The sequence below is a fragment of the Mauremys reevesii genome, linkage group 19 (genome assembly GCF_016161935.1).
Source record: "Mauremys reevesii isolate NIE-2019 linkage group 19, ASM1616193v1, whole genome shotgun sequence".
In the NCBI taxonomy this organism is placed as follows: domain Eukaryota; kingdom Metazoa; phylum Chordata; order Testudines; family Geoemydidae; genus Mauremys; species Mauremys reevesii.
In genome coordinates, this window is record NC_052641.1 from 5,610,753 (window position 1) to 5,676,660 (window position 65,908).

General features: G+C 53.4%; 1 protein-coding gene across 2 annotated transcripts; it reads left to right on the forward strand.

Annotated features, from left to right (window-relative positions):
• The first annotated feature begins 30,920 nt into the window (after window positions 1–30,920).
• Window positions 30,921–37,933, forward strand: RNF208 (ring finger protein 208). Of its 2 annotated transcripts, XM_039506014.1 has the most exons (3): window positions 30,921–31,619; window positions 32,226–32,350; window positions 35,454–37,933. In XM_039506014.1, exon 3 carries the CDS (start codon window positions 36,250–36,252, stop codon window positions 37,069–37,071), a length of 822 nt encoding a protein of 273 aa, XP_039361948.1. In that variant the 5' UTR covers window positions 30,921–31,619; window positions 32,226–32,350; window positions 35,454–36,249; the 3' UTR covers window positions 37,072–37,933. The 2 variants fall into 2 exon arrangements, with proteins under 2 accessions (XP_039361948.1, XP_039361947.1); XM_039506013.1 differs by lacking the exon at window positions 30,921–31,619 and having other exon boundaries at window positions 31,631–32,350.
• The last annotated feature ends 27,975 nt before the right edge of the window (window positions 37,934–65,908 follow it).

Below are 65,908 nucleotides of genomic sequence, written 5' to 3' on the forward strand. Positions count from 1 at the left end.
CTCCGCTCGGAAGATCTATGTTCTTTCTTGCTTTTGTCATGGGCCCGAGTGGCACAATGGAGTTAGATTACAGCTCAGGATCTATTTTATTTACCCATTGAAAAAAGACTGTGAGGGCAAATAAAAGGTTTATCAAGGAGTCAATAAAACCTCAGGACAGTCAGAAGCAAGCACTTCCCAAAGTAGCCAGCCAGGATTATAACTGGAATGCAGGGTATAGGTTACCAGGTATTTGTTGTTACCAGGTATTTCATGTGTTTAGGAAATGCTGAATAGTTATTCTGACTTTTTTCTGTTTTCTAGTTTAATAAATTGAAACTGGCCTGGTTAGATTGCATTATTTTGACAAATAAAATAAGCAGAATTTTTGAATTTTTGGCATGGAATTTTTATTTTTTTTGGCGCAGAATTCCCCCAGGAGTAAAACATGAGCTGATCATGTGAGTTCAAGTGACACCTCCCCTGGGCCAGGCTACAGCTCTTCCCTCCAGGGAGGCAGGGAAGCCCCAGTCCCAGTGCAGGGGTAGAGCTGCTGTGAGCATGGCAGCTGAGGAAGCCACCAATCCTCAGTTCCAGGCTAGCCTCACAGCCACTCTTCCCCTCTCGGCACGGCAGCCCCAGGCATCTGGAATTTGCAGACAAACCACTCAGTTGGCTTGTCAGTTTTCAATGGCATCCTTCGATCTGGAGGGACGGTGACTGCAGAGGAGCTGCAGTGGCCAGCACCAGTGCCCCCATGACCCTGCAGGGCCAGCTTGCACCCAGCTACATGGGCTATCTGTGTGACAGGTGGCCAGGTCCTGCAGGCCTGCTTTTGCGGCTGGTCCCTCATCACTGATTCTGGGATAGGCCTGGGGATGGTGGTGAATAATTGAGTGAACATGAGCTCCCAGTGCAAAACTGGGCAAAAGGGCGAATACTTGGATGCATAAACAGGGGAATCCCGAGAGGTTATTTTACCTTTGCATTTGGCACTGGGGCGACACTGCTGGAATCCTGTGTCCAGTTCTGGTGTCCCCAGTTCAGGAGGAATGTTGATAAATTGAAGAGGGATCAGGGAAGAGCCATGAGAACAATCACAGGATTAGAAAACCTGCCTTATGTTGAGAGACTCAAGGAGCTCAATCTATTTCGCTTACAAAGAGAAGGCCAAGGGGTTAGTTATCACAGTCTGTAAGTACCCACAAGGGAAACAAGTATTTAATTTGGGGCTCTTCGGTCTCGTAGAGAAAGGTCACTCCGCCTCAGGAGCTCCCGCCTGTGGAGTCGCACAAGGCTCAATCCAGTCTATTCAAACCTCAGCTGTCAGGCCCCTAAGGGAGATGATGAGCTGCTGTGGGCTCAGTGCTGGCCTGATGCCAATGGCACACAGGGCTACATCTTGCTGGCAGCAAACACGACGGGGCCATCACTCCAGGTGCCGTAAGGAGCTGAATCTGCACGTGCACAGCAGGAATGGCCGCTGGCTTGTGGCTAGGGTGGCTAAGGAAGGGTGCCAGGCATGTGTGTGTGCAGCTATTTCCTGGCAGCACTGCCCGACCTTACTGTACATGGCATCCCGATGTCTACGGGGCTCTGCTACATCACCACCATTCGGCTGGGGTCAGAGTCCAGTAACCATGACAACTGGATGGGACTAGGTCACCAGGGCCAACGGCACTAACTGTTTCCCAGACTGTTGTGTCCATGGTCGCTGGGCCGGGGCGGGGGGACGACGACGACACACACTGCGACTGCTCAATCAGGGCAAACTGCAAAGAATGGGGCAGACTAGACCCCAAACTGGTGGTGGTTCTAATATTAGAGGCATCAAGCCAGCAACAAAACAGCCCCCGCAATATGTTACTGGTTATCCAGAAACCACAAACACAGTTCCCTTAAAGCAACCCAGCCCTGGGCTCCCACCCAGACAGCCCCGTCAAATCGAGACAGCTGGTCACCCTACTTTAAAGGTAGAATTTAGGTCATTTAGCCTGCAAGTCCCGTAACCCTATCTGGCTCAGTGTCACAGCTGTGTTCCCCAGTCCCCGGCTAAGGAAGGAGGGGGATACGGGACTGGGCCTTCAAGATCAGGTGTCCAAATGCTCGACATCCACAATCAGTTCCCACTGTGCTGAGCTGTAATGAAAATCCTGCCTGCTCTGAGCCCACGTCCCCACTGCTGGCACCGCCTTTCCCAGTGGAGATGCAGCCTTGGTGTGTGCAGTGGGATGGGAAGCACATGTGTTGTGCGCCGTCTCTGTCGTCACAAGAATGGCCATGTTGGGTCTGGCCAATGGTCCATCTAGCCTAGTATCCTGTCTCTGACCATGGCCAGTGCCAGGTGCCCCAGAGGGAAAGACGAGCGCAGGGCAATCCTGTATTGTTTGCTCTGTTATGATTTCTGAGCTGCCCCCCCCTGCGAGGCTAGCATGGCCCGGCCATGCCCTCTCTGCACGGACGGGGTTTTCAACGGGAAGTTAACATGCCCCCATCACAGACACTGACTGTGCTCCCAAGGGTGCCCTGGGATGACCCTCCTGAACATCTGATGAGGGCGTCCTAGTGCGTAAAAAGAGCCAATGGAACATTTATATCTCTGGGGAGACCCTTCCTCTGTGAAGCTGCGAGCTGTCCGTGGGCAGAGGTAATTGGCTGCTATTAGCCAAATTGTGCCCGGGGGGGGCCTGCCGCATGGCAGCTGCCTGTTGTGAGCGAGGATCAGGTTACGAGGACAGCTGTGCGGCAACCAGCAGGAACACCTGGACCTGACAGACAGACAGATGCTTCCCTGCCGGAGACAGTCTTGCTGTCCCCCTGACCGGGCCCGCGCTGAAATCAATGGCTTCGGGCTCACTGGTCCCAAGGAAGGGCCACCATTTGAGTATCTTATCTATGGTCATGGGCCCCGTGCCATTGTCCAGAAGTGGGTGGGTTACTGCAAATATATCAGCTCTGGGGAGAACAGACTGACAGTAACGGGAATCCGTTCATGTGCATGAAACAAAGGCGTCCGCAGCGTTAGGTAATAACCAGGAAGTCATGGCTATGACCAATCATTCCCTGACCCCACACATTCACAGGGTCCTTGGCCGCCGCCTGCTCGGGACACGCAGGCGTCTCCCCCTCGTGAGTCACTTATCAGCTCTCCAAATGACTCGAGATCATCGGATTTTCCCTGGGAAAAGTGGACTCGTTAATTATTGGAACAGCGTTCAGCGTCGCCCCCACGGAGGGGAGCCTGGCCTGGCCCGGCGGGAAGCATGAGCCGCTGCTCTCAGTGCACACACCCTGCTCACATGCCGCATGCAGCCACGGCAGCAGATGCTTCAACGTTACAGGATGTTTCATTCCATTTTCCCGCTCTCCTCCTCGGGCTCTGGCCTCTCTCAACACAGCCGCTGGCAGGGAGCTGTTATTCCGTGTAACAAGGAAGACTCAAGCTTTCCTTTGAGAAGGGGGTTCCCTCCAATCCTTCAGCAGCCTGCCCATTGCACTGGCCCACCGGGCCCAGGGGCTGGGAGCAAAGGTGCTGACTTTTACTTTTTCCTGGGGGTGCTCCACCCCAGCTCTGCCCTTAGGCTCTGCCCCCTCTCCACTGCTCCCCCCAAGGCCCTGTCTTTGCTCTGCCTCTTCCTGCCCCATTCCTGCCCCACTCCACCCCCTCCCCAAGGCTCCCACCCACCCACCACTTGCCACTCTCCGCCCTCCCCCAAGCCCCTGCCCAAGCCGCCAAACTGCTGTTTGGTGGCATCCCCATCAGCTGATCAGAGGTGCCCCGGAGCACCCACGGAGTCGGTACCTACGGTTGGGAGAGCTAATGGCTCGGAGGTTCTGAGCAGGACTGGCCGGTCCCTAGCCATTCATTTCGCAAAGAGTCAGAGAAATGAGAAGGGAATGAAAAGAGAAGGAGCTGTGGGACCAGCTGGCCCGGGGGTCAGGCATGTGCTCAGGCCAGCCTGGGGATCAAGCAGGTGCTTGGGCCAGCCAGTGGGTCAGGGCAGTTCGGACAGGGCTCCTCCAGCCGCATTCAGGGAGGGGGGCTTGGGGCTCCGGGAGGCAACGGGGGGTGCAAGGGGCAGGGCCAAGGGGCTAGCCTCCTTGAAGGGGGGTTTCACCCACCACCCCTGCTCACCAGCCCATATCCCAGCTGCTCCCTAGCCACCTCCCCACTGTCACAGGAGTTCTGTGTAAAGGATGTGGCTGGAGACACCTGTGCATAGGGATGCAGTCGATATGAAGAGCGCCATCCGCTGGTGCACAGGAAAATGTAACCTCGTTCATAAGGGCTTGTCTAGACATAAACCGCTACAGCTGCACCACTGCAGCGCTTCAGTGAAGACACTACATACGCTGATGGGAGAACCTTGCGTATCAGTGTAGGTAATCCACCCTCCGTCTCCCTCGCGCTGTCTACACAGCGGTTAGACAGGTTTAACTGCATCGCTCGGGAAGGTGGAGTTTTCACACCCCTGAGCGGCACAGTTCTACCCACCTAATTGCCGACTGTAGACGTGGTCCAAGGTTGTAGGACCAATGAAGTTGCTGTTGTTCGCTGCAAATGGCTACACAGCCCCTAACAGTGCCCTGGGAATTAGCCAGTCCCTGAGATTCGTGACACCCCTTTGTTTCCTCTCCCATCTCTGTGCGTTTTCCACATGCTCCGCCTCACTCGGTGGAATGACCTCTCTCTAATCCAGTTTGCCGAGTCCCCAGTCTTTCCTGTCAGATCCTTCCTAGAAACCCACCTCTCCCATGGTGCCACAAGACATGAGCTTGCAATGATGAAGCCAGACAAACACCTTCGCTTGCTGGCAGTTCAGATTTCTCACTTGTACCAAAGCCCTAAAAATAAGGGAACAGCCAGCTAAGATGCATTTGCCCCCTTGTCCATTTCATGCCTCCATCCACTTGCAACAGAGATAAGCAAATAATTGATTGGTCAGTTTATTGGCTGAACTGAAAAATCCGGGGGGGAAATAGTTTTGTTTTGAGCAAAATGTTTAGGGTCAAACAAAATGGTTTGTTCAACCCAAATAAAATGGTTTCTTTCTTTTTTGTTTGTTTTGCTTTTTTTAGTTTTCGGGTGTTTTTTTAGATAAATCACGTTACATTTCAAAATTCCATGTGGTTTCAAAATTAAAGGTCAAAACATTCCATTTAGAAAACGAAACCTTCCAACATTTTGGTATTGCTGCCTCTTTTGACCAGAGTGGTTAGTCAAAGTTTGGGTGTTCTAGTGTGGAGCAGAAATTGGTGGTTGGCCGGTATTTCTCTGCTGCAATTGTGTTTATTTACAATGTACAAAGTCCAGTGTCTCCGAACACAGAAGAAATCAAACTGCAAGAAACAGCCTCTTTTGCCCTCAGCACCCCGAGCCCTCTCTTCCGCAGCACCCCAACCCAAAATCTTCTCCCCAAGTTTTTTCCAGGGTCAGCCACTTGCTTTGCGATGCTCCTGAGAATGTCTCCTTCTTTCTTGCCTGATCTCATTTTCTTTGTGTTCTGCCTCCCCAGCCCCATGCCTCCCACCCAAAGCAACACTCAGGCAAAGCTTCTGGGTGGATTCACACGTCCTTTTGTCTTAGGTGGGGACTTACAAGTTCTGCTAACTGAAGGGTGACGTCACCCCCACCCATCTCAATTTCACAGCAAGGGGTCACCCAGCTAACAACAATATTTTTTCCAGCCAAAACTATTTGACAAATTCGACCCAAATTTGCAAATAGGTCTAGTCAGCCTGAAACTGCATTTTTGGTGAATAAATTATGAATCAAAAAATGTAGCCCAGCTCTCACTTACATCCAAAAGCAGGAGCTCACCAGAAAGAGCCACTCGCTGCAGGCTCCAACCCCTTGGGGGACAATGCCCAAATAACACTGACCCTAAGGAAAGATTATTCACCAACAAGTGCCAGGGAATCCAGGCAGAAATGGAGCTGAAGGGGTGGCAGTGGAACAAGCCAAAAGCCTACTCTAGTGCAGTCCCCTGTGTGGACGCTCTTAATTTGGTTTAAAACGAAAGTGCCATATGGGGTTTGGCACCAGTTTAACTAAATCAGTGTATGTGCACAACTGTAGCTAAACCAGTGCAACTTTCTCTTGTAGACCTGGCTCTGCGAATGCAACTGACCCACACCAGGCCTCCTCATTCCTCTTGAACCTGACACTAATAGCCACAAGTCCAAGTTCTCAGCCCGCCATGCCCCAGTGCACTGAGCTGACTCAGCCCTTAACCTCAAGGTCACAAGCAAGGTATTAGTCACTTGTCCCTGTCTGCTGCTCACTGTTTGCTGTTCATTCATTATTTCCTTATTTAGACCTTTCAGTCATCCAAGCAGAAGCAGAAACCGTGTGATTCAGCTGATCAATCCCAACCCACAAATTGTCGTCAGTGGAACTGAACAGTCTGCAAACAGCAGGGATTGAAAATCCTTCCTCCAAACTCCTCAATGAATCCTTTTAAATAACCAAGCTATACCCAGGCAGCGGACGAATCACAAACCCGCACTGGTGACTGGGCTCAGAACGAATTCTTCGACAGTTCTCCAATTACAAATCACAGCAGGGCTGGCTCAGGCACTGATCGGCCAGGGGATGGGGATCTGTGGGGTTCCAGGCAGCTCCTGAGTGGAGCTTCCAGAGCAGAGCTTAGCAGCTGAGTCTCTGGGTGGATGGTTGAGATACTACAAACATTAATCCCTGTTCCCAGGTGTCTCTGTTGATAAGAGGCCCATGTACCGAGCTGCTCAGAGTCCAGCCCTGTCTAGCATCTCTCCCAGCCAGTCTCCCAAGGCATTCACGGACCAGGCAGAGGAGTGGCAGGAACTTGGGCAGATCATGAACAACTCCCCAAAGCAGGGAGACTCAGTTGTCTTGTCGTGTTGAGCAGTGCTCTCAGGTTACAAATATGATCAGCATTAGCCTCTTTGAAGGAGTCTCCATAGCTGTCATTATGATGCCCTCTGCAATCCACCAACACCGTGTCTCCCTCCAGCCCTCCATGCCTACATCTCTAGTACTCCTCCGGCACCAGAGACAATGCCAAAAGCCATTTGCAGCCATCTGTACCTGCCAAAAGAGCTCTAGAAGGTCAAACAGCTGCTTTCTTCATCAAGTTTACCTGCCAGAAACCATCTCTGGCCTTAGGATGCTCCGGGATCAATTTCAGTACCTTGGTAATGCCCGGATTTGGTGGAGGGTGGAGATTCTGTCTGGCTGCCCTGCAAAAGGCCTGAATCTTGACATGACTTTAAACACAGACAGTCTGTTCTCACTTAACTGCCAGGGCACAATTTAAAATAAACTGGCTACTTGAAAAGGCAATTCCTTTGTCTCTGGCCCATGGGTGCTCGGCTGCCATTTTGGAAGGGCAACGGAGGGGTGGAGGAGGGCAAAAGGGAGAGAGGCCCATGAAGAGAGTAAAAAGAAAATGGAAGCAGAGCCGTAACTAGGGATTTTTGCGCCCGAGGCAAGGGACAGGGGCGGCACGTTCGGCTCTTCAGCGGCGGGTTCATCTCGGAGGGAAGGACCTGCCGCTGAATTGCTGCCATTCTTCAGCGGCAATTCGGCAGCAGGTCTGTCCCTCTGAGAGGGACTGGGGGACCCGCCGCCGAATTTCTGCTGAAGAGCCAGACGTGCCACCCCTCTCCCTTGCCGATGACCAGTGGCAATTTGGAGGTGGGTCCCTCAGTCCCTTTCAGAGGGAAGGACTTGCCGCCGAATTGCCGCCAAAGGAGAGAATTTCTGCGCCCCTCACCTTCCGTGCCTGAGGCAAGTGCCTCACTCGCCTTGCCCTCGTTACAGCGCTGCGCTCCATGCCCTCTGCAAGGTCTGAATGGCCATCTTTATTCATCAGCTATTCCACCGCTGGGCGTGCACTGCCCATTCTCCCCACAGGCTCACAAGGGCTCGGACGTCTCTGCTGGAACACGCAGCGGCAGGCGGTCTAGCCGTAGCTGTACGTGAAGCCACACCTGAGTGCTTGCCAAGGCGGGTTAGCAGGAAGAGAGACATTTTAAAGGGGGCGGGAGGGCGGGGGGGGGTCACAGTGACACCTGGGCAGCAGAGTTCAGAGCTGGACCCGCAGCTGTCACTCTTGCAGGGCTGGGGGCACGATGGGACTGCTGCTAGCGGTACAGGTAATGCAGCTTGCACATTGGCATTCTCCTGGTGCCAGCGGACGGTGGATGCCTTTCAGGGAGGCTGCATTCAGCCACCAGCAGAAAGTCAGGGGTTTCTGAGCAGGGCCTAACGCTGGTTGAGGACACACACAGAGATGTGTTTAACTGGTAACACTTTCTAGAATAGACCAGGCCTAGCGCTTCTGGGAGTCTGGGCAGCATCTCTTCAAGGGATGGTAAAAGATAATGGGAGCTTCAGAGCGGTGTAAGAGGTTGTTTCCCTCAAACAAGGTTTGGCTTCTGCCCCCGCTTTAGGGCTGCCAGACTATTCTAAGCCTTTTACCCTTTTCTGCCATGAACAGTCTGGGTGTGCACTTGGAGTTCTCACCCAGGTGCACGGAGGCAAGAACCGCCCAGTGGCTTATTTCTCTGCCTCTTTGGACCCTGTGGCCCAAGGCTCCCCCCTGCCTGCGTGCTGTGGCTGCCGCAGCGCCTAGTCGAAATGTCTGAATCCCTTGTCCTTCACTCTCCCCTTCCTCTCATGGTCCCTCACTCGGTGGAAACTCTGCTGTTACAACGCAATACAAGCCACCTCTCCTCCGCTCGCCTTACCAGGTATGAACTTCTACTGCTGTCGGCTTCGTATATCCCCATAAAGCGTTGTTCTCTGTTAAACCCTGCCACGCTCCTTCCCTTGTCTGATGACGGTGATCCCCACGACTCCCTTGCAACTGTCTCTGCTGTCACCGTCCCGCGCTCTGACCTTTCTGATGTCCCTCTCCCTAGCCCTGACCTTGTTTTGTTTACTGATGGTTCCTGTTTTCGAGACAACCAAGGTCGTCTCCTTGCAGGATACGCTGTTGTGTCACTCTCTGAAACCCTAGAAGCTGCGCCTTTACCTTCTGTGACCTCAGCGCAAGTTGCCGAATTAGTCGCCCTCACCCATGCCTGCTTTTTAGCGGAGGGACACCCCGCCACCATTTACACTGACTCCCGCTATGCTTTTGGGGTTGTACATGACTTTGGCACCCTCTGGCAAGCTTGGGGTTTCCTTACCTCCGTCGGTACCCCCATTAAAAACGGCCCCTACATCGCTGCTCTCCTGGATGCAGTGTTACTTCCCTCTGCCCTAGCTCTTGTTAAGGGCCCTGGCCACTCGAGGGCGGATACTGATGTTGCTAAGGGTAACGCATTTGCTGATGCCTCTGCTAAACGTGCTGCTGCCATAGAACCTTCCCCAGATGCGTTTCTAGGTTCCCTTTCTGTTTCTATACCACCGCCATCCCTCACCGACCTTACCCTGCTCCAGGACTCTGCCCCAGAAGCCGAGAGACTCTCTGTTGCCCAGGTGCTCTCTCTTCCCTGATTCCTGGCGTCTCGCTCTACTGGCCTTTGCCCTTTTCCTCTCTTTCACTCTCACTCCTCTCTGCTTACACAGTGTTTGTCGGAATCGGGAAGGAGGGGATGGTCTCTAACGCTGTAAGATGGTGGGGCATTTCAGTGGGCCAGTTTTGCAGCCCGCCCCCCCCACGCCTTCCCCTGCCAAACTACACCAATTGGTAAACCTGTACCTGTAAAGTGGGCTGTAAAAGTGGGCCTGCCTCAAGCCCTGCCCAATGCAATGGCAAATTGTTTTGATGAAATTGTCCCAACGATTCATTTAGTTATTTTATGTTTATTTTTTGGTTATTTTCTGGTTGATATTTTGTCTTGTTGTGAGCTCCTTGTTGTCACAAAATGCTTTCACTGTCTGTGTTGTTATGTTTGTTCATGCCCAAGGAATTCCCTGCCACTCTCCAGTGACCAGGTACACACAATTTTACAAGACAAATTGTTCATATTACATATCGACATGTACCATATCACACATCTGCTGCATGTGCAACACTGTGGGTGAAAGCAAGTGCAGTGTGTGTGGAAAATGTAAGTTGCTAAGATTTGCTAAGATTTGTGACTCCAGCCACAAGCTGGCCTTGGCTAGCAGCACCTAGAGCTAGCCTCATGGATCATCCCACCCATACCATCCACCCCTGGCACTGAGTCCCTTTGAAATTCCTATGACGCCCATTACTCTAGTCCTAGACCCATCCTTGACTCCCAGCGTGCTCTCCTTCAACTCAACTCATAAAATGCAAGCTGTAAGTCAAGTCATTCACAGGACAGCCACCTCCCATTCTGCCACCTCGGACCACCCACTGAACCGACCCACCCGACCTCAACTGCCAGGTGACGGCACCGTCATCGGGTCTACGCCTGGGACCATCATGGAAGGGTCAGGAAGAACCCGGTCCCAGAAGAGTCAGGCCTTACTACCCAACGCAGCGTAAACGCATGTTAAACAGTCTTTGGTACGCTGTTTTGCATACATCAGACACCAAGAACAGCAGACAAAAATCACCATCACAGAATGCAGAGTAGAATTTTGACTCAGAAGAAGACTCCAGAAGAAGAACAGCAACTGCAGCTGCGCAATCTGCTGCCAAGAGCTAAGCGTTGCCAGAAAACGAAAAGCACGAAAAGCAAGGCCCACCAAAATGGATGTAAAACCGTGAGTGAGCCTGCTCAGCACCAGGGTGTCAGTTGCAGTTGAGGCAGTCAGAACCAGAAGGCCCCTGCCACCAGCCCTGCATGCTCCTGGTGGTGTTCGGCCCCTGGCTGGTTCAATGACAATTCTTTCCAGCAGCTGAATCAGCAGCCCACCCTTCAGTGTGGATAGCTCATGCCCCTGTCACACTAAATGCCCAGCTGCACCCACACTACAGCCCCACTCCCCTCACCCGCTGGTGTTCCTGTCCTGGCTATCACTCAATTCCCAGACTGACTGGAACGTGGAAGTCCAAATGACACTTGGGAAGAAAGGAAATAGAAATATCTAAATGGGGTAAAATGGGGGAAAATAAGGGAATATGGGTAAGTGTATGGGTGTGGTGGTGTTTGGTGTGGGGGAATGGGACAAACTGAAAAAAACAAAAATGGTGTATGGGATTATTGAAACAAGACTATGGGGGCAAACAAAAAGAAAACAAGGAGTAAACAGTGTGGGGGAAAATCAATCTAATGTTCTTCATCAAAGTAAAAATAATAAATAAATAATATTAATCTATTTAAATAATACACTTCATCACCTATTATGCCTAACTACGCGTGAGAATGAGAATTACGCTGTTCCTCATCTATGATGACCCTCATTTGCAGACTATTCAACAAATCCCTGTTGCCCTGCCTTCCCATCATTAATTAATGGATTATCAGGGCAAACCATGCACTTAATGCTGTTCCATCCTCATATATCAAACCCGCCTTCTCTCACCCCCCTCAGTGTAGGTCCTTTCCACAAAGAATGCCCATTAATTCAGGCAAAAAAAGAAGGACACCCCATAAGCAATGGTATAATAACATAAGCTGCTAATAGCCATGCAAAAGAGGCTTTTGGCTGGGGCTTTAACTGGGTACACCCTGAAGAAAAAAAAAATGCTCCCGCCATGCAAAAAGGCTCCTGAAATAAAGAAAAAGAAAGCCTAAGAGCCAAAGAAACAGGAGCCAAAGAGAAAGGGGCCATCCCAAGGAAGCCTGCCAACAGTGGCCCAGGCGATACAGCAGGTGGACCCAGTGTTGGGGGACCTGTTTGGGTGTGTTGTGTGAGTTCGCTAGCCACTTAGAACAAATCGCATATCTTCCCCATGAAGAGCCGAGTTCTTTATGGAAGTGGCTAAGTAACCTGTTCAATTTCTCTGGCATAGAAAACTGGTTGTTTCAGGGAGCCCTGACTATCCTGTTTGGAATCCTAGTGATTTTTGTATGTCTTCAGTTAGTCTCCTGTTGTATCCAGAATTGTGAAATATGCCACCCAGGTGACTGCCCCAAAACAGAGTGCGAATATGATGATTTTAAATATCGCTGATGAACAAAGAGATAAAGAACGGTTAATATGTGGAACCCAGTCCAATGTTGGTCATGGCGAAGTGTGACCAAAAGGAGGGATTGTGAAAGTAGAATGAATTATATTGTAAAAACAGAAAGGATTAAAGAAATGCTGTCTGTACCTTTAAGCAAAATTGCTGGAATGCTGCAATCCAGGTGTCAGGAATACAGACATTAACATAGAACAATTGCACCATTTAAGGGCAATTGGTGAAGCATTAGCCTTAGATGGATAAGAGTTAGTAAGGAAGTAGGATATGCTGCTGTGCCCGAGGTGAATTTTACTGTTTTGCTCTCTTTGTCCCTTTGTTTAATTCCCGCTCTTTTATCTGTATAAATAAGACTGTTTGGGTCTTGCATGGCCACTCACATTATCTGTGCTAATAAAACAGAGTGGTCTGACAAATTGTGAGTCCTGATTCTAACTTTGACAAGGTCAATACATGTGCAGAGTGTGCCTGGCTTTTGAATAGCCACCCTACTGCTGAGTCAGTCTATCTCGGGTATGAATTCCTTGGGACGTTCTGGCCACACTTCCTCATGACACATGCCTTCCCCCTGCCAAGCTAAGCCGATTTAAGCCAGGTTTAGACTCACAGGCGAGTGTCCGCACACGCAGTTGCACCGGTTTAACAATACACATCTAGTCAAAGCCGTGCATCTTGGGGGTGTGAAGCAGGCCTGTGCATGTACTGCTGAGTGGAGATTTTAATGCATGACAGCCATGCTCAACACTGGGGCCAAATTCTGCTCCTCTGAGCACAAGTTCACACCTGGAGAAAGGCCACAGGAGTCAATGGATTTAGTGCTGGGGCGTGGCAGTGTGAGGAACTGAGAGTCCATGTATTTGAGAAAGAGCCAGTGACCGTTGCTCTTCCTGCTGATCGCTATTGTCACATGGTTTCCTGGGGCTCTCTCAACTCCCTCTTGTAGCCACCTGTTGTCTCACATCTGATACTTGGATTGTTCGCTCTTTGGAGCAGGGACTGGCTATTGTGTTTATATAGCACCCTGATCCATTACTGGGGCTCCTAAGTGCTGTCAATCACTGTCATTGTCACGGTCTCTGGAGTGGCTCTCAACCGTGAGTGACTATCTCAGGGCAGACTGGCAGAAAACAAGGGCAGACACCCCAAGCTGGTGGTAGGTTCTATAGTTAGATTTCACCAAGCCAGGCTCAAATGGGAACTCCTGGACAGGGGCGGCTCTAGGATTTCCTCCGCCCCAAGCAGGGCGGCGCAGGCAGTCGCCCTGGTGGTCCTGCCACCCACACAAACTGGACTTTTGATAACCGCAGGCACGCCTGCGGATGCTCCACCGGAGCTGCGGGACCATCGGACCCTCCACAGGCATGCCTGCGGGAGGTCCGCCGGAGCCGCCTGCCGCCCTCCCGCTGAGACGCCGCCCCAAGCGCGCGCTTGGCGCGCTGGGGTCTGGAGCCGGCCCTGCTCCTGGATCACTGTACCAGTCTTACCATGGAGTCACAGGCAGTCCCCTTAGACTCCTGCCACCCACACAAACTGAACTTTGTGATAACAGTCACTTAAACCAAAAATCACACCACAGCAGGCTGCTCCCAGTCCCAAGAGACAAGCCACTGACCCCAGATCAACTGGTGCTCCAGATCTCACACCAAGACAATGCTGGCAGCCAGTTCCATAGTAAACTAACTAAAGGTTTGTTAACTAAGAAAAGGAAAGAAGAGTTACTGAGAGGCTAAAGCAGGTAAAATCTAATATCAGGTGAGCCACAGTTTGTAATTCCAAATGGCAGCTGAGATGTTGTAAATCTGCCAGTTTCCCAAAAGTCTCTCAGGGCTATTTAGAATAACTCTGGGGATCTCCATCTTCTTGTTCAGTTAGTCCTCCTGATTAGAGTCCAGGCAGCCCAGAGAGGAAGAATTTTTCTTTGAATCCATTCTTAGATCTTCTTCTGACAGAACACAAGCTGACAGTGTCTCTACCCATATGGGCTTTTCCTTTGATGATGATGAGTGAGGAATGCACTTAGTCTTTTGACCTCCAACCATGATACTTAATGGCAACTTGCTTCGAAATTAGCATTTTCTGTTAAAGTCCTTCATTAGCATGTCACAAGATTTTTGAGGGGTTATTTAGTTACCTGGATATACACAGTGTAAATGTTTGCTATTACATTATAACAGGATCAGATAAGTGAAAACAATGCAAGTAACATCCCGCTAGTTTTCATGAAGTTTAACCATCTGAATACACACTTATACATTACTCACTTTGATCTATACTAACACACAAGCAAATTGGCCTGTGGCCCTGATCTGACCTCGTCTGCCAGTGTCACAATCATCGTTGTTGTCATCACGAATGTATCAACTCTTTGGCTGCTCAGTGGAGTTTGTAATACCATATTCCTAAAAGTACCCACTTCGTGGTCATTATAAAGTCTGCCACCTGCCCGGTGGAGTTTATAATTGTCAGAATTCCAGAAAAAGCAGGTTCCCAACCCTTCTGGATCTGACAGCATCTTTGCAGAAAGTGCCATGAGCCTAGAAACAGCTGTAATAGCTGTAATCCTAGAAGTAACCAGTTCAGAACCATTACACACTTTGTGAGATTGTACTGTAAGCACGTAAGTGGCTGGATCTTGACCACTATAAACGTGTGGGTCTCTATGCTGTTTTATAAGAGCTGCCAGAGCAGAAATAGCTGGCTTGCAACCATACATTCTGCTGGCTTCTTGTCAGACTTTTTAATAGCTTCCAGCCTTGAAATATGTTTACTCCCCTTGCTAGGGATGACTGCATTATGAACTACAGCCAATTTATTCAACTGGGGGTTGGGCAAAACCTCATTGAAGCTGGTGACATGCCAGCTGCCCTTCATTCAGGAGAAATATAAGAAGCAAGTAAACTCCTTTTTGGACTGAGATAGCTGAAGCAATAGGCGCCACTGCCCAGAACACAGGACACATGCAAGGCTGGTCAGAAGCTGAGTGGTTTCTTTGCAGGCTGAATGGAAACACAGGGGCTGGATATTGTTGTCATGGAGGTGAGTCTCTGGGAGCAGAAGTAGACAGCAAGAGCAGCACTGATAACATGGCTCTGAGAGAAAGCCAAGAGAGAGAGCTTTTTTGACCAGCGTGCTGGCTGGAAAGGGGCTTGGAGCTATGAGCAAAGAACCCGCCCCCTGTTGTTTGAGTCCCTGCTGTGTGCAGGGTAACAGCACTTTGTGGACATTTTGGTAAATAAACAGGATTTCATCAAAGAAATTCCTTCGTCTGTCATCAACTTCTAACGGAAACAACCCGCGAGGCCCCAAATATTGGCGAACTGCCCGGGTCAGAAGGGATAACACAATGTACGGCAGCCATTTTTCTCTTTGGGAATCCTTTCCGAACACACTTTGTTCTCGATAAATGTGTTTGTTATTCATAATTGCTTGGCACACACGTTACACAAGCTGAACACAAACTCTGAGTTCTTCAAGAACTTGTTACCGTGGGTATCCACTATTTGTTATTGCCACTATGTGACTGGCCACCTTAGTCACATGGCATTGTTTCTGTTTCCTGACCGAGGACATGTGATTGTCATAGAGTCGGAGGGCATGATCAGCTGGCTGGGCCTTTGATTTCCTCAGGGAGTGGGTGGGAATAGTGTGCAGTTAGGAGCAGCTAGTCTGGAAGGATTAGAGAATTTTAAAGACATTTTCAATCTTTCCCTTGCCTGAGACACCCATGCATGGAGAATCAAGCTCATGTACTATTATATGCTGAGACAGATTTAAAGTTAATTTCTCCCATCACATTCCTAAAATATTCCTGCATGCGGGTCGTGTATTCTGGTCCCAGCTGCAAAGAATGTGGCGAATCTTTCTCTGTCTCATTTAATTGATTCTGTGATGTGGTTCTGGCCAAGAGCTCGCCACAATTCTAGCCACAGACTGGAATCACATGCCCTTGTTCACATTGCGTACCTGTGTTAAGGACTGATCCATGTTGCACTGATGTCAATACAAAGATGCAGACACACAGACTTCAGTGGGAGCTGGATTGGGCCATGTGACAGGATGTACACTGGCCCTTCGAGGCTCCCTGCTGGAGGTCCTGCAATCCTACTACACCCCGCCCCAGGATGGAGCAGCGGAGGTGGGTCCTCCAGACCTACCTAGAAAAGCTGCACAGAAGCAGCCAATCAGAGTGCAGCAGGCTCAGATAAAAGGAGCTGCATGGGCTGAGCAGGACAGTTCCTGGCTGGGGGCAGAGGTGTGAGGTTGGGGGGCTCCACTCTGGCCAGAGGAACTTGACGGGATGATTTGCTGGCCCTGGGAATGAGAGGACCTGAGAACTGTAACCCTGCAGTAAGGGGTGGAAGAAAAGGGGCTACAGTAAGGGGAAAAGGCCCAGGAAATAGCAGCAGTGAACTGGAGGCAGCGCTATGGGGCTGCTGTGTACAGGGTCCCTGGGTTGGAACTGGAGTAGTGGCCCAGTTTTCCACACCAGCCACCGGGGAAGTGGCCTAACCCCCAAGAAGGGGACAAAGCTTGTTGAGCAGCCCGAGGGTTAAAGGCCCAGAGACAGGGCTGAACACCCTGGTGAGGGCCGACAGCATGTTGGACTTCTCGCTACCCGGGAAGGGTTCATCCATTTGACTGTGTGACTCGGCGGAGGGCTGAGCCACTGGAGACTTGCCTAGTGAGGTCGGCAACCTACTGGGGGCATCCTGGAGTGGGATAACGATTGCAGCACTACTCCCAGCCACTAGGAGGCACTCAAGAGGTGAGCGCCCCCCCACAGGCCGAGGGTTCACAGTGCTGGGATGTTGTTCTGTGTCCTTTCCCATATATAATATTTCATTTCTAATAAAAGTAGATTCAGGGTCTCTCCAAAGCTGGTACAGTGGGAGAGACGCCATTGACTTCCATAGGCACTGGACTGGACCCTCCAATTCTCTGCCACCAGTGATGGCCACAAAGCGATTAGTAGCTGTGACACTGGCGTTTGTGCACGACCCTGATCTGTTCCCCTGAGTGGCCTGCAAAGAGACTGGGGAACATTGCAACATGCCTGGTCTGTAAACGCCTTTCCTGGTCATCAGCACACTGTGCAGGGACCCATATAGACAGTGCTAACATGAGCACCTCCAGTAGAGCTCCCAGCCTGCTCCTGCTGCTAGCCGCAGCCACACATGGGCGGCGGGTATCAAAGGCCAGGGGACGCTAAGCCTCCCCTAACCCAGGCCGTGACCCCATCCACACTCTGCCCTGAGGACCCATCTCACTCCCCCTCTTTCCTGAAGCTGGGGGCTCAGCTGCAGCTGGCAGCCTGGAGCTCGGGGCTTGGGCCAGGGGCTGGGATGGCCAGAGGTGGCTCAGGCTGGCTGGCGGCCTGGTGCCTGGGCTGGCTGGCGGCCTGGTGTTCAGGCCAGTGCTCAAACCAGGGCTCTTCCATCCACGAGGGGGTGGAGGGCTCAGAGCTCCGACCACGGGGCGAGGGCAGGCTCGGGCCTCAGGCAGGGGTAGGGCCTCGGGTGGAAGGGACTAGCCTCCTCGAAGTAGAGGGGGGAGTCACCTGCCACCCATGCAGCCACAGCAACCTGCTGTGTCAGAATATCGGTCTGGTCCGCACGCTGACTGGGCAAAGCAAGAAGCCAGGGCTTGTTGTCCACCCACAGGCCGATACACATGCAGTCAGTGTATCTGAAGTGAATGAGCCATGACAACATGTTTCTTCAGCAGCAAGACAAGTGTTAATGGTGCCAGTTACTCCTGAGGAAGCAGTAGCAGGAGAGAGGGGCACTGCAGGGCAGCCCAAGACATGGAGGAGGAGAACAAAGAGGCACTCTGAGCGTGATGATCATCAGCAGGTGCGCCGTGCAGAGAGCCAGCCAGCCACTGTCTTAGTCCCATGGAAAGCACATGCTGCCTTTATTCTGCAGGCTATTACATTTCAGATAGCCCATGCGGGGACCTCAGAGTAGGAGCACAACTGAAGGGATCTAGTCTTGGTATTTGGGAGTCGGCATGAAGCAAGCAGACCGGACAAGAGCCAGCTGCCTTGCATTACCAGGCAACATGGCAGAAGTCCCTCTCCACTGTTGCCAGGCCACTAGATTACAGAGCAGCTGTGTTCAGGTGCATTGTTGTGCACATCTCAGAATCTGTGATAATCGTTCATTGTAAAATAATCTGTAAAATATCTGAATCTTGAGCAGCCAGGCTCAGCTTTCCAGCCAGAATGATTTGAAAGGAGCCTACTGTGGCCTGCGTGAAGTTCAAAGAAGTTTGCCACAAGGATCCACTGACCTCTCTTTTTCCCTCCATGAGGCCTAGTGTGTGCCCCCCCACTGATCCCCCATGCTCCACAGCATGTCAGCTGAGTTCCACAAGTTCCGTTCTCTTCTAGTTCTTATTCCATACCCATCACCATGAATGTGAGAGCCAGATCCTCTTACAGAATAAGGGGAGCCTCTCACTTACTCCCTGGTGACCCAGTTTCCTATCTTTCTGGGAAGAGGTTTTCAAATTTGGGCCAACAAACAATTATCTATTCTTTCAGTTTAGACCCCAAACCTGGGATATGGCGTGTGCAAGCTGCAAGCCATGGGCCTACATCTTTTTTTGCAGTGTATCCAGGCATCACGGGGACTTAGCAATACCGTAAGGGAATCAGCACAACAAAAATCAATTGAAAAATATAATGTTGGGCTCAGTGGTCATCCAGGGGCGAAAACTGGCTCAGAATCTGGTGGAATACTCATAAGGTTCTGTCTGTTGAAGGTGCAAAGGATCGTCCCTGTGTCCTGTGCAAAAGAGGAGATACTTGGTAGCATGCTGGAGTGGCTATGTAGAGGAAGGCAGGTATCTTCATTGTTTGTGGTCTTGCCCCCAGCTGGGATCAGCCCTAGAAGATTATACAAGTGACAGCTAGCTGACAAGTCACCTAGTCAGGTTGTTAATTTAACCCTTGGCTAAATCGCATACCATCCAGGGTAAAGGAAAGTCCAAATGAAAGAAACTCCTTCAACCAACACAGACTTTCACCTCCCTGGGCCACAGCCCTCTCTCTAGGGCCTGTGGGACCGTCTCCTCTCTCTGGATCCAAGAATTCTGGGAATCAAGCAAGAACGTCACTAGGCAAAGGTGAATTTTCTTTATAGGAAACGAGCTGCCAGGTGAGACTATTGCCTATTAGGTTACAGAGCTACATATTATAGCTATGCTATGCAAATCTGAAGAGTTAACAGATTATTTGTGAAATAACTGATAACCAGAACAATGCAAGATTATTACAAGAAATAGACTGGATTTAGGAAAGAGCAGTGGATATTTGCAGGACTAGTGAAAATTTTACTTCCCAAATGAATGTGTTAACCAACAATGAAAACACAGAAATGCATCCAATGATAAAGGCACAAAGACAGAACACCTGGGACAAACAAACAGTAAAGACCAGACCTTTTCACAATAAATGTGGAGGCAACAATCACAACACGACACCAAGAGCTCACCCTCGGGGAAATGGCAAACATTTGTATCCGATGGACAAACCTCTGGGGAGTGTCCAGATTAATATGTACAATGGTGTCGGCTACAACTCCACCTAGACATTCCAAGAGGGGTCCAGCCCAGAGAGATGGAGCTAAAGCAGCCATTTTGTAAGTGCCTCACTCTCAGCCAAAACTGCACAGAAGTGCAAAAGCAGAATAAATTCCTGAAAATGCAGCTAAAGGACAAAGCTCTGATGATGATGATTGATGTTGATGATGATACAGGAATTTAGAGCCGAATTCTCTCCCGGTATAACTATTGATCTCAATGGAGTTATGCCAGCAGAGAAGTTGGCGCGGAGTCCTTTGTCTCTTAATAAATTTACAAAGCAAGGGTTTGAAAAGGATTGGTCTTTAACATTAGAAACATGATTTTCCGACTTGATGCTGGAGTGGAGTGCAAGGAATCACAGCAATCACAGACAGAGAAATCCATGAGCACCAGATCTTAAAATAAAAACTGTTTTGTACGTCTGGCATAAAATGAGCACATGCCTGTACAAGGATAGGTAGCACTCAGGAGAAGTTGAATAGTTGAACGGAAAGCACCAAGTATGCTTGGAGAGCTATCTGCAAATGCAGATGATCAAATGGGTGCACAGTTTGTCCATGGCAAAGGATGCAAATGATACTCTTAAAGAATGCAATGAGGTTTGTTAATGGACTGAAATGCATTAACAATACAATACTTCTGTCACGCTGTCTGGAGTGGTTCACGACCGGGAGCGCCTACTGTGCAGACTGAAAAGCTGGGCAGACACCCCGGAATGGTGATGTGTTCTATAATTAGATTTCACCAACCCAGTAAGAAATGTGAACTCCTGGATCCCTGTAACTGTCTTACCACGGAGTTACAGACAGTCCCCTTGGGCTCTCTGGTCTATCTTGCTACCTGGGCAAGCTGGATTTAGTGCAGTGGTCTCCAACCTTTTTACACACAAGATCACTTTTTTAATTTAAGTGCAACCCAGGATCTACCAGGATTCAAAGAGACATTATTAAGGGCACAAGAGCAAACTATCCCACTGCGTAGGAAAGATAGGAAGTATGGCAAGAGACCACCCTGGCTTAACCAGGAGATCTTCAATGATCTAAAACTCAAAAAGAGTCCTACAAAAAGTGGAAACTCAGTCAAATTACAAAGGATGAATGTAAACAAATAACACAAGTATGTAGGGACAAAATTAGAAAGGCCAAGGCACAAAACAAGATCAAACTAGCTAGAGACATAAAAGGAAACAATAAAACATTCTACAAATACATTAGAAGCAAGAGGAAGACCAAGGACAGAGTAGGCCCGTTACTCAATGAGGGGGGAAAGACAATAACAGAAAATGTGGAAATGGCAGAATGACATCTTTGTTTCGGTTTTCACCACGAGGTTGGTGGTGACTGGACATCTAACATAGTGAATGCCAGTGAAAATGAGGTAGGATCAGAGCCTAAAATAGGGAAAGAACAAGTCAAAAAGTACTTAAATAAGTTAGATGTCTTCAAATCACCAGGGCCTGATGAAATGCATCCTAGAATACTCAAGGAGCTGACTGAGGAGATATCTGAGCCATTAGCAATTATCTTTGAAAAGTCATGGAAGATGGGAGACATTCCAGAAGATTGGAAAAGGCCAAATATTGTGGCCATCTCTAAAAAGGGAAATAAGGACAACCCAGGGAATTACAGACCAGTCAGCTCAACTTCTGTACCCGGAAAGATAATGGAGCAAATAATTAAGCAATCAATTTGCAAACACCTAGAGGATAATGAGGTGATAAGTAACAGTCAGCATGGATTTGTCAAGAACAAATCATGTCAAACCACCCTGACAGCTTTCTTTAACAGGGTAACAAGCCTTGTGGATGGGGGGAAGCAGTAGGTGTGGTATATCTTGACTTTAGTAAAGCTTTTGATACTGTCTTGAATGATCTCATAAACCAACTAGGGAAATACAACATAGATGGAACTACTATAAGGTGGGTGCATGACTGTTTGGAAAATCGTTCCCACAGAGTAGTTATCAGTGGTTCACAGTCATGCTGGAAGGGTATAACAAGTGGGGTCTCGCAGGGATTGGTTCTGGGTCTGGTTCTGTTCAATATCTTCATCAATGATTTAGATAATGGCATAGAGAGTACACTTATAAAGTTTGCGGACTATACCAAGCTGGGAGGAGCTGCAAGTGCTTTGGAGGATAGTATTAAAATTCAAAATCATCTGGACAAACTAGAGAAACGGTCTGAAGTAAATGAAATTCAATAAGGACAAATGCAAAGGACTCCACTTAGGAAGGAACAATCAGTTGCACGCATACAAAATGGGCAATGACTGCCTAGGAAGGAGCACTGCAGAAAGGGATCTGGGGGTCATAGTGGACCACAAGCTAAATATGAGTCAACAATGTAACACTGTTGCAAAAAAAGCAAACATCATTCTGGGATGTATTAGCAGGAGTGTTGTAAGCAGGACATGAGAAGTAATTCTTCTGCTCTACTCCACACTGGTTAGGTCTCAACTGGAGTATTGTGTCCAGTTCCAGGCGCCACATTTCAAGAAAGATGTGGACAAATTGGAGAAAATCCAGAGAAGAGTAACAAAAATGATTAAAGGTCTAGAAAACATGAGCTATGAGGGAAGATAGAAAAAATTGGGTTTGTTTAGTCTGGAGAAGAGAAGCCTGAAAAGGGACATGATAACAGTTTTCAAGCACATAAAAGCTTGTTACAAGGAGGAGAGAGAAAAATTGTTCTTCTTAACCTCTGAGGATAGGTTAAGAAGCAATGGGCTTAAATTGAAGCAAGGGTGGTTTAGGTTGAACATTAGGAAAAACTTCCTGTCAGGGTGGTTAAGCACTGGAATAAATTGTCTAGGGAGGTTGTAGAATCTCCATCATTGGGGATTTTTAAGAGCAGGTTAGAGAAACATCTGTCAGGGATGGTCTAGATAATACTTAGTCCTGCCATGAGTGCAGGGGACTGGACTAGATGACCTCTCAAGGTCCCTTCCAGTCCTATGATTCTATAATCCTACCCCGCCCCTTCCCTGAGGCCCTGCCCCTTCTCTGAAGCCCCACCCCTTCCCCAAAGCCCCACCCCACTCACTCCATTCCTCCCTCTCTCCATTGCTCACTCTCTCCCACCCTCATTCACTTTCACCGGGCTGGGGCTGAGGGCAGGGGGTTGCAGTGAGGGGTGCGGGCTCTGGGAGGGAGTTTGGGCGTAGGAGAGGGCTCTGAGCTGGGGCAGAGTGTTGGGGTGCAGAAAGGGGTACAGGGTGCTGGCTCTGAGAGGGGGATTAGGGCTGGGGTAAGGGCTTGAGGTGCAGGAGGAGGTATGGGGTGCTGGCTCTGGGAGGGGGCTCAGGGCTGGGGATTGGGGTGCAGGCTCCCACGGGGCAGCACTTAGCGTGGGAGGCTCCTGGGCGGCGGCACAGCGGGGCTAAGGCAGGCTCTCTGCTAGCCCCAGCCCCACACTGCTCCCAGAAGGGGCCAACGTGCCCCCGTGGCTCCTGGGGTGGGGCATGTGGCTCCGCACACTGCCCTTCTCTGCAGGCGCCGCCCCCACAGCTCCCGTTCGCCACAGTTCCCCGGCCAATGGGAGCTGCAAGGGCGGTGCTTGCAAGCAGGAACAGCGCGCAGAAGGAGACCCCTGCCCACCCCCGAGGGCATGCTGGCCACTTCTAGGAGGGACCTGTGGCTGGGGCAGGCAGGGAGCCTGCGTTAGCATAGGCCCTGCTGCACCACCAGACTTTTAACAGCAGAGATCGTGATCAACTTGGAGAGTTTCCAGGATCGACCAGTTGATCTCAATCGACCAGTCGGTGACCACTGACTTAGGGATAAATGACCACTCACACCAACAATCACTAAATATTCAGGTTGCTTCCAGTCCCTAGAAGCCAGTCACTTACCCCAGGCCAATTTGTACCTTAGATCTCAGACCGAAGACAATACTGGTAGCCAGTCCTATAGTAAACTAACCAAGGATTTATTAACTAGGAAAAAGAAATGCGAGCTACTTACAGGTTAAAGCAGGCAGCATGTATGCACAAATGAGTTGAGTCTACGGTTCCAAAGGGTGACAGAGATGTAGTAATCTGTCAGCACTGAATGTCTTTTCAGGGCTAACCCAGGTTGACCCTGGGGATCTCTGCTGTTTGTTTCTTAGCTCCAGCCCTTGGAAGAGTCCAAACAACAAAGAGATGAAAAGTCTTCATGTCTGTTCTCTTTATTTCCCACTTCCAGCATTCCAACCGACGGGACAAGGCCTTCTGCGCATACTTCTCCATGAGTTGATCAACAATACGTTTGTCCCACAATGGCCACTCTTGGACAGGTGAGGGGAGCTACTCTTCCTGTCTGAGTTCACAAGTTCAGCGCAGGCATTTTTACCATTATATAAGAAATGTATTTTACCTTGTAGGATGGAATACAGACATTAAAAGCAAGATTCATGTATGCAGCAGCTGACAATCATTTTATTGACTCTAAACACATTCTTACAAGTCTAACACCCACCTCGAACAATATTAACATATAGGTGAGCTGGTCTGGTTTCCAGCTATCAGTCTGTCAGTGCTCAGCTGATGCCTACACACTTAGCAAGCGCTGGCGTCACAATATCATATTGAGATAGTTCCCAATATACAACAAAAATACATACACGATATAAAATCCCATTAGCACCAAAAGATAATGCAAAAGCGGGACTTGTCTGGATGATAAAATTAGATGTTATTGTGTGAATTCAGACACCAGCTGCCTGGATTAACAATATAGGCACCCATGAAACCAAACAAGTGAAAGACTGGTATAGGTTAAAAAAGTTTTGCATCCAGCCATCAAATGAGAGAGCTGCCTCATGAGAACAGTTGAGAAGGTCATGATTAGACTTCAAAAGGCAAGACTATCTTCATTTGTGACAGGTCCAATTCAATGGAGAAAATGGAAAACTCTGGACCTTCAGCTCCCATTATGGTAGATATATGTTTAAGTCATTTCTTTTGGGAATTGCTTCAACACCAATGCACCATATCCCAGATCTTTTATGGATTGGAAGTAGGGCTGTCAAACAATTAAAAAAAATTAATTGCAATTAATCACGATTTAAAAAATTAATTTCACTGTTAAACAATAATAGAATGCCATTTATTTAAATATTTTTGGATGTTTTCTACATTTTCAAATATATTGATTTCAATTATAACACAGAATACGAAGTGTACAGTGCTCACTTTATATTTATTTTTTATTACAAGTATTTGCACTGTAAAAACAAAAGAAATAGTATTTTTCAATTCACCTAATACAAGTACTGTAGTGCAATCTCTTTATCATGAACATTGAACTTACAAATGTAGAATAATGTACAAAAAAACTGCATTCAAAAACAAAACAATGTAAAACTCTGGAGCCTAGAAAGTCCACTCAGTCCTACTTCTTGTTCAGCCAATCACTCAGACAAACAAGTTTGTTTACATTTGCAGGAGAACAGGCATTCTCATGGCACTGTTGTAGCCGGCGTCACAAGATATTTGCGTGCCAGATGCACTAAAGATTCATGTGTCCCTTCATGCTTCAACCACCATTCCAGAGGACATCCATCCATGCTGATAATGGGTTCTGTTCAATAACAATCCAAAGCAGTGCGGACCAACGCATGTTCATTTTCATTATCTGAATCAGATGCCACCAGCAGAAGGCTGATTTTCTTCTTTGGTGGTTCAGGTTCTGTAGTTTCCACATCAGAGTCTTGCGCTTTTAAGACTTCTGAAAGCATGCTCCACACCTCGTCCCTCTCAGATTTTGGAAGGCACTTCAGATTCTTAAACCTTGGGTCAAGTGCTGAAGCTATCTTTAGAAATCTCACATTGGTACCTTCTTTGCATTATGTAAAATCTGCAGTGAAAGTGTTCTTAAAATTAACAACATGTGCTGGGTCATCATCCGAGACTGCTATAACATGAAATATATGGCAGAATGCGGATAAAACAGAGCAGGGGATATACAATTCTCCCCCAAGGAGTTCAGTCACAAATATAATTAAACCATTTTTTTAAAGGGCATCATCAGCATGAAAGCATGTCCTCTGGAACAGTGGCTGAAGCATGAAGGGGCATACAAATGTTTAGTGTATCTGGCACATAAATACCTTGTAATGCCGGCTACAAAACTGCCATGCGAACACCTGTTCTCACTTTCAGGTGACATTGTAAAAACAAGAAACAGAAAGCATTATCTCCTGTAAATGTAAACAAACTTCTTTGTTTTGGGGATTGGCTGAACAAGAAGTAGGACTGAGTGGACTTGTAGGCTCTGAAGTTTTACACTGTTTTGTTTTTGAGTGCAGTTATGTAACAAAAAAACCTACATTTGTAAGTTGCACTTTCACGACAAAGAGATTGCACTACAGTATTTGTATGACGCGAATTGAAAAATACTATTTCTTTTGTTTATCATTTTTACAGTGCAAAATTTGTAATAAAAATATACACTTTGATTTTAATTACAGCACAGAAAACAATATATATGAAAATGTCGAAAACCAGCCAAAATATTTAATAAATTTCAATTGGTAGTCTATTGTTTAACAGTGCAATTAAAACTGCAATTAATCACGATGAGTTTTTTTGAGTTAATCGCATGAGTTAACTGCAATTAAATGACAGCCCTAACTGAAAGTAATAACTGATGATCGGCAGATCTGGGATAAAAATAAGTTAGACTTCAGTGAGAGACCGTATAATGTTCTGTACAGGGCTGCCCAGCGGATTCAGGGGGCCTGGGGCAAAGCAATTTTGGGGGACCCTTCCATAAAAAAATGTTGCAATACTATAGAATACTATATTCTCCCGGGGCCTGGGGCAAATTGCCCCACTTGCCCCCCCAGCTGGGCAGCACTGGTTCTGTAGTTTGCCAAAGGAGAAAACCCGACCTAAATGGAAGAGGAACAAATGCCAGATTGGGCTGAATAAAATTGGTTTTGTACGACATATACTCAGGGCTTGGCTACATGGTGTGGCAATGTGCTTTATGGGGGTGTGATTTCTAAAGTGTACTAATGTGTTGCACAACAGCTTAGTCTGTGTAGACCCTGCTGGTGTGAACTAAAAGTTCCCTAGCATAGTAGTTCTCAACCAGGGATATGCATATCCCTGGGGCTATGCAGAGGTCTTCCAGCAGGTACATCGACAGCTAGAGATTTGCCTAGTTTTACAACAGGTACATAAAAAGCACTAGTCAACTAAAATTTCATACAGACACTGACTTGTTTATACTGCTCTATATACACTGAAGTGTAAGTACAATATTTGTATTCCAATTGATTTATTTAATAATTATATGGTAAAAATGAGAAAGTCAGCAGTTCTTCTGTAACAATGTACTGTGACATATGTGTATTTTTATGTCTGACTTTGTAAGCAAGACGTTTTTAAGTGAGGTGAAACACGGGGGTACACAAGACAAATCACACTCCTGAAAGGGGCACAGTAGTCCGGAAGGGTTGAGAGCCCTGCCTAGCATGCTTTCACATAGTATTGTTTGGGTTTGGTTATGGCTGTTATGTTAGCTTTTATGTTTGGGTGTAGCTATTGGGTGTGAGTATTGCTGTTGGTCGAGGGTGTGACTCTTGGGATCAGGTGTGACTTTGGGGTTAGGATACAGCTCTTGTGTAGCTGTGGGGTTCGGGTGTAGTTGTGGGGATAGGGTTTGGCTATTGAGTTCAGTTGTGGCTGTTGGGTGAGGGTGTAGCTTTTGGGTGTGGTTGCAGCTGTTGAGTTAGGTTTTGAATTTTGGGTTCCATTGTAGCTTTTGGGTCTGGGTGTGACTGTTGGGTATTGGTGTGACCATTTGGTTACCTTTTGGGGTTGTTGGTTTTTTTAATCTGATTTTTTTTTTCTTAAGAAGAAGAAGAAAAAGAAGAAGGGGAATTGCTGGTGTGGTTTGAAACTGAGCCCTGACATGTGACACATGACAGTGCTGTGAGCGTTTGCAACACTGTTCCGTGTGAGATGATTGGGCCCTGGAAACGAAGAGTCATTCCCTGTCAGCTCTCCTAAGCACCACATCCCTTTTACCCTGGCCAGAGCCTGCCAAGGAGGCGAAACAAATTTTTTAAGTGTGTTTTTCTCCGTACCAATAGCGAGTACTGTCTACCCATCTCCAGAGCCCTGTGTATTGAATTAACTGCCCTGGGGCGCTGGGCCCAGCCAGCGCAGAGCCCCCCGCTATGGGACACTGCCCCGGGGCGCTGGGCCCAGCCAGCACAGAGTCCCCCGCTATGGGACACTGCTCCGGGCGGCTGGGCCCAGCCAGCACAGAGCCCCCCGCTATGGGACATTGCCCCGGGGCGCTGGGCCCAGCCAGCACAGAGCCCCCCACTATGGGTCACTGCCCCGGGGCACTGGGCCCAGCCAGCGCAGAGCCCCCCCGCTATGGGTCACTGCCCCGGGGCGCTGGGCCCAGCCAGCGCAGAGCCCCCCCCTATGGGACACTGCCCCGGGGCGCTGGGCCCAGCCAGCGCAGAGCCCCCCCTATGGGACACTGCCCTGGGGCGCTGGGCCCAGCCAGCGCAGAGCCCCCCGCTATGGGACACTGCCCTGGGACGTCTGGGCCGAGCCAGTGCAGAGCCCACCCGCTATGGGACACTGCCCCGGGACGCTGGGCCCAGCCAGTGCAGAGCCCCCCGCTATGGGACACTGCCCCGGGGCGCTGGGCCCAGCCAGCACAGAGCCCCCCGCTATGGGACACTGCCCCCGGACGTCTGGGCCGAGCCAGTGCAGAGCCCCCCCGCTATGGGACACTGCCCCGGGGCGCTGGGCCCAGCCAGTGCAGAGCCCCCCCGCTATGGGACACTGCCCCGGGGCGCTGGGCCCAGCCAGCACAGAGCCCCCGCTATGGGACACTGCCCCGGGGCGCTGGGCCCAGCCAGCGCAGAGCCCCCCGCTATGGGACACTGCCCTGGGGCGCTGGGCCCAGCCAGCGCAGAGCCCCCCGCTATGGGACACTGCCCCAGGGCGCTGGGCCCAGCCAGCACAGAGCCCCCCGCTATGGGACACTGCCCCGGGGCGCTGGGCCCAGCCAGCACAGAGCCCCCCGCTATGGGACACTGCCCCGGGGCGCTGGGCCCAGCCAGCGCAGAGCCCCCCGCTATGGGACACTGCCCCGGGACGCTGGGCCCAGCCAGCGCAGAGCCCCCCGCTATGGGACACTGCCCTGGGGCGCTGGGCCCAGCCAGCACAGAGCCCCCGCTATGGGACACTGCCCCGGGGCGCTGGGCCCAGCCAGTGCAGAGCCCCCCGCTATGGGACACTGCCCCGGGGCGGCTGGGCCCAGCCAGCACAGAGCCCCCCGCTATGGGACACTGCCCCGGGGCAGCTGGGCCCAGCCAGCGCAGAGCCCCCCCGCTATGGGACACTGCCCCAGGGTGCTGGGCCCAGCCAGCGCAGAGCCCCCCCGCTATGGGACACTGCCCCGGGGCGCTGGGCCCAGCCAGCGCAGAGCCCCCCGCTATGGGACACTGCCCCGGGGCGGCTGGGCCCAGCCAGCGCAGAGCCCCCCGCTATGGGACACTGCCCCGGGGCGCTGGGCCCAGCCAGCGCAGAGCCCCCCGCTATGGGACACTGCCCCGGGGCACTGGGCCCAGCCAGCGCAGAGCCCCCCCGCTATGGGACACTGCCCCGGGGTGCTGGGCCCAGCCAGTGCAGAGCCCCCCCGCTATGGGACACTGCCCCGGGGTGCTGGGCCCAGCCAGCGCAGAGCCCCCCGCTATGGGACACTGCCCCGGGGCGCTGGGCCCAGCCAGCGCAGAGCCCCCCGCTATGGGACACTGCCCCGGGGCGCTGGGCCCAGCCAGCGCAGAGCCCCCGCTATGGGACACTACCCCGGGGCGGCTGGGCCCAGCCAGCGCAGAGCCCCCCGCTATGGGACACTGCCCCGGGGCGCTGGGCCCAGCCAGTGCAGAGCCCCCCACTCTGGGACACTGCCCCGGGGCGCTGGGCCCAGCCAGCACAGATCCCCGCTATGGGACACTGCCCGGGCGCTGGGCCCAGCCAGCACAGAGCCCCGCTATGGGACACGGCCCCGGGGCGCTGGGCCCAGCCAGAACAGAGCCCCCGCTATGGGACACTGCCCCGGGGCGGCTGGGCCCAGCCAGCACAGAGCCCCCCGCTATGGGACACTGCCCCGGGGCGCTGGGCCCAGCCAGCACAGAGCCCCCGCTATGGGACACTGCCCCGGGGCGCTGGGCCCACCCAGCGAAGAGCCCCCCCTATGGGTCACTGCCCCGGGGCGCTGGGCCCAGCCAGCACAGAGCCCCCCGCTCTGGGACACTGCCCCGGGGCGCTGGGCCCAGCCAGTGCAGAGCCCCCCCGCTATGGGACACTGCCCCGGGGCGCTGGGCCCAGCCAGCCCAGAGCCCCCCCTATGGGACACTGCCCCGGGGCGCTGGGCCCAGCCAGCACAGAGCCCCCCGCTATGGGCCACTGCCCCCGGGCGCTGGGCCCAGCCAGTGCAGAGCCCCCGCTATGGGCCACTACCCCGGGGCGGCTGGGCCCGGCCAGCGCAGAGCCCCCCGCTATGGGACACTGCCCCGGGGTGCTGGGCCAAGCCAGTGCAGAGCCCCCCACTATGGGACACTGCCCCGGGGCGCTGGGCCCAGCCAGCACAGATCCCCCGCTATGGGACACTGCCCCGGGGCGCTGGGCCCAGCCACCCCCGCGCCCCCCCTATGGGACACTGCCCCGGGGCGCAGGGCCCAGCCAGCACAGCGCCCCCCGCTATGGGACACTGCCCCGGGTCGCTGGGCCCAGCCAGCTCAGAGCCCCCCGCTCTGGGACCCGGCCCCGGGTCGCTGGGCCCAGCCAGCACAGAGCCCCCGCTATGGGACACTGCCCCGGGGCGCTGGGCCCAGCCAGCGTAGAGCCCCTGCTATGGGACAGTGCCCCGGGGCGCTGGGCCCAGCCAGTGCAGAGCCCCCCCCGCTATGGGACACTGCCCCGGGGCGCTGGGCCCAGCCAGCGCAGAGCCCCCCGCTATGGGACACTGCCCCGGGGCGCTGGGCCCAGCCAGCGCAGAGCCCCCTGCTATGGGACACTGCCCCGGGGCGGCTGGAGCCAGCCAGCACAGAGCCCCCCGCTATGGGACACTGCCCCGGGGCGGCTGGGCCCAGCCAGTGCAGAGCTCCCGCTTTCGTGGCAATACTCCTGGCTCTTTACACCAATGCCTGGGTTTGTCCTGTAGTTGCTGAGTCACTGCAGGCCCCTCTAAATTGCTGGGTCCGGGTCCTGCACGTGTGGCTGGCTGGAGGCCCCGCCAGGGGTCAAAGCAGGTCTGCGCTCTCTGAAATGGCCTCTGCTGGCCTCAGCCAGGCAGCATGTGCATTTGCGGGGTGCTCCGAGGCTGACCTTGGGCTGCGAGGGTGGCAGAGATTCATTGCTGCTGCAGCAGCAGCAGGCAGCTCAAATGGCGGAAAAAGTGTGAGGGGGAGGAAGGAAGCCGAGACCACAGTCTGTGCTCCTCACAGCCGAGCGAGCGGGGAGTTACTGCGCGCTGCAGCCGGCCTGCCATGGAGGGGGGAAATCCCCTTCACCCCCTCCCCCAGTGAGCCTAGAGCCGGCTGCTGCACGAGCAGGGGCGCTGAGCTCAATGCTGCTGAGGGAGGGGGAAAGACTCATGAATGACGAGGGGGAGGGAGCCGGCGTTGGGCACTAGGGCTCTGCGGCCCACTGGGCTCCGTGCTGCTGATAGCGAGAAATGTGAGCTGGCTGCATCACTGCAGTACCCACTGCAGACACAGAGAGAGGGGGAGAGAGAGCGGCAAGGAGCCAGCTCCCAGCCCGGAGCATCCCGGGGACAGGCTCCCTCACAGCCAGGAAACAGCTCCCGGGCAGAGCCTTCTCCAGCAGCAGCGACCACCCCCAGCACCGAGCATCCCCAGGGGACAGCAACGGAAAGGACTTGGCAAGGCCCTTGCTTCCAGCCTGCCCTGCACCTGCTGTGCTGCCCAGGATCTTGCCTTTGCAGAGATGATCCCAGGAAAGCTACTAGCAGCGGCTGCCGCCTCTTGTACGGGTCTGCCAGGTCAGTAGCCGGCAGATGCCGTGTGCACCTGCCGTCGCAGACAGTGTTGCATCAGCTTCGTACCTGTAGAAGCAAAATCCCCTCCTGCCCAGCGAGCGGAGGGCGCGTTTGCTGGCTTCCTGGGGAGGAGGCTGGCTGGGAACGAAAACCCTGCGAAGAGGCGTTTGTCCTTCATCACTGCAGCCTGGAAGAGTCGCATCCCTGGGCTCGAAGGTGCAGGCAGGGGCAGTGCCAGGGAACTGGCCTCCTGACGCACATCAGCAGCAGGCCTAGGGGAGCTGGGCTCCCTCCGGAGCCCACTGGCCTGCAGGTACCTCGCAGGGCTGGCCACTGCACAGCATCCGGAACAAGCCCAGCTGGGGGCCAGCCCTTCCTCTCGGAGTGCGGCCTTTGTGTCCTGCCCTTTAGGGGATAATCGCCTCCTTGCTGGGCTGGGGATTGACCAGCGGAAGAGGCTGCATTGAGCAGGTTCTCGCCAGGGAGCTGGAGTGGAAGTGAGGAAGAGCCAGGCTGGATTTGGAGAGGGTGCGGGTACCAGAGAGTCCCCCTAGGGAGCCAGGACTCTGGGCAAGCAGCACTGGAGCCTGCATCTCCTCTGCCTTTCAGATAACCTCCAGTGACTGGGGCCGCCAGTCCGCTGGTCCCTTGCCTGGCACAGGGAGAGGAGCCGGTCCCGCAAGGCAGGAGCCTCCTTAAACAACAGAGCTTTGAAGCCCCCCAGCCCAGCCCAGGTAAGGGTATTTACTGCCTGTCAGCGTGTTCGCCTGTGCATGTGTGTGATGTGTCAGTGTGAGTGCTGTGTAACTGTGCACGGATGTGTGCATGTTGTGTGTCAGTCTGAGTGCTGTGTAACTGTGCGCGGATGTGTGCATGTTGTGTGTCAGTCTGAGTGCTGTGTAACTGTGTGCGGATGTGTGCATGTTGTGTGTCAGTCTGAGTGCTGTGTAACTGTGTGCACGGATATGTGCATGTTGTGTGTCAGTGTGAGTGCTGTGTAACTGTGTGTGCGGATATGTGCATGTGTGTGATGTGTCAGTCTGAGTGCTGTGTAACTGTGTGTGCGGATATGTGCATGTGTGTGATGTGTCAGTGTGAGTGCTCTGTAACTGCGCGGATGTGTGCATGTTGTGTGTCAGTCTGAGTGCTGTGTAACTGTGTGCACGGATATGTGCATGTGTGTGATGTGTCAGTGTGAGTGCTGTGTAACTGTGTGTGCGGATGTGTGCATGTGTGTGATGTGTCAGTCTGAGTGCTGTGTAACTGTGTGTGCGGATGTCTGCATGTTGTGTGTCAGTCTGAGTGCTGTGTAACTGTGCACGGATGTGTGCATGTTGTGTGTCAGTCTGAGTGCTGTGTAACTGTGTGTGCGGATGTGTGCATGTGTGTGATGTGTCAGTGTGAGTGCTGTGTAACTGTGTGTGCGGATGTGTGCATGTTGTGTGTCAGTCTGAGTGCTGAGTAACTGTGTGCACGGATATGTGCATGTGTGTGATGTGTCAGTGTGAGTGCTGTGTAACTGTGTGTGCGGATGTGTGCATGTGTGTGATGTGTCAGTGTGAGTGCTCTGTAACTGTGCGCGGATGTGTGCATGCTGTGTATCAGTGTGAGTGCTGAGTGTGTGCTGCGTGTCATTGCATACAGTGTGATCATTGTGAACACCCTGTGTCTGTGTCAGCATGGAATGTGCTGGGAGTGTGAATGCTGTGTGTTACTTGTGATGTGTCACTGTGTGTGTGGTGTGTGCCTCTTGACCATGGCCTATCAGTGTGTGTGCCAGGTGTGTCACTCCTGTGTTGTGTAGCAGTGTTTGTGCGGTGTGTCACATATGTGTTGAGTAACAGTGTGCTGTGTGTCAGTGTGTGTGCCGAGTGTGTCACAGATATGTTGTGTAGTAGGTTGTGTACTGTGTCAGTGTGTGCCAGGTGTGTCACTCCTGTGTTGTGTAGCAGTGGGAGTGCTGTGTGTCAGTGTGTGTGCCGAGTGTGTCACTGCTGTGTTGTGTAGCTAGGTGTGTGCTGTGTGCCGGGTGTGTCACTCCTGTGTTGTGTGGCAGGGTGTGTGTTGTATGGCGGGTGTGTCACTCCTGTGTTGTGTAGCAGGGTGTGTGCTGTGTGTTAGTGTGTGTGGCGGGTGTGTCACTCCTGTGTTGTGTGGCAGGGGGTGTGCTGTGTGTTAGCATGTGTGGCGGGTGTGTCACTCCTGTGTTGTGTGGCAGGGGGTGTGCTGTGTGTTAGTGTGTGTGGTGGGTGTGTCACTCCTGTGTTGTGTGGCAGGGGGTGTGTTGTGTGGCGGGTGTGTCACTCCTGTGTTGTGTGGCAGGGGGTGTGCTGTGTGTTAGTGTGTGTGGCGGGTGTGTCACTCCTGTGTTGTGTGGCAGGAGGTGTGTTGTGTGGCAGGTGTGTCACTCCTGTGTTGTGTGGCAGGGGGTGTGCTGTGTGTTAGTGTGTGTGGCGGGTGTGTCATTCCTGTGTTGTGTGGCAGGGGGTGTGTTGTGTGGCGGGTGTGTCACTCCTGTGTTGTGTGGCAGGGGGTGTGCTGTGTGTTAGTGTGTGTGGCGGGTGTGTCATTCCTGTGTTGTGTGGCAGGGGGTGTGTTGTGTGGCGGGTGTGTCACTCCTGTGTTGTGTGGCAGGGGGTGTGTTGTATGGTGGGTGTGTCACTCCTGTGTTGTGTGGCACGGTGTGTGTTGTGTAGCAGGGGGTGTGCTGTGTGTTAGTGTGTGTGGCGGGTGTGTCATTCCTGTGTTGTGTGGCAGGGGGTGTGTTGTGTGGCGGGTGTGTCACTCCTGTGTTGTGTGGCAGGGGGTGTGCTGTGTTGTCCCTGTGGCTGGGGAGGTGGAGCGGAGCACACTGCAGCCAGGCACAGCCGGCAGGCTGGTGATGGGGATTTGCTGCCTCCCAAGGCCCTCCTTGCTGGGATGGAGGTCCCAGGCCCAGCTAACTCACCAGCTCTTCCCCCCACTTCCTGCTGAGCCCCACTGCATTAGAACAAGACATTTGGGATGAATGAGAGATTTGGACGGGGTAAAATCCCTCGACCGGTTCCCTCAGCTGGCCCCTTGGGCAGCCCCTTAGCCAGCTGGTCCCCTCTGGGGCTCCCCACAGCCAGACAGCCCTGTCGAACGGTCCTGTGGCCAAGCAGCTCCCTTCAGGTGGTCCCCTGGGTGCATGGCCCCGTGGTCAGTTCTTGCAGAGCTTGGCTGGAGCGTGCTGAGGGCAGGAATTTGCCAGGCCTGCAGTGAAGGAGCCTCCATCGTCCTCTCCAGAGGGGCAGGGCTGTCTCCTTGCCACTAGCAAGGCAATACCTACAGTGACAGTCCCCCCTTCACCCCCAAACACTGGTGCCTTCTCAGCCCCCCTCCCAAGAGGACTGGGTTGGGGGACATAGAGAGAGAGAGAAGCCAGGGCGGAGCAAATGTGTGTGGGGGGAGATAATGTGGGGAGAGTGACCCAATCGATGGGGGCAGGGGGGCTAATGCACAGATCCGGGGGGAGGAGCTCCGAACACCTGAGAAAGGCCCCCTGAGACCTAGGGAGGGGGAGGGAGTACTTATGCATATCTGGGATTTCTAGGGGAGACATCAGAGGAGACAGCCCCTCTCCCCACGCCCAGCCCCAGGTACGGGAGAGCAGAGGCCTGTGGGGAATGCCCGTCGACTCCCATGTCTTGCAGCTGTGCTGGGCCAGCCAGGGCTCTGGGGTGCCCCCCTCGGGTCTGCTCAAGGAGCAGAGAGTCAGGCGCTGGCTCCAGCCACCCAGTGACCCCCACTGAACACTTGCAGATTTCAAATCTCCCTTGAGCCGAGATTTGACTTCCTGTTGCTTTGTGTTTCCAGCCTTTTCCTGCGAGTGGCTGCAGGGGACGCGGCGCTGAGGCTGGGGCAGCGCAGCAGGGCTGATCCGTGGCTACACTCCTGCACCCCCACCAACGGAGACCGGTCCGCTCCCCAGCAGGACGCTTCCTGGCTCTGGGTCTGGTGCCCAGCTGCTACCCTGGGGGAGCTGCAGGCTCCAGGAACCTCAGAGACAAAGTCAGAGCAAAGGAATTCACACACACATTCTTCAGCCCTGCCAGGATCTTACCCAGAAAGAGGAATACAGGCTGGGTGGGGGCAGGGCACCTGTGGGAAGGTGCAGGGAGCCCTCCTCCCAGGCTGCACTGCTGGGAGCTGTCCTGGGATGAACTGGAGCCCTGACTCATCTGTTCCAGGGCCAGGAGAAAGCCTGGCTGTCCCTAAGCCTCTTGCCTGAGTTTGCTGTTTCCAGCTGCTGATGCTCTGGCTTGGAAAGCGACACCACACTGAGAGTGGGAGATCTCTCAGCGACAGGGCTGCCACAGGATTAAGCATCTGAGAAAGGCACTGCGGGGTGGAAGCGCTTTGATCATCAGATTGGAACCAAGGAGCAGAAAGGCTCCGCTCAGCAGGATGCTGCTGTGACTGCAGCCACTTCCTGTGCACGCCTCCATCTGCGGAAGCAGCACCTCCAGGAATGCGGGGGAAGCTAGGGTGACTGGAATCCAGAGGGACCTTGGTTGCCTAGAGCTGCCCCTTTCTCCCAGGATGTGCCCCTGCTCCAGCGGCTTTCTCCAGCCCTATCGCTTCACTGCCCGAACACGATTGAAAGCTCTGCATGCTGCCAGCGTGTTTTAGCCTCATGCAGGCACCCCTTGCAGAACCCAGAGCAGCGGACAGCAATGTGAAAACAATCCTCATGTCGTGTCTCAAAGGGCAACAGGTCATCATCAAAATGGAGGCGATGAAGATCATCCACCCAGAGAAGTTCTCGGAGCTACAGGCCTCCCAGCCACGCTACACCTCAGCGCCCCGCCGGGAGCCCCCTCTCGTGGCCAAGCGCGCCTGGCCATCAGAGTCCGAGATCATTGTCAATCAGGCGTGCGGGGACATCCCTGCCCTGGACGGTAACCCCGGCTCTCTTGGGCTGCCCCGGACTCCGCCCCTGCCGCGGCGAGAGCGACTATACCAAGCGCAGCGCAAGGGCAGCTCAGAGGTCTGTTACCACCGCCAGCCGCCCTCAGACGAGGTGATCGTTAACCAGTACGTACTGCACCCCTCCACGCCGTGCGAGCCCCTCGAGTGCCCCACCTGCGGCCACATGTACAACTTCACCAACAAGCGGCCCCGCATCCTCTCCTGCCTGCACTCGGTGTGCGAGGAGTGCCTGCAGATCCTCTATGAGTCCTGCCCCAAGTACAAGTTCATCTCCTGCCCCACCTGCAAGCGGGAAACCGTGCTCTTCACCGACTACGGGCTGGCCGCGCTGGCGGTGAACACCAGTATCCTGAACAGACTGCCCGCTGAGGCCCTGGCCGCCAACCCCGTGCAGTGGAGCAGCGACGCCGACCGCAGCTGCTACCAAACCTTCCGCCAGTACTGCGGCGCAGCCTGCACCTGCCACATCCGAAATCCACTGTCTTCCTGCACCATCATGTAACCTGTGCACCCCGCCCTGCCTAGCCCCGCGCCGCCTCCCTGCCCCGGGGGCCGGACAGTGTGAGAGACGACCACGCACCAGTCCCAGGGGACGACAGGACCGAGTGAGGGTGGCAAGTCTCAGTAGCTCCCCTGGCGCTGCAGGTGCTAAACACGTCATCCCCTGGCCCAGCTCCCCGCGCCAGCACAGGGCATCCCCACCTCCTCGGCGCTCAAGTTTAGGTGGGGGCAGCTGGGAACACCGCCCCCTTGGTAATCCGAAGCCACTGGTTGAGCAGAGGCCTGGCAGTACTCCAGAGCGAGGGACTTTCCTATCCTGCGGCTCACGCACCCCCTGTGCGTCTGGACAGGTGCCACTCAACCCTCTGTGCTCACTCCCTGGGCAGTTTGCTTCCCGTTGCCTTCCCCTGGCTCTGTGGCCTGGTCGGGGGGAGCAGCTCCACCCAGGCGCGGCCCCACCATTGGCCTGGCTGACCTATGGCGCTGGCGCCCCCATGCCATTCAACCTACAGAGGTGACACGGGTGGGGAGCCCGGGAGCTTCCCAGGGGCTGCACATGAGACCTGAACCTGCCTCCCACAGGGATGGGATGGGAGGTTGCCAAACGTCAGACACATCCTCTCTGCATTATTTGCCAAAGCTTTCATCTCAGTGGCCAAGCTGACATGCATCAAAGTAACTGCAGCCAATTAAACCCGTTGCCATTGGCCTCCCATTATTAACAGACGTAGCCCATTTCCTCCACAGGCCCTCTAGGAAAGCTCCCATTTGTCCTCGTTTTGGAGGATCTTTGTTTGCCCATCCCTGTCTGGGGACACCCCGTCCTTTGGGTGGTTCGTGTTAATAAAGGCATTGAGTTGTGATCCTTCTTCCATGGGTTCTGTATGCCTCTGGGCAGGGAGGGGCCTGCGGATCTCCTCACTCAGCCGAGTGAGCAGCAGAGGCCGAAGCCTTTCTCAAAGTGTGCCATGCCGTGTTCCTCCCCTGTGCCCCTCCAGCACGCTCCTGCTCCGCAGTAGGGCAGCCCAGGGGTGGGGGCCCCAGAGGGTATCTGGCTAGCAAGCCAAGGCCACCCCACCCCTTTGTACTACTAACTGCAGAGGATGGGGTGACTGATCTGCCTATGACAGCGTCCCTGTCCCCAAAGGGGCAGCGGTGAGAGCGGCTACCCAGCACCATGCCCTGTTATCGCTCACGCAGAGGGAAGCAGCTGCCATGCTTGGAGACGTTATCTCTTCAGGACATTTTGGGGAGAGCTCGCTGCAAAAAAGCAAAAAGGAATAAAACAAGCCATAAGCTGCGAGGTACGGCAGTGCGCGCGCGCTGTACGCACACTCCCTGGGTACCGCTGCCCAGGCCTGGGCCCAGATCAGCCATCTGGGGCAGTATTGTCTGTACACACCTGGCTCCCATATCTTCTGGGCCCTCTGGCCAGGGCTGGCTCTGCTAGGTGAGCTCTAGACACCCGGCCAGCTCAGCTCACCCCACACATGTCGGAGTGAGTTCGTTCCTACTTATTACACTGCCACAGCCCCAAGAGCCCAAACCCACCCCCCTCTGCAGGGAGCCCAGAGCTGGCCTCGGCGCCGTTAGGGAGAGGGAAGGTGAGAGCCAGCAAGTAGCCCCGCAGGCTCCCTGGGGAAGACACTGCAGTGCAGACAACCCCCCTGGCTCCCGGCCCTGTGGATGCAGCCAAAGCATGAGCGCTTCCTGCAGCCCTGCCGAGGCTGGAGGAGAGTCCCGAGAGGCCGTGCTCACTGGGCAGTGGTAGGACAGGGCTGAGGAGAGCACCGAGAACAGGGCCTGACAGCGTTTCGTTTTCGCTCTGCCGATTCCTCCTGTCGCTGGTTGTGACAATGCTCCTGTTTTCTACCTGGCCTTGTTAACCCCTGCTCCATCTCCCAAATAAAGCTTATACTAGAACGAACCACACCGAGCATCTATAGAATATGTTGCATGGGGCAAGGAGCTGGGGCAGGGGAGCAGGAGGCCGTTTAGCTGGGACTAGACAAGGCCAGGATTCCTGTGGAGGCATTTACAAACCTCGCCAACAGCCTGCTGCCGGCCCCTGGCTGGCTCACCACTGTGGTGCCGGGAGGCCCCGAGCCTGGACGAGACGGGACCTGGCAGCTCATGGGAGTGAGCCCGGCAGAAAAGGCTTTCTCCAGGGAAAGGGACCTCCAGCCCCCTCCTACCCGTCCCAGCTCTCTGCCCGGGACTGGGCCCCCGTGTCTGAGCTGCATGCCAGGAACAGGGTATTGTTCTGGAGTCGCTCTGGCCTGGGCTCCAGGCAGCAACGGCCGGCTCGCTCCTTTACTGCACATCCAGCACTTGTCCTGCGTGGGTGGTTACCAACCACCCAGGACTGTCCTGGGGTCTCCAGGAATTAAAAGATACTTTTCATGTGATGAACCTCTAGGAAGACGTAAGGCAGGGCAGCAGGTCGGGCATGGAGCTGGCCGTATGGGGCAGCTGCTGCAGAACCCCTGACCCTACAGACCACAGGCCTGCTCTAACGCAGCAGCAGTTCCTCCCCGACAGGTTAGCAGCCCCAGCAGGGCACAGGGGCACTCTCCCAAGCAGCAGTGGGGCAACTGGGGTGAGCTTTAGGGCCGTGCCTAGACCTGGATATGGTGAGTTAAGAACCCTCCAGCCCTTGCCTGTGAACCCTAAGGAAGGAAATGACTGTCCGGATGGCTCTGAGGGTTCAAATCTTAGGGATGTTTTATAAACTATTGATACCAAGACAATTGGTGCATTAAAAATACATTGAGAGACGGACAGTCGGACACTATTGAGAACTGCATGGCCACCGTGCCGCGGCTGCAGTTTTATTTGCATAACGTGGAGAAAGTTCTGCATAAAGCCTGGACCCGACCCAGAGGCTGTGGTTACCCCCAGACTCCTACACTGCCTGCTAGCATGTGCAGCCAGCCAAATGCCATGTGTGCGCAGTCCGGGTTAGGGTTAGGGGTAGGGTACCACTCCTGAGTACTTCACCCCAGTTCTTCACTGCTATGGGGAGACGCGCTAGACAGTCCCATTAGGCCCCCACGGCCAGTAGTAGCATGTCCTCCCATTAGTGCCAAGTGCAGTCACGGTCAGGGAAGAACATTTGTTTCCTTTGCATTATTTTATAAATAAGGGAAAACAATCTAAGCTACCACAGCGTTACCGCTCTGCATTAAAGGCGGCAGGATGTGGCGAAGCGAAGTACAGGTTCCCTGGGGCGCCTGGCGCACAGCCTGCACGTTTCACCAGATGCTGATGTATTTTTACATTAGCAATAACATTAAGCAGCATGTTTTACCGGGAAAAGCAAGAATCAAATATAAATATAAGCTTCCAGCATCAACGTTACCTCTGTGTGTGTGTGTGCATGTATCTCTGGGTGTATTTACATGTGTGTGCATATACCTCCATGTGTGTGCCTGTGTGCACAGCTCTGAGTGTGCAAGTGTGAGAGTGCACACGTGTGAACGCGCCCATGTGTGTCCAATGCAGCTCAGGTAACACTGATGTTGGAACCTTTGTGTTCCCGTGACGTTCTGTGATTGCAGCCAAGCAGCATTAACGCTGCATTATGCACGGTTTTTGCTCTCCCACTGCTGCTGAGGAGGAGACGGTGCCTGCAGGCAGCCCCTCAGCCCATGTGCCATGAATGGCTGGACTCCCATTCTCCCATAACACAGATGCTGGCGAGCAGCACTCCCCACCCGAGAGACCCCAGACGGAACAAAGAAACTGTCCGACAGTGACTGCAGAATTACCCCTCCCCGCCCCACTGGAGTGTGGATCTGCTAAGCCGGAAACTACAGTTCCCCTCAGCCCCCTCCCCACTGCACTGCCCCTTCCCTTGGCCAGGCAGGGCAAGGACCCTGAGCAAGAAGTGGCTGGGCTCCCTTTGGAAGCAGTGGCCCTGGGCTAGCCAGGAGCTGCAGAGTAGCTGAATGCAGAGAGGAACCCCCAGGAACCAAAGGCAAAGGTCGGGAGTGCTGGATATTACGGCTGGGGGCAGGTCTCATGGGGGAGCAGCACCAGCTGAGCAGGGAGCCAGTGCAGAGGGGTCCCAATGAGAGACACTAACTGAGCCTGGCCTGGAAATCTGCCAGGGCCTATTTGTTTGTGTGATGAAGTGGGGGGGTTTCTTGGTTTTTCCGTGTTTTCCAGTGGGTTGCATGCAGAGGGAGGGGGACTCAGTGTCCCCGGGTGTTACTGGTTTAACGAGGTGAGGGGAGAGGGAGTTTGTTGTTACAGAGGACCGGAGAGGGAACTCGGGACCCCGGCCAATGGCCTGGAGGATGGAGACCCCAGCGACTGGTGACCTGGGGACCCGGAGACCCAGCTCAGGAGTCACAGCCGGTTCTGGCCAGTGGGAGGACAATGGGCTGCGGAGAGAGGACCCCAGTGACCTGACCAGCCGGTTCCAGCCGGAGGGGGCCAGAGGGGGGCTGAGAGGAGAGGAGACCCAGGCCTTCCTGTTTACGACCCTGTTTACCTGGAGAGAAGCCAATGGACAGAGGTGGGGCTTGGGGCCAGGGATATCAGATGCCCAGCCGGAAGCTGGGGGGCTCTGGGCTGAAGAGGGGGAGCAGGCAGAGCCCACCGGGATGCAGGGGAACTGGGATGTGCTGGGCTGAGGGAGGCCAGGCCTGAGGCCCGGAGAGTTCCCTGCGCTGGGTTCAACTCTCACTAAACCCTCCAGTTTTACGCTGGCTGAGAGTCGCTCCGGGCTAGAGAGCAGGGTTGCATCAACCCCTTCGGGGGTGGAGGCTCGGGGGGGTCCAGAGCGCGTGGACTCCCTGTGGGGGCCCACGGCAAGAGACAGACGTGCTAAGGCTCAGAGAGGTGCGGCTCTGGGAGGCGGAGGGGCCTGACCCCGAGAGAGAGTGGACCCCCGAGAAGGGCTGTGGCACTGGAATGGGCACCCCCCACGGACCGCACGGGCCACAAGTGGGACGATCTGTGAGTCCGTGACAGTTTGAATGGAGGAGGCATCCCCAGGCCCTGGGTCTGAGGAGCCCTGACTCTCAATAGATTGCCCCAGGCACCCAAACAAGACCCACGCATTCCCTCCCCTGGCCGCCCGGCCCGAGGTCGTGCTGCTCAGACTGAGTCCCTGCTCCGCCCCCAAGGTGTCCGCTAGGCGCTCTGGTTCCTCAGCCAGCCGCCAGGGCAGCCGGGAAAGCTCTGCGCTGCTTCAGAGGATTAAGTGCTCAGAGCAGCTCAGCTGGGAAGGATGCTCCTCCCTGGGCTCCTGCTAGGACAGGCTTTCATCTCACAGACGCCTGGGAATGTGCCACAGCTTTGAGCTTCCCCGGCCCGGCTCGCCCGGCTCTTGCCCATGCAGGGGCGGGCAGGCAAAGAACAAACCAGTCCAGGGAGGTGACAGCAGAGGCTGAGCCAGGCTAGCTCGCTGCCCCGGGGAGGTGGGGTGGTGCTGTGGGGTGGTAGCCTGGCCCTGCCTTGCTGAGCACAGGGGTCGGCTCCTGGGGGCTGCTTCGCGAGTCCCACTCGAGCCTCTGAGCAGAGGTGCAAAGGGTATTTACCATTGCATACAATCCTGGCTTCCCTGTGCCAGGCTCTGCACCAAAGGGGAGCAGATCTCAGTCCTGGGGCTGCAGCAATTGAAGCATAAGGAGACCCCAATAACCCCAACCATCCTCCTGCCGCTGGCCAGCCCCAGCACACCACTGATCTGCCCCAGTCATGGCCCCGCATGGGGAGGGGGCATGGCTCCTGTGCAGGGGCTGGCGAGCTGGCTGGGTGGGAGTGTATTCCCTGGGGCCCTTCCAGCCCATTAGTGCCTCTGCACTGGTGCAGCTGATGCAAGGAGCTGTAGGACAATGAAGCATTCGGCCCTCGGACTCTCACCACAAGAGAAATAAAAGCTCCCAATAAAAAACAGAACCGACCCTTCCCACCCGCACTGGGAACAGGCAGGGTCTGTAATACGAGCAGGGGGATCCCATGAGCAGTGCTAGGGCAGAGCTGCAGAAACAGAACCTTTGAGTCCAGCAAAGAGATGCTAAGTCCCACAATGCACCAGGCCACATGCAAATGAGGTGCCAACCAAGAGGCAGTTGCACTGTAGGGGAATGGCTGTAGCCAGGAGCTGTGTTCTCCCTTCACTCTGAGTGTTGCACGACCCTGGGGCAGCAATGGCCCAGTCAACCCCAAGCCGGTCAAGTCACACGGTGACAGTTGTGTGTCTCTCAGCTGCATTAATGGCCCTAGGCACATGCTCGGGGGCAGGCCTGAGCCCGGCTACCCCAGTGAAACTCCAGTGCCAGTCTGTTGCCTCCAGAGGAGTTACTCCCAACTGCCACTGGCATGAGCGAGGAGCGGATCTGGCCCAGCACCTTTTCCTGGGGAAACTGCTCTGAAAAGCTGATTTTTCAGATAGGGCCTCTTAGGAAATGGAGCATTTGTAGGAAACTGCCTGCTGCAAAGCTGACAATCACGGGCAGTGCCCACTGCAGCACCACAGTCAAACTGCCTTGTCATGGCCTCAGGTGTCTCCGCTGCAGACTCCAATAGCACAGAAGCTACAGGAGGCCAAAGAACCTGCAAGGAGCACGTGAAGTGGCTGATCTGTTTCCAGGAGGGAGGCCAGTTCTGGGAGCAGGGGCTGGGGGGCTGTTGCAAAGGCCTTCGATCAGCTCAGCAGGATTCCTTTCCTGCCTGGGAGAGGGCAGAAAATTGCATTTTTCTGCAGTGTGCGCTCCAGCCTTCATGGGACTTGGGGCTGAAGGGCATCTTGCCCTCGGGCCTCCTTCCCTGTAACGGGGCAGGGCTCTGTTGTACCCATCTGGCTAGCAGGGGTCAGAACCCTGTGGGGAGAAGCAAGCTAGTGCCCAATGGTCGTCAGGGCCGAGGTGGCTCATGGGACTTGAGGCAGCTGAAAGAGTCAGATCCTGGCGGAAGGGAGCTCGGAACAGCTGACCCTGGGGTGAAAACTTGGGCAGGGTTCATGCGGGGCCCACCTGACATCACCTTCTGGGAACAAAGCAGGAACTCAGGAGTGCAGTTTTGTGACTCTCCCAGGAGTGTGCGGGCCTTGTCTGGAGCTGGGGGGCTCCAGCGTCTTACCCTGAGCTGGGTGTGCCAGGCACCAGCATTAGGAAAATGAGATGTGTTCATGTCTCCAACTGGGAGGAGGACCCCACCCCAAAAGCTATGATGGAGGCACCAGTCCTGGTGTCATAGCTGAGAGTGCGTGGACTTGAAGCCGGGATTCACCCTTTGTTACACAGTGCAGCTACCCAACCAGTGGAATTGGAGCAGGTTTCTGTGGTGCAAGAAGGCAGGAGCGGATGGCACTCTGCTACAGGCTGTGTCCTTCAAAGAGGGCCATCCCCTCCAATCCCCTGATCCTCACAGTCCTCCTCTCTGCCTCCTGTCAGCAGAGGGTGCCGCATCATCCCAGAGAGCAGCTTGGGTTCACTTCCACTGGGAGCCACTTGGAAATGCACAATGAAGGTATCCAAAGAGCCTTACGTCCACTCTGAGGTGACATTCTAAGAAAACAAATCAAACAATCTACTATGTCTTTAACAATCAGTATAATTTCATCTGGGACCACAAACACTAAAATGCCTCAATTGTTATGGAGGAGCAGTAGTGACTTCCACAGTTAAAGTGCACAAAACTTTCTGTTCAATGAATTTTCAAAAAGTGGTTGAGGTGACTTGAGTAGAGTCTGTAGGTACCTAACTGGGGAACAAATATTCAATAATGGGCTCTTCGATCTAGCAGAGAAACATGTAACACGAGCTAATGGATGGAAGGTGAAGCTAGACCAATTCACACTGGGAATAAGGTGTACATTTTTTAACAGTGTGAGTGATTAACCATTGGAACAATTTACTGAGGGTCATGGTGGATTCTCCATCACCGGGAATTTTTAAACCACTATTGGATACTTTTCTAACAGATCTGCTTCTAGGGATGATTGTGGGGCCAGTCTTTGTCCTGTGTGGTGCAGGAGGTCAGACTAGATGATCACAATGGTCCCTTCTGGCCATGGAACCTATGAAAATCCACAACTGCTTTGATTGGCTTGGCAATGTGTATCCCACCTGAGGAGAGGCCATAGAGGGTGTGGTGCAAATTTGGTCAAGGATTCCATGTGGTCATTTGGCCAAGGGGTTCCTGAGACACAGCCCTCCCCAAATGATGTCATGGTAAAATTTGCTGATTCTTATTACATTTTTTTATGTACAACTAGGACAAAAACGATGGGCAGCATCCACGTAATACTCCCGGCAGTAGGCAGCCCCTGAGCTCATCCAGTGTGCAGCATCAAGAGGCAGCTTCCGTACCTGATCATGCAAAAAGTATCAGCTCTTCACTTAAGCCCTAGAAAGTGGCCCACATACTGTTCTGAGCAACAAACACTAGCATGCATGCAGGAGCTCCATTAGAGGAGAGGAGAGGTTGCATTAACATTTGTGTAAATGCAAAATTGCAGAGTGCTCTGGCATTCACATGAAGGGCCAGACTGGCTTGAAAATTACTCTCTCACATAGGGAGCCGGGGTAGACTTTATAATTCAAATTAGGCATCATAAGGTACAGCTCCCCCAAATGTCTTGGTTTTGAATGTTGAAGTGCTCTTAAAGCCACATGCATAGGGATGTTGTGTTGGAAAATAGCTGGCCACAACAGGGACTGGGGGATACTTTGTGGTGCAAATTTGGGATCATTTGGTCAAGGAATAGCTGAGAGACACATTCCCAAAAATGAGCTACCGAGTTCAGATTTGTATAACTTTGTGTGTGTGTGCAGAGCTAGGAAAAAAACGATGGCTCTAATCCTCATAATAACCGTATATCCCTGGGCTGAGCCTGAGCTCAGCTACTTCACAGCATCAAGAACCCATTTAGATCCCCAGCATTTCAAAAGTTATTGTACCACAAAGGCTGTAGCACCTCCCTTGACAGGCAGTTTGCTGCTCTGGGGCCTATTGTTTTCTCAGGATCTCCTTTGTTAGGGACAGGCAGCAAATAGCAACTTTGGGGAGCCAGTACCGGCTCTTAAACCCAAGGGCGGCTCCTTTTCTGCACAGCTTTGACTGTACGTTCTTCCCCTCTGCCGAGCGTCTAGAGAATTCTGGGCCCTGGCAGGCTGACTGCCGGGTGGAGGAGCAATCAGTGAGTGGAGTCTGGGTATATCCTGAGGTTATGTCTACCCTACGAGCCAGAGGGTGGTTTCCCTGCTAGTGTACACTTACCCCCGCTAGCTCTCATTGTATAAATAGCAATGTTGCTACATTAGCACTGGTAGTGGAGTACGTGAACACAAGCAGGGGAATCGCACCCCTAGCTGGTAGTGTAGACACAGCCTAAGTATAACTTGCTTACCCACATGCACCCGTCTGGAGCAGAGTTGGTCAAGCAATCCTCTCTTCCAGCAATCTCAGCCCACACACTGCTGCCCAGTTCCCAAGAAACTGCTCTGCACCAAAAACTGAGTCTACCAGAGACGAAGCTTCCTTGCTGCTTGCAACAGCTTCTCGCAACACGGCACCTTGCCTAACCAAACAATAAACAAATCTTTCTTCCAAGATTAAAAACTTGCTCATGCACTACAAAAACCAACGTGACAGACTCATGCGTAACAGCGCCCTCTGGTGACACCTGCCACTGCAGTGTGTGTGGAGGTGGTGCTGGCTGGCTGGATGGCTGCGGAGATCATGGACCTGCCTTGCTGTTAGAAGGCGGAGCTCTGGCTGGCTGGGAAGGGCTTTGGTTGTTGCATTAGACTCATGTCATGTTTACATCAAAATTATATCAATGCTAAACGCAAGCGCCTGTTGCTTTGATGCGAGGAACACTGAGCACGCTGCAGGGGCTTGCTTGGGCTCTGGGGCTGCAGTGAGGCACCTTGGGAAGTGCGAGCGGGGAGCGCACTCCTAAGGAAGATCAGCAGTGCACCCGTGGATCCCATTGCCAACTGCCCATCTGCCTACAGGAACTAGGCGGTCACAGGGTCACAGCACTGATATGGGGGGATTTGCTGCCACAGTGAAAATGCCGCCAGACAGACTAGTGCAAGTGATCTGACTGGGACAAATGGGTCCTGTGCTGTGCAGAGCTCACAGAACGCCTGTGCCAGGCCGCATTCGGCGTGACACAGAGGGTCTGTGCTAGGAAAGGAGAACCAGCAGGCTCGGTGCATGCCACCAGCGCGCAATGCTGAGACTTTGTGTGTGTGAGTCACAGCCCTCAGAGCTTTGTGTCAGGGTGAATTCATCTCCATGGAGGTGTTCTCACGCAGCTGAGTATAAATATGGAGAAGGGACTCTCCCCTGTCTGGGGCTGTATGGTTCAGGGTGAATGCGCCGTCATTATTCTGAGAGAGCAGGAGGAGGTGCCCCACCCCTCATGGGGTGGGGAAGTGAGAGTGGGAGGCAAAGAGGGGGATGGCAGCGGGAGAGAGGCAGGCAGCGGGGAGCCTGAGAGAGATGGAAACAGTGCGGGGGGCACAGAGGGAAGGAGGGAAACCGACAGTACGTGCAGAGGCTGAGGTTGGGCAGGACGGACATACGTGCAGGAGAGGGTCCCCTCCATTTCCAGCTGGCTGGTCAAGTCATGGATGGTATGTTGGATGGCTGGATGGTATGTTCCTGAGCAGCTGGTCCTGCCTGTTCCTGATCATTGGATCCAGTTGTCTCCTGTCACTGACTCATGTTGTCCTGGAGATCTGGAACAGGAGAACCGAAGGTCCTTGAGAGCCTGTGGGGCGGGGCTAATGTGCACCGCCACAAGCAAGCATCCTGGAGTCGAGTCATGAGTGGTGCCCAAGGTGCAAAGACTGACGTGAGCGTTAGCCAGAACCCAGTGAGAACCTTGAATTAATAATTATAATCATAATCTATAAGATAATAGCCTGTACATACAGAGACAGATATTTTTTATTTAGAGGGTTATATTTAGTTAAATACACTTAGTAGTAAGGTATAATGTGTGTGTGAATTCAAATTTTATTTTTTATTATATAAATTCTTCATATATTTAATGTCATTGTAGAGAGGTGGACTCCAGCTCCATTTGTTCCAGTTTAAATAAAATCCCACTTATGGTTTTGTTTTTTATATAACCAGTTGTATTATCTTGGCCACCATTAAATAACCTTTTATCGCGGTGTAACACCCCCGCAGCTCCCATGTGCTGAGTCACTTCTATCACCACTGTGATGGACCATTACTAACTCTTGGTTGGTGGTTTTGGGACAGGGTGACTTCAGATGTATTTCAAATTATAACACAATAACCCGACTCTCAGAGGTCAGTTTACATGTTCACAGTTTACACTCCATTGAGATGAATGGCCACGTCACACCTCTGTGAATCTCCTGTGCTGTGGTGAGTTGTGTATAGCTCCTTTCCCCAATACTGGGCCCTGATGTGCAGTAGAGACCCCGGGACTCCCTTCCGCTCCCCCTCCCTGCCATCAGCTGGTAGTGTAATGAGTTCGATGGAGGGGTGTACTGAATCCTCTCAAGGCCAAATTATGTTTTATCTCAATCAGTTGGGGGTACAGTAGAACTCAGTTAAGTGGGGAATAATCCCAAGGAAATCAGAGTTAGTTGTTTTAGCAGAAGCTACTACCGAGGGGCTCACACCATAAACTCCTGTAAACTATTGCTGTTATCTCCTGTATATTAACTACTAGGTGCTGGCCGAGCAGGTGCTCTGGTGACCTGAGGAAATGTCAGTGCACTACTGAGCACAGAGTCCCAGTCCCAGCCACTGGGCACTGCCCACTAAGACACTGACAAAAACCAGGAGAAGGAGCCAGACTCCAAAGAGACATCACACGCAGGAGAATGTAACGTCTACAGTTCTTGCCAGCAAGTTAAAGAAGTATGGGCTGGATGAATAGACTATAAGGTGGATAGAAAGCTGGCTAGATGGTCAGGCTCAATCGGTAGTGATCAATGGCTCCATGTCTAGTTGGCAGCTGGTATCAAGCGGAGTGCCCCAACAGTTGGTCCTGGGGCCGGTTTTGTTCAGTATCTTCATTAATGATCTGGAGGATGGCATGGACTGAACCCTCAGCAAGTTTGCAGATGACACTAAAGTGGGAGGAGTGGTAGATATGCTGGAGGGTAGGGATAGGATACAGAGGGACCTAGACAAATTAGAGGATTGGGCCAAAAGAAATCTGATGAGGTTCAACAAGGACAAGTGCAGAGTCCTGCACTTAGGATGGAAGAATCCCATGTACTGCTGCAGACTAGGGACTGAATGGATAGGCAGCAGTTCTGCAGAAAAGGACCTAGGTAATAATTGGAGATATACCAATCTCCTAGAACTGGAAGGGACCTTGAAAGGTCATTGAGTCTAGCCTGCTGCCTTCACCAGCAGGACCAATTTTTGCCCCAGATCCCTAAGTGGCCTCCTCAAGGATTGAACTCACAACCCTGGGTTTAGCAGGCCAATGCTCAAACCACTGAGCTATCCCTCCCCCCTATAACCTAGGGGTTACAGTGGATGAGAAGCTGGATATGAGTCAGCAGTGTGCCCTTGTTGCCAAGAAGGCTAACGGCATTTTGGGCTGTATAAGTAGGGGCATTGCCAGCAGATTGAGGGACGGGATCATTCCCCTCTATTCGACATTGGTGAGGCTCATTTGGAGTACTGTGTCCAGTTTTGGGCCCCACACTACAAGAAGGATTTGGAAAAATTGGAAAGAGTCCAGCGGAGGGCAACACAAATGATTAGGGGGCTGGAGCACATGACGTATGAGGAGAGGCTGAGGGAACTAGGATTGTTTAGTCTGCAGAAGAGACAAGTGAGAGGTGATTTGATAGCTGTTTTCAACTACCTGATAGGGGGTTCCAAAGAGGATAGAGCTAGACTGTTCTCAGTGGTGGCAGATGACAGAACAAGGAGTAATGGTCTCAAGTTGCAGTGGGGGAGGTTTAGGTTGGATATCAGGAAAAACTTTTTCACTAGGAAGGTGGTGAAGCACTGGAATGGGTTCCCTAGGGAGGTGGTGGAATCTCCTTCCTTAGAGGTTTTTAAGGCCCGGCTTGACAAAGCCCTGGCTGGGATGATTTAGTTGGGGATTGGTCCTGCTTTGAGCAGGGGGTTGGACTAGATACCTCCTGAGGTCCCTTCCAACCCTGAGATTCTATGATTCTATGACACTGTGACACTTTCTTGGGCTACTCAGGACTGTGGATGTATTTGCTGCCTTCGCCCATCAGCAAGATAGAGACTTGCTGGTTCTAAACTGGGTGTCAGCTCCCTGACCCCACCAATCTGTCAGCCACCCAAACAATCCCCTCAGGGCTCTGTCAGCCCACCCTTTGCCTGGCAGGTTAACGGTAGGTGTACTCCAGCCCCTGAACCCGCTGAAAGCGTCCTCCTTTAGTATCTAGCCCCTGTCCCTGGACACTCACAGAAATTACCAACTTTGCTGTCCCCAAGGAACAATATGCACACAGTGTGACTGGTACAACTCGGGATCAGGTCCTTCACAACATCACAGCTCTGAGATACATTTATAGTGAAACAAACATAAGTTTGTTATCAACGATTAAGAGAAAGCGAATAGGGATAGCAAGTGGAAACAGAAATGGTCACGTATAAAACCAAAAGATAACACACTTCTTAGAATCTAAACTAACTTTAACAGGCTATCTGTCTACAAGCAGTCTTATCACACCCTCAGCTGCCTGGCCGTGGTTCATAGATTCCCAGGCCAGAAGGAAACATTGTGGTTGTGACAGAGTCCCAGCCTGAAATGTGAGACCACTGAGACCTCCAAGCCTCCCTCTCACCCTGTGCTACTGATGTCAAGCTACAACAGTCTGGCGGGCACTGCACTGACACAGACATCCACAGGCAGGGACACACCCCACTGAGTTCCATGAATGAGCTCCCAGACACTCATGAACCACCAGTTAAGGAGGCTTCAGTCAACTTCCCCCCCAGCTCCCCAGTCTTGCACCCCAGAACTCTACTTTCTTGCCCTGGTCAGAAGCCTGGCCAGTGTCAGCTCATTACCTAGTTCGCCACTTCATCTAAAGGGAAGTGGACATGCACCAGCCTTTGTAACCTGAGCTGAGATTTCCCCCAAGCACTCCAACCAAAATACACGGTTTTAGGTGAAATATAAAACAGATTTATTAACTACAAAAAGATTTTAAGTGCTGATAAATAGCAGGCACAGAGCTCAGAGTTGGTTACTTAAGAAATAAAAATAAATTCTCCAAACTAAGCAGGATTTGACTCAAGCAGTGTCTCACCCTAACAGATGGTACAAGCAGGTTACAGTTCCTCAATACACAGGCTGGGACTAACTTCCCCACTTCAAAGTCTTTGTCTTCCAGATGTGCTTCCAGGTGTTGAGATTGGGGGCTGGAGGAGGAGGGCAAGTGATGATGTCACTGTCTCCCTTTTTGTACCTTCTTCCAGCTGCTAGAAAGCTCCTTGCTGTGATGTGAGGGTCAGTCTGTCCCCATTGGTCAAGCCGTCTCCACTGCATAGGTGCCTTCTCTAAAAAGCCTCTGGGATAAGAGATTGTTTTCTTGATGGTCCATTAATGCTGTCTGGGCCCTCCCTTGTCGCAACTGACAGGCTGGCTGTGGGCGTTCCCAACCACGCAAGGTATTTCAGTGACTCACATAGCAATACTCCATCACTTCACATACAATAACCGTACACACAATTCAACAGGGTGCTAATATTCAGCAGATCAAGACTTTTACAATGGTACCTCACAAGGCATACTTGGTACAAAACATATAATCGTATCATAGTGGTGAATATGGGGGTGCTGCTTTGAGGTACAGCGTGTCCCAGTGATCATCTAGTCTGACCTCCTGTATAACAGAGGCTAGAAAACTGCCCCAAAAGAATTCTTAGAGCAGAGCTTTTAGAAAACCATCCAGTCTTACTGTCAGTGTCAGAGAAGCCACCACAACCCTTGGTAACTTGCTCCAATGGGCAATTACTTTCACCGTTATAAATGTGTGCCTTATTTCCAGTCTGAATTTCTCTAGCTTCTACTTCCAGCCGCTGGACTGGATTTCTCTGCTAGTTGTTCCCTATGCAGCTACTTACATAGGACATGCCGGGATCCTGTTTTCCTGAATGCAGTCACACTGCCCAATGACTTCCTCAAGTGCAGGTTAAAGGTGTCCTTGTGCCTTCTTCTTGTACCCCCAAAGGCCCTTGTCTTTGGCCCCAGAGTCAGGACTCTTTTCCTGGCTCCAAGTTGTCCTCACACACTCCTGTTGACATTATATGCAAAATGGGCTGCCATTGTGTAGGCTTATATTCCTTAATTTACATATGAACCTAGGTAGACAAGTGAATCTACGTTCCTTTGTCGGGCAAAACCTGTTTGTCCAGCCTGCCGGGGACACAGACTCAGACGTATTTTCAGTCACTGTACAGAACTCCTTAAATGTCACCAACACATACATCTTACAACCATTGGGGGATCAGTATGATACATGCATTTCTTAGACACCTCACAAGGCCCTTTGTGGACGAATACTACGGAAGCAGTGTGTTAGGAGTAGTGAGTTTGTCAGGCCTGAGAGGAGTTGCTGTTACAGACCAAGTATCAGAGGGGTAGCCGTGTTAGTCTGGATCTGTAAAAGCAGTAAAGAATCCTGTGGCACCTTATAGACTAACAGACATTTTGCAGCATGAGCTTTCGTGGGTGAATACCCACTTCGTCGGATGCAAGTAGTGGAAATTTCCAGGGGCAGGTATATATATGCAAGCAAGAAGCAAGCTAGAGATAACGAGGTTAGTTCAATCAGGGAGGATGAGGCCCTCTTCTAGCAGTTGAGGTGTGAAAACCAAGGGAGGAGAAACTGGTTCTGTAGTTGGCAAGCCATTCACAGTCTTTGTTTAATCCTGAGCTGATGGTGTCAAATTTGCAGATGAACTGAAGCTCAGCAGTTTCTCTTTGAAGTCCGGTACTGAAGTTTTTTTGCTGCAGGATGGCCTCCTTAAGATCTGCTATTGTGTGGCCAGGGAGGTTGAAGTGTTCTCCTACAGGTTTTTGTATATTGCCATTCCTAATATCTGATTTGTGTCCATTTATCCTTTTCCGTAGAGACTGTCCAGTTTGGCCGATGTACATAGCAGAGGGGCATTGCTGGCATATGATGGCGTATATTACATTGGTGGACGTGCAGGTGAATGAACCGGTGATGGTGTGGCTGATCTGGTTAGGTCCTACGATGGTGTCGCTGGTGTAGATATGTGGGCAGAGTTGGCATTGAGGTTTGTTGCATGGATTGGTTCCTGAGCTAGAGTTACTATGGTGCAGTGTGCAGTTACTGGTGAGAATATGCTTCAGGTTGGCAGGTTGTCTGTGGGCGAGGACTGGCCTGCCACCCAAGGCCTGTGAAAGTGAGGGATCATTGTCCAGGATGGGTTGTAGATCCCTGATGATGAGTTGGAGGGGTTTTAGCTGGGGACTGTATGTGATGGCCAGTGGAGTTCTGTTGGTTTCTTTCTTGGAATCAGAGGAAGGGGGAAGTGGGGGCACACAGAGGCCCTGGAATCAGGGGAAGGGGGAGTGGGGGGCACTCAGAGGCCCTGGCATTGGGGGAGGAGGAAATAGGGGGTGCACCCAAAGGACCTGACAGAGGGGGTCAAGGAGGGGGTCTCTGAAATAGAGAGGGATGGGCGGCTGGCACCCAGGCAGTTTGCAGGGGGAGTAAGGGGGATGCAAGGAGCCCCTGGGGGGAGCTATGTGCTTGGCTCCCAAAGCCCCAAAGCATGTGACACTCTAGCTCCAGCATCTTTGCCTTTGGTGAGAAGAGGGGCAGGAAGGGCACAGCTGAGGCAGCACTTCGGCAGCGTGGCGCCCAGAATATACCCGCACAGCTACAGGTGAGCATGTGACAGGGGATCCATGCAGCCAGGAACAACCCCGGGGGTGGGGGGGGGCAGACAGTGGAACTAGGGATGCAGCAGCCCTCTCGGCATGAAGTAATAATGGGAATTGCTTGCCTGGCATCCATCCTGCCCAGGGTTTACAGCTTTGGGCCATGGCTCTCAGAGCCCCACAGTAAAGGCTGCCCCTGGGTCCAGCATGGAGCCGAAGTCAGGCCGGTTCTTGGTGCCATCGATCAGTTTGCAGGTGGGACCTGGCTAGTGCCACAGGGCATGGCCTCCTCATTGGCAGCCCTTTGCTGCGGCCACGTCACATTTCCCTGGAAAGCTGCGCGCGCCGTGTGGTGCTGGCGTAAGACGCATCTGGCTGGGGTGCAGGTTGTGTGGCTGGGTTTTCGCTTCATTTTTATGACATGCTGTGAGCACTAGGTCACTGCACATTCCTAGGAGCGTTCCACTCGGACCGGTATATGCGTCGGGTCTGCTGTATTTTATCCGGCCACATCTTATTTAGAGGGCTCCGGTTCTATTCTACTGTATCCAGGTTCTTATCCCATCGTTGTCATTGTACTGCTGAGTGCCTTCCTCCTCCTCTCTCCCAGTGCAGTGGTGTGCAGTGCAGTGTTTTGGTGGGGGTTGTTGTTGCTGGATTTTATAAATATGCCCAGGCTGCTCCGTGTTTCGTTGGTGGCAGCTGGTCCAAGTCCCTTGGAATGGGAGGTGGGGAGGTTTCAGATGGTCAGTTCCTGGGGGAGTTTCTTCCAGCCCCCCCCCTCCCCCCGAGAAAGCTCCATCCTGCACGGACAAGCTGTGCTCTGTGCTGCAGCTCTAGCAGGGAGGTGCAGTTCCTTTCAGGTACTGTGCAGCTGGCTACAGCATTTTGAAAGGCAAGAGGGATATTTTCCAGGAATATAGTTGGTTGCGTTGGGATCTGTCTATTTAAAGCTATTATGTAGGTGAAAGAAGAACTTTTGGATCTGAGCCAGTCCCCAAAATGTGCGTGATGACCCACATGTTCTCCTCCTCTCCATGTTGATCGTGATCACGATGGTTAGGAGAACGGTGGTGATTTTCCAGGGAGGCTGAGAACTCTTCAGAGTACGTCTGTCCAGGAGGCTGCTTCTGTCGGGCTCCCATGTATCTGTTTTACACAGTGACTGACTGGGGCTTTATCATTTACAGCCGACAGGTCTGACTATTGGTCCTTAGGTTCCAGTACTCCTGTTCTTCTCAGTTCCGTTTCAACTACGGACATCAACTGGCATGTATTTTTCCAGCCAGAACTGGTGTGGATGTGGTGTCACCGCTGGAGATGGGCGTACAGTGTTGTGTCATTAGCGCTGTAGCTGGAGACGAACAGTCTGAGTGCAAGACTCTGTCCGGCTCCCATCTATTTGTGGCATCCTGAGAGCACAGGGAGTACACTGGGTGTTGGAGGTGTGTGTTACTGGGTTGCCTGGTTTCTTTGCTAAATAGCTACAGTGTTTTGCACCCAGAGATGGCTCAGGAAGGCTTTGTTCGTCTTAGCACCTGTGAAGGACACTGATTTGAGAGGCTCAGTGGCGAGGGCGGGCTGTTCCATGCCCAAACATGCGGGGTGTGTGGAGTCTGAAGCCAGTGGGTGGCCACTTGGTGGCATTCAGGACAGCTGATGTGCTGGAGCCTTTGAGTTGGTTCTTTTCCCTGCCCTGTATCAACTGGCCTGGCTGGCATTTTAGGGGCAGGTCTCTGACGGACACCCATTCAGTGGTTCATATCACCCCTGCTGGGGGAGAGGCAGAACTGACCATCAGTTATGCTCTTCGGAGCCTCTGCCTGGCAATCAGAGATGAATGTGAAGCCCTGTCCTCTCCCCAGGAGGGGCTGGGGCAGTGCCAGGGGCAGGAGATCATTGCCAAAGCAAGAGAGTTTCTTTACTGCCCCCTGTAAATGCCTCCTACTGGGGGTTAGTAGCGCTGAAGGGTGACAGCTCCAGGCCATGCCCGTTCATTCCCTGCACACCCACACTCATTCTGGCCACGCTCATTCACTCCCATGCTCCATGGTCACCCACCCCTCACCCGTCTCTGATCCATCCTTGCACCACAGGCCACTGAGGTGCCTAAAGATGCAGCTAGGAGCCCAGTGGGATTTGCAAACACACCTGAGCAGGTTGGGCACCCAACTCCCTTCAGTGAATCCCACTAGATTCCTCTGCATCTTTAGGTGCCTGAATTCCTAAGTGAACCTGGCGCCAAGTCCTCCACTGACCTACCACACATCCATGGACCCAGCTAGACTGCCTGGGTCTAGGCCAGATTGTGGCCAGCTAGTTTGGATCATAGAATCATAGAATATCAGGGTTGGAAGGGACCTCAGGAGGTCATCTAGTTCAACCCCCTGCTCAAAGCAGGACCAATCCCCAACTAAATCATCCCAGCCAGGGCTTTGTCAAGCCTGACCTTAAAAACTTCTAAGGAAGGAGATTCCACCACCTCCCTAGGGAACCCATTCCAGTGCTTCACCACCCTCCTAGTGAAAAAGTTTTTCCTAATATCCGACTTAAACCTCCCCCACTGCAACTTGAGACCATTACTCCTTGTTCTGTCATCAGGTACCACTGAGAACAGCCTGGATCCATCTTCTTTGGAACTAGGGTGACCAGATGTCCCGATTTTATAGGGACAGTCCTGATTTTGGGGTTGTTTTCTTATATAGGCTCCTATTACCCCCCACGACCTGTCCCGATTTTTCACACTTGCTGTCTGGTCACCCTATTTGGAACCCCCTTTCAGGTAGTTGAAAGCAGCTATCAAATCCCCCCTCATTCTTCTCTTCTGCAGACTAAACAATCCCAGTTCCCTCAGCCTCTCCTCATAAGTCATGTGCTCCAGCCCCCTAATCATTTGTGTTGCCCTCCGCTGGACTCTTTCCAATTTTTCCACATCCTTCTTGTAGTGTGGGGACCAAAACTGGACACAGTACTCCAGATGAGGCCTCACCAATGTCGAATAGAGGGGAATGATCACGTCCCTCGATCTGCTGGCAGTGCCCCTACTTATACAGCCCAAAATGCCGTTAGCCTTCTTGGCAACAAGGGCACACTGCTGACTCATATCCAGCTTCTCGTCCACTGTAACCCCTAGGTCCTTTTCTGCAGAACTGCTTCCTAGCCATTCGGTCCCTAGTCTGTAGCAGTACATGGGATTCTTCTGTCCTAAGTGCAGGACTCTGCACTTGTCCTTGTTGAACCTCATCAGGTTTCTTTTGGCCCAATCCTCTAATTTGTCTAGGTCCCTTTGTATCCTATCCCTACCCTCCAGCGTATCTACCACTCCTCCCACTTTAGTGTCATCTGCAAACTTGCTGAGGGTTCAGTCCACGCCATCCTCCAGATCATTAATGAAGATACTGAACAAAACCGGCCTCAGGACCGACCCTTGGGGCACTCCGCTTGATACCGGGTGCCAACTAGACATGGATCCATTGATCACTACCCATTCAGCCCGACGATCTAGCCAGCTTTCTATCCACCTTATAGTCTATTCATCCAGCCCATACTTCTTTAACTTTCCAGCAAGAATACTGTGGGAGACCGTATCAAAAGCTTTGCTAAAGTCAAGGAATAACACGTCCACTGCTTTCCCCTCATCCATAGACCCAGTTATCTCCTCATAGAAGGCAATTAGGTTAGTCAGGCATGACTTGCCCTTGGTGAATCCATGCTGACTGTTCCTGACCACTTTCCTCTCCTCTAAGTGCTTCAGAATTGATTCCTTGAGGACCTGCTCCATGATTTTTCCAGGGACTGAGGTGAGGCTGACTGGCCTGTAGTTCCCCGGATCCTCCTCCTTCCCTTTTTTAAAGATGGGCACTACATTAGTCTTTTGCCAGTCATCCAGGACCTCCCCCGATCGCCATGAGTTTTCAAAGATAATGGCCAATGGCTCTGCAATCACATCCGCCAACTCCTTTAGCACTGTCGGATGCAGCTCATCCGGCCCCATGGACTTGTGCTCATCCAGTTTTTCTAAATAGTCCCGAACCACTTCTTTCTCCACAGGGGGCTGGTCACCTCCTCACCATGCTGTGCTACCCAGTGCAGCAGTCTGGGAGCTGACCTTGTTCATGAAGACAGAGGCAAAAAAAAGCATTGAGGACATTAGCTTTTTCCACATCCTCAGTCACTAGGTTGCCTCCCTCATTCATTAAGTGGCCCACACTTTCCTTGACTTTCTTCTTGTTGCTAACATACCTGTAGAAAACCCTTCTTGTTACTCTTAACATCTCTTGCTAGCTGCAACTCCAAGTGTGATTTGGCCTTCCTGATTTCACTCCTGCAGCCTGAGCAATATTTTTATACTCCTCCCTGGTCATTTGTCCAATCTTCCACTTCTTGTAAGCTTCTTTTTTGCGTTTAAGATCATCAAGGATTTCACTGTTAAGCCAAGCTAGTCACCTGCCATATTTACTATTCTTCCTACACATTGAGATTTTTTTTCCTGCAACCTCAATAAGGATTCTTTAAAATACAGCCAGTTCTCCTGGACTCCTTTCTCCCTCATGTTATTCTCCCAGGGCTCCTGCCCATCAGTTCTCTGAGAGAGTCAAAGTCTGCTTTTCTGAAGTCCAGGGTCTGTATTCTGCTGCTCTCCTTTCTTCCTTGTGTCAGGATCCTGAACTGGACCATCTCATGGTCACTTCCTCCCAGGTTCCCATCCACTTTTGCTTCCCCTACTAATTCTTCCCGGTTTGTGAGCAGCAGGTCAAGAAGAGCTCTGCCCCTAGTTGGTTCCTTCAGCATTTGCACCAGGAAATTGTCCCCTACATTTTCCAAAAACTTCCTGGATTGTCTGTGCACCGCTGTATTGCCCTCCCAGCAGATATCGGGGTGATTAAAGTCTCCCATGAGAACCAGGGCCTGCGATCTAGTAACTTCTGCTAGTTGCTGGAAGAAAGCCTCGTCCACCTCATCTCCCTGGTCTGGTGGTCTATAGCAGACTTCCATCACGACATCACCCTTGTTGCTCACACTTCTAAACTTAATGCAGAGACTCTCGGTTTTTTTGGCAGTTTCATACCGGAGCTCTGAGCAGTCATACTGCTCCCTTACATACAACGCAACTCCCCCACCTTTTCTGCTCTGCCTGTCCTTCCTGAACAGTTTATATCCATTCACGACAATACTCCAGTCATGTGAGTTATCCCACCAAGTCTCTGTTGTTCCAATCACATCACAGTTCCTTGACTGTGCCAGGACTTCCAGTTCAAGGGAGACCTGCTCAGGAACTCATAGACTGAGGCCAGAAGGGACTGTCGGGATCATCTAGTCTGACCTCCTGCACATTGCAGGCCGCAGACCCTCGTTCACTGCCTTTGGAGCCTGTGGCGCTGTGAAGAGTCATGCTCCGAGCCCCACGTCTCTCCTCTTGCAGGTCTTAGAAGTTGGGCAGGACTTCCTTGTCCTCCTGCATCGGCGGGGAGATCTTGGGAACTTTCTGACCCCTCAGAACCCCCAGCCTCTCCTCTGGCTCAGGACTCCACCCTGGGCCCAGGGGTAGTCAGTTATTTTTTGTCAAGGTCCAAATGTCTTGGTCAAGGTACAGTCAAGGTCCAGACTCCAGAGACAATAACACAAAAATAATAACACTAACTATAGAACACGTAAATAAAAAGATTTCAGGGTCCATTCAAAAGCATCTGGTGGTCCAGATTTGGCCCATGTCTGCCTATTTACCCCTGCCTGAGAGGCAAAGGAAGTGGCTGTGTTTATCACTGATCCACAGTCCCTTGTGTGACTGTGTCAGTGGAAAGAGCCAGGGTGATGTACTCATGTCCATGAGGCTGATGAACTACGACCCAGCCCAGCAGTAACTAAGGACAGTGCTAACCAGCATCTCCCAGCTAAGAACGGTTCTGAATCAGCAGGGCTGGATAATTTGCACCCCACACTCCTAAAGAGCTGGCTGAGGTCTGAGAAGCTCTCTGGCCCACTGACATCTCAGAATACCAGGGCAGAGTGTTAATCTCTGGCCAGTTAGTTCAACATCAGTCTCAGGCTAAGTAATGGAAAAGCCGCAAGGGGAGTCAGGCAATAAAGAATTAAAGGTTGGGGACAGAAGTAATGCCAATCAACGAGGTTTTATGGAAAATGGGCCTTCTCAATCAAAGCTGATTGCATTTGTGATGCGATTACAGCTTTGGCTGCTAAAGGGGCCTGCAGAGATGCAATAGACCTGGACTCTTGTACGGCACTTGGTGCTCCATGTGGGGGGCTGGAACACTTTGTAGAGTGGGGGAGCTGAGAGCCATTGAACCAAACTGGAACCCCTGTATGTGATGGAAACCGCTTCAAGCCAGGGGGGCGGGAGCTGCCCAGCCCCCTACTTCCAGCACCTCTGACTACATGGCATTCGGAATGAAGAATTAGCATCATTGAACAATGTCAGCAAAGCCCAGGTTAAAGGGGGACGGACAGGCTGACGGACAGATCTCAAGAGGTAGATGTCAAGGGCTCAACACAGGGACAAAGGGCGGCACCGTCTGGCCTGTCAGACACCAGCTGATCTCAGATCAGAGGGGAGCCGTGTTAGTCTGGTCTGTAAGAAGCGACAAGAAGTCCTGTGGCACCTTATCGACTAACAGACGTATTGGAGCATGAGCTCTGGTGGGTGAATCCCCACCTCGTCAGACGCATGCTCTAATGTTCTCTTCAGGCCTTACCATGTGTCCCTCTCTACCGGGGTCAGTAATAGCCAGGCCAGAGGAGACTCGCTGGGCCACAGTCCCCCGGGGCAGCGCTCATGGTTTGCTCTGCCAGTGGTGAGCAGCCGCCCTGGGGCACTGAACAGTGAGAGCTTGGACTGGTCTGGGAATGGGGCAGCATGACTCAGAAACAGCCACACCCTGCAGGGGGCTCTGGCCTCCCCCCCCCCCCATGCCCTGCGGGGTGTTAGATCCTGGCTCCATGCCCTGCAGGGGGGCTCTACCCTGCACCCCCCTGTGCCCTGCAGGGTGTTAGAGCCTGGCGTCCCTTCACCCTAGGGGGCTCTAACCTGCCCCCCTGTGCCCTGCGGGGGGCTCCACCCTGCCCCCTCCCTGTGGCCTGTGGGGGGCTCTAGCCTGCCCCCCTGTGCCCTGCGGGGGGCTCTAGCCTGGCCCTGTGCCCTGTGGGGGGCTCTACCCTGCCCCCCTCCCTGTGCCCTGCGGGGGGCGCTGTGGGTGCACTAGCCCGTGTGCTCGGGGCCCGGGAGATCAGAGAACTGCCCACACTGGCGACTGAGGGAGGCTAGCAGGGATCTGCCGGATCCGGCCCCCACACCCCTGTTTGTTCCCCTGCAGGTGGAATGAGGAAGCGTTGCCCAGGAGGGAGCTGGCAGCTGCCTCTGGATGCCTGGGCTGCCTCAGCAGGGTGTGGGCTGGCCCAGGGAGGCTGCAGTCAGCCAAGGGAGCCGGGGAAGGGAGGTGGCACTAGCGCGGCTCCCGGAGCAGAAGCTCAACAGCTAGAAGGAGGCAGAAGCCCTGGTGGGAGCCCAGGCCACAAGGACGCAGCGCACGGGTCACTTCCTCAACCCTGTGGCCATTCCCTGCTCCCCACCCCTCCTGGGGCTCCTGGGCACGGCACCTGGCTACTTGCCCAGCACCCTTTGCCATCTGTGGGGGAACTCGGGGGGCTCGGCTCTCATGGCCGCGACTCTCTGGGCTGCTGGCCATTCCCCTTCTGTTATGGGCAGTGCAGCGGGATTGGCGGGGGCCTCGCTCCTCCATCCCCGCAGCCTGCACCCTCCCTGGCGCCGGGCAGAGGGAGGAACTGCTGCTGGCAAGGATGGCTGCGGGAGGAGCCAGGGGAGATTGGAGCCAGCGGGAGGGGCTGGGCTTGGGAGGCCAGATCCTGGCCTCATCCCACCGCTGTTGGCAGCAGGGGAGTGCGGCCTCACGGAGACCTCTGGGATCTGCCCCCCACTGTATGCACACCTGGGCAGAGCTGCACTGCCCTGTTTGCCAGCCTGGGTACCACCTAGTGCTCATGGGAGGTGCCCCTGGCCAGCTGTTTGACAGAGGCATCCCCAAGCTCAGAGCCCTCCCGCCACCGGATCATCATCTACAGCCTGAGCTCTGCCCTCGCTGTAGCCTTAGCCAGGAAATGGCCTTTACAAAAACATTCTCAGCTTGCAAACAGCCCAGAGATCTCCCAGCCCAGCTTTCCCCAGGTCCCAGCTCACCCCATCACTGGTTTCTGACACTGAGCAGAAGACTGGCGGCCTCGATTCTGCAGGCAGACCCGATTGCAAGCAAGCGCCACACAGCTCAGCTGCCAGGATCAGGGCCTAAATAATTCCCCATCCCCTGTGCTTGGTGGCCAGCTGGATCTGTACCTACCCCACCGAGGAGGGTCTCCAGCAGAGGGCCCAGCCATGCTTTGCCCTCAACCAGCCGTCCTAGGGCTGGACAGGCTGGAGGCTGCAGTGCAGAGGGGCTCCTGGCTTAGCAGGTCTGAGAGCAGGGGGCTGGGGAGGGGTCACAACCACCAGCTTCCCCCCAGTACCAACAGCTGCTCACCTGCCCCTCCTCAGGTAGTATGGGGGGGGCAGGAACCCTGGGGGCTGCACCTGCGTGGGGAGAGGAAGAATCCTTATTGGGGGGTAGTTCTGGGGGACAAGGGGCCGTGGAAACTCAGGTGCAGGGTTCGGCTCAGGGAGACCTTAGGGCAGAGGGAGATGGGGGGAGAGGCCCCGGGAGAGGGGAGCGCGGGGTCAGCACTGGGGAGACCTCAGGGTGAGGGAAGTGGAAGGTACGTTGGGAGGCAGAGCTGGGGATTGCGGGGACTGAGGCAGGGACTTGGGGGAATCCTGGGTGAGGGGCTGAGCCATAGGGGCTGGGGATCCAGGAGAGGCAGAGGGGGTGGGAGGGAGTGTATGTTGTGGGGGCTGCATGGCACGTGGGAGGGGATTGGCAGTGACTCCACTGCACGCTGGGGAGCAATGAATGGGGGCAGCCAAAATCAGAGCCCACCCGTGAAAGCCCCAGGGAGGCATGTGGCCGGGGAGCCCTGCAGGCTCTGCCCTGCTCCCTCTCTGCAGCGGGCTCCAGGAGGCAGCGCTTGGTGCAGGCTGGCATGGGGAGGGGGTACCGGGGGCTGACAGGTTCTGCCTGCTGGGGGGCAGGGTGGGGACAGGTTCTGCCTGCTGAGGGATGGGTGGTGGGGGACAGGTTCTGCCTGCTGAGGGGCAGGGGGGGGACAGGTTCTGCCTGCTGGGGGACGGGGGGGGACAGGTTCTGCCTGCTGGGGGAGACCGGTTCTGCCTGCTGGGGGGTAGGGGGGACGAGGCTGCCTGGTGAGGGGCAGGGTGGGGGACAGGTTCTGCCTGCTGGGGGGCGGGAGCGGGGACGGGGCTGCCTGCTGAGGGGCAGGGTGGGGACAGAGCTGCCTGCCGAGGCCGGATCTGAGCACTGTGGCTGGGCCACTCTCTGACCCCACTTTGTCTCCGAGAGCCCCACAGCCTGCAGGGGAAGGACAGCGGGAGCGGACAATGGCTGGCAGCTCCCCCCGGCTCAGAGAGCCCGTCCCTGCTCCAGGGGCTGCGTGCTCTGGGGAGCAGGTGAGCTAGACCCAGAGAGCGTTGTCCTGCTGGGGAGCTGCCCCCTCGGGGAGCGCTGGGAGGGCGGGTGGGGACTGGTTGTGAACTGCTCAGAGGGCGTGCTGGGGGGCAGGGGCTATGGGGCCAGAGACCTGCCCTCCACAAGGCTGGGAGCTGCAGCTCAGCCGGCCCAGCGCCCCCTCCTGCTGCAGAGGGGCAGAGCTGGGCCCCCTGGTGGGGCTCCCGGGGGAAACCCCCATGTCAGGGACGGAAGCTCACCCACTTTGGGAGGCTAGACAGGGCCATTGGGATCAGCCAGGTCGCCCAGCCGCCTACCCCAGGGATTCCTGTCTTGGGCCCAGGCCCCGGGGCTGCAGGGCTAATCTAGAGCAGAGCTTTCAGCTGGCCATGGGGCTCGTGTCTCAGAGAGGAGGGAGGCACCCAGGGTTTCTCTCAGTCCGGGCTCCCTCGCCAGAGGCCAGCTGGGTGCACCTGCACAGTGGAAGAAAACACCAGATAGGGCGACCTGCTGTCCCGATTTTATAGGGACAGTCCCGATATTTGGGGCTATTTTCTTATATGGGCATCTATTACTCCCCAACCCCCTCCCGATTTTTCACACTTTCTATCTGGTGACCCGAACTGCAGCCCTGCTGGGACCCCTGGGCTGCCTGCTCCTGCTCCCTGACCCCTTCCGGAGCGTCAGCTACCCCACTGGCTGCTCCCGTTGGAAAGGTCATGGGGCAGGAACTGCACGAGGCAACCAAGGAGCCTGCTCGCCCCTCCCCCAGCCCTGCCCCATGGGCGTTCAGTGAGGGGCACGTGCCGTGCCCAGTTCGCCAGCAGTCTGCTGCTCTGCGTAGGGCCCGAAATGCCATCTGCCGAGCTAAGCTGTGTGTGCAAATGGCAGCGAGTCGCTGCTGGGAGCTCCAGGGCAAGGCCTGTCCCTAGGGGCTCCCAGGCTAGTGCTGCCTGCCTAGCTAGAAGCAGGGACCCAGCGTGGGCTGGGGGAGCTGGAGGGCAGAACGGGGAGTGGGCGCCAGTTCATTGCACCATCTAGGCACTGCTTGCGCCTGCCACAGGCCCCGGCTCCTCCGGCCCATGTCACACACAGACACCCCCCTGCTTGGCTCCCCCGCGGGCCAACGGACCAGTTGCTAGGGAACAGCTCCGGAGAGACGAAATCCTGCACCCATCCTCCCTGCTGAAATATTCATGCACTGGCGAGGCCTCCCCAGCCCAGCTCCCTCTGGCACCAGCTGCTGCTTCCAGAAGCTGGAGATTGTGTGCAGGGAAAGCACATCAGCCATGGCAGCTGGCTAATCCAATTAAGAGAGCAGTGCTGCTAACGAGCAGCCCTTGGCTATATATAGGCACAAGCCAAGCCTGCCCCTAGGAGCAGCTGGGTGGAGTGACTGCTGCCCAGAGCTGTGAATGCCAGTCAGTCACCTCTGGAGCTGGCATTCTGGGTCACTGCTTGTTCCTATCTCTGCCCTGTGACCCACCAGCTGGGTGCAGCACGCTTGGATCCAGATTTGTGGGACTGGGTTCTTACCAACGCTCTCTGCTTCGGAGGGTGCCGATTTGTAGCTGCTGAGCCGAGCACGCAAATGGCAGTGACTAGCTGCTCGGAGATCTGTCTACACTGGCAGATCAGGGAGTCCCAGGGTGTGGCTGCACTGCTAACAGCTGCTTCCTGGCTGGGTGGGTCTGGCCCCACCTAGCCCTCCTGCCTGTTGGCGTCTGTTGCTCCGAAATGTGCCTCTGCCAGGAGTAATGGCCAGAGATGGAGCTTTCTTTCCTGGCCTCAGCCCCAGGATGGGTCAAGGACAGCAGAGGACGGTATTGAGCCACCCTACCTGCCTGCCACTGGTTTGCCTCCCAGTGCCACTCTCCCAGCCAGCTTCACCCACAAGCACTCACTGCTCTTGTGCCTACTTCCCACCCTGGTGTCTACATTGTCCCTCACCCACTTAGCCTGTGTGACAAAGTGGGACTGTTCTTACAGTTTCCTCTGAATACTGTAAGGGTGCCTCAGTTTCCCCCATGCATTTCTTAAGTCTCTAGGTGGTGGAATAAGGGGGTGTAATTGTGGGAGAGCAAAGGGTCAGTGCACATAACTGGCCGACACTCTGTCTCCTGGCAACTAATGGCCGGGGCCCTTCCCCCCTGCAAGGTGATAGCTAAAGGGGTTGGCCCGGGAAAGGAACAAAGCAAAGGAGGAGGGGCTGGAGAGTCAGTTGGGGGCTGGCTGGGAACGTGGGGTGAGTGCAGATGTGGGTGTCTGGCTCACTGCCCCCCAAAATGGATCCGGCTGAGGGGTCCTGTTCTCTGTACCTACAAGCTCTGGGTTAGACCATATTCCTGTCATCTAATAAACCTCTGTTTTACTGGCTGGCTAAGAGT

Bases quoted from the DNA above. Each gene is read 5' to 3' on its own strand.
- RNF208 (XM_039506014.1), top strand. From the start codon at position 36,250: ATGCTGCCAGCGTGTTTTAGCCTCATGCAGGCACCCCTTGCAGAACCC.